This window comes from Mizuhopecten yessoensis, unplaced genomic scaffold (genome assembly GCF_002113885.1).
Source record: "Mizuhopecten yessoensis strain PY_sf001 unplaced genomic scaffold, ASM211388v2 scaffold9023, whole genome shotgun sequence".
In the NCBI taxonomy this organism is placed as follows: Eukaryota; Metazoa; Mollusca; class Bivalvia; order Pectinida; family Pectinidae; genus Mizuhopecten; species Mizuhopecten yessoensis.
This window is the reverse complement of record NW_018407840.1, coordinates 219,045-291,133: the sequence shown is the minus strand read 5'-3', so window position 1 is coordinate 291,133 and position 72,089 is coordinate 219,045. Positions and strand designations below refer to the sequence as shown.

General features: G+C 36.3%; 4 protein-coding genes across 7 annotated transcripts in view; all 4 read left to right on the top strand.

The window, feature by feature from the left end:
* Window positions 1-18,459: 18,459 nt before the first annotated feature.
* On the top strand, window positions 18,460-27,246 carry LOC110457116 (tripartite motif-containing protein 55-like). Of its 2 annotated transcripts, none has more exons than XM_021508219.1 (2): window positions 18,460-18,516; window positions 24,671-27,246. In XM_021508219.1, the coding sequence occupies exon 2, from the start codon at window positions 24,795-24,797 to the stop codon at window positions 27,018-27,020; it is 2,226 nt and encodes a 741-aa protein (XP_021363894.1). In that variant the 5' UTR covers window positions 18,460-18,516; window positions 24,671-24,794; the 3' UTR covers window positions 27,021-27,246. The 2 variants fall into 2 exon arrangements, with proteins under 2 accessions (XP_021363894.1, XP_021363895.1); XM_021508220.1 differs by having other exon boundaries at window positions 18,471-18,538.
* A 12,953-nt stretch (window positions 27,247-40,199) lies between these two features.
* On the top strand, window positions 40,200-53,984 carry LOC110457112. Of its 3 annotated transcripts, XM_021508214.1 has the most exons (3): window positions 40,200-40,220; window positions 41,386-41,546; window positions 48,961-53,984. In XM_021508214.1, the coding sequence occupies exon 3, from the start codon at window positions 49,875-49,877 to the stop codon at window positions 51,354-51,356; it is 1,482 nt and encodes a 493-aa protein (XP_021363889.1). In that variant the 5' UTR covers window positions 40,200-40,220; window positions 41,386-41,546; window positions 48,961-49,874; the 3' UTR covers window positions 51,357-53,984. The 3 variants fall into 3 exon arrangements, 2 of the variants coding, with proteins under 2 accessions (XP_021363889.1, XP_021363890.1); XR_002463662.1 differs by lacking the exons at window positions 40,200-40,220; window positions 48,961-53,984 and adding an exon at window positions 42,010-42,048 and having other exon boundaries at window positions 41,436-41,546; XM_021508215.1 differs by lacking the exons at window positions 40,200-40,220; window positions 41,386-41,546 and adding an exon at window positions 42,049-42,087.
* Window positions 49,068-49,841, top strand: LOC110457079 (tripartite motif-containing protein 34-like). The gene has a single exon (XM_021508177.1). It carries the CDS (start codon window positions 49,068-49,070, stop codon window positions 49,839-49,841), a length of 774 nt encoding a protein of 257 aa, XP_021363852.1.
* A 6,576-nt stretch (window positions 53,985-60,560) lies between the features above and the next one.
* The window catches only part of LOC110457108, a 13,097-nt gene continuing 1,568 nt past the window's right edge, over window positions 60,561-72,089 (top strand). The window contains exons 1-2 of the mRNA XM_021508211.1: window positions 60,561-60,654; window positions 65,445-72,089. The exon at window positions 65,445-72,089 is cut by the window's right edge and continues 1,568 nt beyond it. Of these exons, the coding sequence (XP_021363886.1) occupies window positions 65,550-67,784 (2,235 nt within the window). The 5' untranslated portion in view covers window positions 60,561-60,654; window positions 65,445-65,549 and the 3' untranslated portion in view covers window positions 67,785-72,089. The remainder of the gene's footprint in view (window positions 60,655-65,444) is intronic.

Below are 72,089 nucleotides of genomic sequence, written 5' to 3'. Positions count from 1 at the left end.
ACATGCTCAAGTTTCAAACCGATCGAATTCAGGGTTTATCTATTTTATACTATTCATCAGTCTCAATACTATGATGTACCACGTAATTAGATTAAGTCTAAGTTCGTGGATGGTGTACGTAGAAAAATGAGTTACCGAGCTGATTCAGCATGCAACAATCGCAATACTTTTGATGGTCGTTGGTACCGGTGACTATGAACTGGCCGCGCACGCGCAAAATGTCAAGCTTAGTTGTCTTGCGGGAATTGTCAACATTTGATACAGCTCTTAAAGCTAAAAGTTCCCAAAACATGTGTGCTAGAAAACCGACTTTTGTTTTTACTTCTACGAATGACATGTTAACAATACCGCAGGAATCGCTAAAAATATGAAAATACCGACGGTGTTAAGCAGTTAACTATTAAAAGTTATTTTTTTATCTTATTTTTATTTATAAGACTACAAATAAAAACGCAGTATTTGTATGTTTTCAAACACATTACATATATATAGTCACACGAACATATATTACGGACAGCGGCGGTCTGGTAACTTCTACAAAGAATGGAACTGAAAAAAAATCATCCTTGGAACTGAAATAAAATCATCCATTCTGACGAGGAAAACAACAAATAATAAAACAAACAAAATGCTATACCAGTGTTTACACAGCAATATAATCCGGGGTGGCCGTGTTCAGCAATGCGAAGTCCTTATATGTGTGTGATACGCTGTACATTTTCATACTTGTACATGTACTTCGTAAAATTTATCTCACGATAACTCGGTCAATTTTTTCAAATATCAAACTGAAATTTGGTATAAAAGTGTGTTATAGTCATATGAATCACATATCGTCTGATGTTGCTTACTTTTCTAGATTAATTTTAGGTATATAGTTTGAAGACGCTTCACGATCTGTAGATTTCTTTATGCACGTGTGCAACGGCGCCAATCGTAAAAATTCAATTCGTCATTTCTATGTCATTTTTTCAAATGTCGACCTGAAGTTTGGCACATAGGTGTTCATAGTCATATGAAAAACATATTTTCTTATGTTGCTTACTTTATAGGTTAATCTTAGAGGTAAAGTCTGAAGACGCTTCACGATCTGCGGAGTTCAATTCACACACGTGTGCCACGCCGCCAATCGTAAAAAATAAATTCATCATAACTCGGTCGTTTTTTCATATATCTAGCTAAAATTTGGAGTATATATCAATAAAAGTCTTATTCATAACACATCCTCTGGTGTCGCTTACTTCAGTAAGAGTTTTTAAAGATATTGTCTAGTGACGCTTTCTTAATTACTGTACAGGTTATTACACACACGTGCAACGCCGCAGATCGTAAAATTCAATTCATCATAACTCGGTCAATTTTTCAAATATCAAATTGAAATTTGATATCAAGGTGTATTATAGTCATATTGACAACAAATCTTCTGATGTCGCTTATTTTATTCGGTATTTTTTTATAGATTTTGTCTGGCGACACTTGTTGTCACTTGAAGAAGCTTTCTATTCATTTAAACCATTTGGTCATTTATCTCATTATACAATAAAAAATACAAATATTTTTCTTAATGTTTACATACCTTGAAATATTTGCTGTACATGCTCATATTTTACAGCATGTTTTTCTTTCTTCTGAGTGTTCCCTAGCTGCGATAACGTAGCTTTCTGACGACGATATTTTTTTAATCTGGGCAGAGGAGGCCGGGTATTAATATTAGTATATAGTACTAATTGTTCCCAAGCATCCGAAGAACTGCATCAAAAAAGCGTCCTTACATTCTCGAGATAATGCACGTTGATATTATTAAAGTACATGACTAGCGATTGACTTATTTGTGTTTTGAAACTACAAGTCACATTGTATAAATGTAGACGTGCAAGTTAGCCTGCACCCCCTTGTCCCACACGCCTGAACCTGGCCAACATTTAGCACGATTACTAGCCGAAGAAACGGGAAAGAAGTGACTGAACTCATCGTCTAGCTCTGCAGCTATCACACTATCACATCAATTCATATACTTTAAATTGGGTGGAAGATAGGCTGCTACATGTCACAAGTTTAAACGCAGCCACCGTGTCTATCATCTTCCGTAGGGAATGTAAACAATCTACCGGAAGTGTGCGCACCAGAAAACGGGAAATCCCTGTCGCTTCGATATTTAAGTCAATTTGATTAATTATTGATATCTAAAGTGTATGACATTGTTTGAATAATTAAATGATAGCCTTCTAGTTTCAGTAGTTACATTATATGTATATGTTTTGGGAATAATAAAAGTTATATTGTACATTCTTGTAAAGCAGGTGAGATTTCCGTTTTCGCGTGAAACAGAAATAGAATAGAAATATGACGTCTGTCGGAATTCCCGTTTTTCTCCCTTTTCATTAGCTAGAAGTTAAGGACCCAAATCCCAGCCGGCGGCTCATATATAGAGGATCTAGCACGAGTGTTCATGTTATATTGAATTTATTGAACGAGTATATTAATTTCATATGAAACGAGCCTTTGGCGTGTTTCATATGAAATTAATATACGAGTTCAATAAATTCAATATAACATGAACACGAGTGTTAGATTCTATTTATTATATAATTCGAGAAACCTACCTACATAAGTGGTTTCAATACTAGGCCTAACGTCTCTATATGCAATGACGACGAGAAAGGACGCATCACATATGCTAATTTGAGAGCATGTTCCGCTAACAAAAGTAGTCCGCAGAAATTTATCAGAATAATAAATGGCCAACAGTTTTACTTTTAACGATCATTTTAATTGTGATAACAATTGAAATAATAAAAGTTTACAAAATATGACTTCTTTTTTTTCGCTTCGGAAAAAAACTGTTTTTTTTCATCGGTGACGTCATGAACAGTGTAAGAGCGCGCGCACTGTGAAGGTCGTCGGAAACCGAAAACACATGTGTTGGATATTAGGCCTACTGAGAATCACTGTCACTTTCTATAACACGGGCGCGTTTTTTCAGAGGAGGTCCTTGGTAAACATGAACTTGTATGTTTCCTCCTGTGACAGCACCTGAAAAGATACTTTGGAAACCGCCCTGGACCCTGACAACAGAGGAAGTTGACTGGTTACACGCCATTGATTGTTGTGTCAGTGATGTTGTGTTGCATCCGGTCTCAGGTGCTGTTGGATTTCCGTGCAGTATTTTGGAGATTTCTTTGTGTTGATTCGTGTTGATGTGTGAATAATTATTAATAGAAGAAATGTTTCGGTGACCAGAAATTTGCATTATATGGTTAGCGGGGATGTTATTATCGTTCAATTTCTGGACAAGATATTTCCTCGCACTGTGATTTGACAAGTGTTTGTCAGTTTGGATTCCTGCTCCCTTTATGGCACGTTGCATCATGGATTTTAGCTTGTTGATACCAACGGGTTGGCGCTTGAACCAAGTCTCATGACTTCCAGGTGAGCTTTTTGTTGTAGTAGCTATATAAAATGGATCTGATCCTTTACAGTAAGTCGTAGGTCTCATATCTGCATAGCATTTGTAAACATGAACAGGACACCTTTCGGGATTTTCAGTGTTTGCCCACAATTTTGGTTTTACTTTGCGTACATCACGGGTGTTCTCCCCTGTCCTGGTTTTTGTTTGTCTTTCCGTAAACTCTAGATATTCATGTCCGTCAGTGTGGTTTTGTAGTGTAACGTCCCCCNTACGACCTAGTTCCCACGGTGTCGCGCGCTCATTTGCATCTTTATTGCACACGTTCAATATCAATTTTATTGCACCCCTTTATTGCACTGCAGAAGCCTTATATTATATAATAAATATATATATAATACAGTGGTACACAAGACAATGATAACCCACCATTAGTAAAAAATAAGTCGAAATGGAATCCGCCAAATTGTGCCGACATTTTTTTTAGAGAAATCAATATCAGATCTAAAAACTTATCCATGATGTAAGAATAAGATTGAAAATAATTTATCATATAAGCAACATAAAGCTTTAGAAAAAATAATGAGTTATAAGTTTATTGTGATAAAGGAGGCAGACAAGGGCGGTATGGTTGTAGTTATGGATGCTCAGTATTATTATGATAAGATTATAGAAATGTTATCAAAAGATGAATTATATAAAGAAATTCCCTCTGACACAGATGCAGAGACCATGAATTATATTACGAATCTCGTGAAAAAGAATAGAGAAAATTTTAAAGATAAGGAAATAGAATATCTTACAGACTTTGTATATCGCTCAAGTTATGGTTATGGTCTTCCAAAGATACACAATAGTGAATTAATTTCAAAAGCAATCAAAGAGCAAGGTGCTGAATACATTTGCCTAAAATATCCCAACGATCTTAATTTCAGACCTATAGTTGGTGGTCCGGAAAGCGTTACTCAATGTTTAAGTCATTTTTCAGACTTGCTTCTGAAACCTCTATGTTCTAAAGTAAAGTGTTTTTTTCGTGATGATATAGATTTTTTGTCTCATTTGCCGAATGAAGTTAAGGAGGATTGTAAACTTGTAACTTTTGATGTAATAAGCTTGTATACAAATATTCCACATAATTTGGGAATTGAGGCCATTAGCTATTGGTTGAATAAATGTCCCGGAAAAGGAGATTCTAGATTTGATAAACAATTTGTTGTTGAAGCATTAAAAATTGTATTGGAAAATAAAACGTTTTATTTCGATGGTAAGTCTTACCTGGGTATTTAGAAGATAAACTTGATACAACTGTTAAAAATACATTTAGTGTTACTCTTGCAAATCATTTTTAAGACAACTTTTTGAAATTTCTAGACGATTGCTTTATTATTTGGCCTCCAGGTGAGAATCTTCTGGAATTTTTCAATATGCTAAATGCCTTTCATCCCGATTTGAATTACACAATGGAGTTAAGTGAAAAGGGAATACCTTTCTTGGATATTTGTGTAGAAATTAAAGAACAAAATATTGTTAGCGATATATATTGTAAAACTACAGATTCTCACAATGATTTGGATTTCTTTTCAAATCATGTTAAACACACTAAGCTTAACATTCCATATGGTTTAGCATCGAAATTAGTCACGGTTGTTAGCGATAACAAAATATTGAAAGATAGATTGGACGATTTGAACCTTTATCTTAAAAGCAAACGTTATCCTGCTGAAGTGGTACTAAACGCCATACAAAGAGCTAAAGAGAAAAGCCCTGTCACTGTTAATTTAGAAAGAGCTAACACTAAAGATGCTGATATCATACCATTTGTTATTACTTATAATCCAAATAATTGTAATATGTTTCCTGTCGTTAAACATTTTGTAAATTTTATGAAAAACAGTGAGAACAGTGAGTGCATTTTTGATAAGAAGAAGATTATAAACTGTAAAAGACAACCTTAAAACTGGAAAAGTGTACTATGTACATCCAAATTTGATATGAATACCACAAATGTAAAAAACAAGGTGTGGTACATGTAAGATTATCATTGAATGTAAAGTCTACTTTTTTACAAATGGTTCCAAAATAGAAATTAGCTCAGATATTAACTGTAATTCGAAGAATGTTATTTACTCTTTAATATGTAAACAATGTGGTGAATTTTATATCGGAAAACCCGGATGTGAATTGAGAATACGAATGAATGTACATAGACAACAAATGAAGGACAATGAACTAAGATTTTTAAAAGGTAGCAAACATATGCATCAATGTTCTAAAGATTATCTTTATGTGTTACCTATTAACAAACTGAATAGCGACGATGTAGTTGCAAGAGAAATTAAAGAAAATATGTTTATAAAAGTCCTCAAACCCAGCTTGAATGCACAATGATTTTTGCAATGTATTGTATGTATATGTTTTCTTTGTCCTGGTATTGTTTGTGACGTCACTATGCTTGTTTATTGATGACGTCACTAAAATTGTTGACTATACAAATAATGATGACGTCGTGTAACCAACGGTGATAAATAAAAAATCAATCGGGCTGAAGAAGCCATAGAAGGCAGAACGGCCTAGCGGACGATCAGGGCCCGTATTCAAGAAACCGTTCTCATGCTCAAGCATGGTTTCTGTGCTCAAACCTACTTTCTTGTAACTCGCTCAAATCTTGTCAAACGATCAAAAAGTCAAATGTAAACATTGAAAACAGTTTTCAGCTTTAAGTCTCTTCAATGTTTCGGCCCAAATCATTGAAAAACACAATTTTTTTATGAGTTTATAACGGGAACAAGAAATTCGGCTTGAGCACAAATTCCATACTTGAGCATGAGATAGAGAATAATACATGCCCTTTTCCATATCACATCCAGTATCAACCCGAGACTGCAATATGAGCCCATGGGCCGAAGCCCCGAGGGCTAATATTGGTCGAGGGTTGATACTGGGTGTGATATGTAAAAAGGCGTGTTTTATTCTGTTTATTACATACTTACTAATAAAAACTACTATCTTATGATTTTTTTGATTTTTTTAAATATTGAAAAACGATTTTTTTCCAAAAGGGGTGTGATATGGGTTTTGCGGGCTGATACGGGTTTTGGGGTGTGATACGGCGAGGGCTGATATGGGTTAGAGCAATTGTGTCGTATCGCATATACAAAAAAAACGTATTTATTGGTAAGTATGTAATAAAACGGTTTAATCAATACGGGCCCTGAAAGATTTATGTTTTTATTCTGTTTTCCTTCGCAAAGACTAATTTATCTATTATCTACTATATATATTTGATATATATGTACATGTAACTGTTCTGTTTCACTGTGTCTTGAAAAAGGAGCGGATCGCTCCGATAATTTGACAACCTAAACTTGTTCTCACTGTTGGAATTACTGCTTTGCCCCATATATATATATAGATAACAATAAAACAATTGGTGGCGCAGTGGTTAGAGCACTTGCCTTTTATGAACACCACTGGGGGTTTCGTTTTCCGAACAGACACGAAGACGTATTGGGTAATCATGAGTATCCAGGTTGTAAATTGAATAAAGTGTAAGTTTTAACCTAACACTATACATAACACCGACACATTCCTGTACTACCATACATTGACACTGACTGAACCGACCATTTCATAGTATCTGTTACTGTTGGTTAGATTGTTCAATTAACACATGTAGCTATGTACTGGTGGTGTGGAAACCGGGGTGCCCAACGAATGCATACTTTTTATCATTCTTTCCAGTTGTTTTCTTGAAAACTTTAACTAAATAACAATTGTTTAAAAAAGAATGCCAGGAAAGGAACTATTAAAGCTCATACGCTCAACAATCTTTTAACAATAAATATAGCTTATATTTTGAACAATCTAGCCATTGTAAGTATAGCTCATACATTCAACAATCTGGTCACACTAAGTATAGCTCATACATTCAACAATCTGGTCACACTAAGTATGGCTCATACATTCAACAATCTGGTCACACTAAGTATAGCTCATACATTCAACAATCTGGTCACACTAAGTATAGCTCATACATTCAACAATCTGGTCACACTAAGTATAGCTCATACATTCAACAATCTGGTCACACTAAGTATAGCTCATACATTCAACAATCTGGTCACACTAAGTATAGCTCATACATTCAACAATCTGGTCACACTAAGTATAGCTCATACATTCAACAATCTGGTCACACTAAGTATAGCTCATACATTCAACAATCTGGTCACACTAAGTATAGCTCATACATTCAACAATCTGGTCACACTAAGTATAGCTCATACATTCAACAATCTGGTCACACTAAGTATAGCTCATACATTCAACAATCTGGTCACACTAAGTATAGCTCATACATTCAACAATCTGGTCACACTAAGTATAGCTCATACATTCAACAATCTGGTCACACTAAGTATAGCTCATACATTCAACAATCTGGTCACACTAAGTATAGCTCATACATTCAACAATCTGGTCACACTAAGTATAGCTCATACATTCAACAATCTGGTCACACTAAGTATAGCTCATACATTCAACAATCTGGTCACACTAAGTATAGCTCATACATTCAACAATCTGGTCACACTAAGTATAGCTCATACATTCAACAATCTGGTCACACTAAGTATAGCTCATACATTCAACAATCTGGTCACACTAAGTATAGCTCATACATTCAACAATCTGGTCACACTAAGTATAGCTCATACATTCAACAATCTGGTCACACTAAGTATAGCTCATACATTCAACAATCTGGTCACACTAAGTATAGCTCATACATTCAACAATCTGGTCACACTAAGTATAGCTCATACATTCAACAATCTGGTCACACTAAGTATAGCTCATACATTCAACAATCTGGTCACACTAAGTATAGCTCATACATTCAACAATCTGGTCACACTAAGTATAGCTCATACATTCAACAATCTGGTCACACTAAGTATAGCTCATACATTCAACAATCTGGTCACACTAAGTATAGCTCATACATTCAACAATCTGGTCACACTAAGTATAGCTCATACATTCAACAATCTGGTCACACTAAGTATAGCTCATACATTCAACAATCTGGTCACACTAAGTATAGCTCATACATTCAACAATCTGGTCACACTAAGTATAGCTCATACATTCAACAATCTGGTCACACTAAGTATAGCTCATACATTCAACAATCTGGTCACACTAAGTATAGCTCATACATTCAACAATCTGGTCACACTAAGTATAGCTCATACATTCAACAATCTGGTCACACTAAGTATAGCTCATACATTCAACAATCTGGTCACACTAAGTATAGCTCATACATTCAACAATCTGGTCACACTAAGTATAGCTCATACATTCAACAATCTGGTCACACTAAGTATAGCTCATACATTCAACAATCTGGTCACACTAAGTATAGCTCATACATTCAACAATCTGGTCACACTAAGTATAGCTCATACATTCAACAATCTGGTCACACTAAGTATAGCTCATACATTCAACAATCTGGTCACACTAAGTATAGCTCATACATTCAACAATCTGGTCACACTAAGTATAGCTCATACATTCAACAATCTGGTCACACTAAGTATAGCTCATACATTCAACAATCTGGTCACACTAAGTATAGCTCATACATTCAACAATCTGGTCACACTAAGTATAGCTCATACATTCAACAATCTGGTCACACTAAGTATAGCTCATACATTCAACAATCTGGTCACACTAAGTATAGCTCATACATTCAACAATCTGGTCACACTAAGTATAGCTCATACATTCAACAATCTGGTCACACTAAGTATAGCTCATACATTCAACAATCTGGTCACACTAAGTATAGCTCATACATTCAACAATCTGGTCACACTAAGTATAGCTCATACATTCAACAATCTGGTCACACTAAGTATAGCTCATACATTCAACAATCTGGTCACACTAAGTATAGCTCATACATTCAACAATCTGGTCACACTAAGTATAGCTCATACATTCAACAATCTGGTCACACTAAGTATAGCTCATACATTCAACAATCTGGTCACACTAAGTATAGCTCATACATTCAACAATCTGGTCACACTAAGTATAGCTCATACATTCAACAATCTGGTCACACTAAGTATAGCTCATACATTCAACAATCTGGTCACACTAAGTATAGCTCATACATTCAACAATCTGGTCACACTAAGTATAGCTCATACATTCAACAATCTGGTCACACTAAGTATAGCTCATACATTCAACAATCTGGTCACACTAAGTATAGCTCATACATTCAACAATCTGGTCACACTAAGTATAGCTCATACATTCAACAATCTGGTCACACTAAGTATAGCTCATACATTCAACAATCTGGTCACACTAAGTATAGCTCATACATTCAACAATCTGGTCACACTAAGTATAGCTCATACATTCAACAATCTGGTCACACTAAGTATAGCTCATACATTCAACAATCTGGTCACACTAAGTATAGCTCATACATTCAACAATCTGGTCACACTAAGTATAGCTCATACATTCAACAATCTGGTCACACTAAGTATAGCTCATACATTCAACAATCTGGTCACACTAAGTATAGCTCATACATTCAACAATCTGGTCACACTAAGTATAGCTCATACATTCAACAATCTGGTCACACTAAGTATAGCTCATACATTCAACAATCTGGTCACACTAAGTATAGCTCATACATTCAACAATCTGGTCACACTAAGTATAGCTCATACATTCAACAATCTGGTCACACTAAGTATAGCTCATACATTCAACAATCTGGTCACACTAAGTATAGCTCATACATTCAACAATCTGGTCACACTAAGTATAGCTCATACATTCAACAATCTGGTCACACTAAGTATAGCTCATACATTCAACAATCTGGTCACACTAAGTATAGCTCATACATTCAACAATCTGGTCACACTAAGTATAGCTCATACATTCAACAATCTGGTCACACTAAGTATAGCTCATACATTCAACAATCTGGTCACACTAAGTATAGCTCATACATTCAACAATCTGGTCACACTAAGTATAGCTCATACATTCAACAATCTGGTCACACTAAGTATAGCTCATACATTCAACAATCTGGTCACACTAAGTATAGCTCATACATTCAACAATCTGGTCACACTAAGTATAGCTCATACATTCAACAATCTGGTCACACTAAGTATAGCTCATACATTCAACAATCTGGTCACACTAAGTATAGCTCATACATTCAACAATCTGGTCACACTAAGTATAGCTCATACATTCAACAATCTGGTCACACTAAGTATAGCTCATACATTCAACAATCTGGTCACACTAAGTATAGCTCATACATTCAACAATCTGGTCACACTAAGTATAGCTCATACATTCAACAATCTGGTCACACTAAGTATAGCTCATACATTCAACAATCTGGTCACACTAAGTATAGCTCATACATTCAACAATCTGGTCACACTAAGTATAGCTCATACATTCAACAATCTGGTCACACTAAGTATAGCTCATACATTCAACAATCTGGTCACACTAAGTATGGCTCATACATTCAACAATCTGGTCACATTACGAATACAAGTATACTGTAGTTCATGCATTCAACAATTTTGTCACACGTATTTAAAACATGTACGTTCCATAATTATAGCTCATACGTTCAACAAGTATAGATCATACGGTCAACAAGTATAGATCATACGGTCAACAATAATAACTGATGTTCAACAACCTGGCAACAATTGTTATAGCTCATACGTTCAACAACATGGTCACATAATAATAGTTCATAGGCGGATTGGTCGCGTGGTTAACACTCCGTTCTTTCACGCAGGCGACCAGGGTTTGATCCCCGAAGTCGTCGTACACATGGATATCCAGAGAAATCGTTTTCCCTTGCCCACACAACACGAACAACCCAGGTGGAGTATAAATTAGTCGTGGGTGGATGTTGCGGTATCTGTGTTGTTGGAAGCACAGTCCCACTACAAACAGAACTCAATACAACTCCAGCACACACACAGGAATACACAAATAAAGAGATATTAGTCAGGTGGCATATAGGACTAGTAGTTAGCGCCTGATAAAGCAGCTCCTGTGAATTCCTCAACATTGTATTGATTAATGTATACATGTACTGTAAAGCGCTTTAGAATGGCTTATGTTAGCTAGATAAATAGAGGTTACACAACGAGTGGTTGTTGAATATGGTATTTATTTCACTCGAGTTAGTGAATTTTCAAACGTTACAAAAGACACGAGTCGTGTGATCTGTTTCTACCACAATCTCATGATCAGTCGGAACAAGGCTGGCGTAGTGATATGGCCCATATGTAAAAAGTCATCCATTAATATTCAAAAATGACTTCTTCTTTTTTCCAATTTAATTATTGTCAAAATTAATGTTTCGGCAACAACTTAATGAAAAAATAAAATAGATGAACGACTTTAAATATTGAGAGTAGCAGTAATGCATTAATTTATATAAATTAACCACGGACTATGTGCGCGTAAGCATATCGTACGAAGTCTGCCTCCCGCCAAGTGATGAACTCACCGTAACTCACCTTTGTAGACGAACTTATCGCTGTCAATATCCAAAACCATAGGCCTACGTTTCTTCGTAACGGTTCTATGGTTGACGTTTATAGTGAAAGTTCAGCCATAGTCAGACCGTCTAAATAGCGATAACGGGACGTTGGGAGAACGAAATATTTCCCGACACTGTGACAGATCGAACTTGTTTTGGTTTCACGACCTGGACACGCGACGGTGTGACGTCAAAACTATATCGTGCGTCTGTAGCAATTTTGCCTGAAACTAGTGATCAAATCTTTAAGTATCATCTTTTAATATTGCCTTAATAACCCCCTTTTCCGCATAACCTCACAAAGTCACCAACATGTGTCGGATGGTGACAGCCGACGACGTAAACAAAACAGCAGGTGGAAAAAAGCACGTGGAAAAAGTCTTTTCGGTCAAAGTTCATCTTCTCGACCAATCAAAACTATTGAAGGTGGTATATAACTCATATTTATCTAACAGTCTGCGTGTTTATACAATGATCTGAGAGTGGAATTACACTATAGGCGCTATATCAAATGTTATATATTACTATTATTATTATTAATGAACATCAACTATATTATTCGACATAATGCTGCGATGATTCACATTTTAAGAATTATACGTCTATTATACTCATTTTGAATGGATATTATCAGAACTCTAATGGCGTTGGATACGGCGTAGAGTATACCTCCTACAATCTTACCTACCCTTACTGTCATGACAAATCATTTGCTTCATTGTATTTGCACTTAATACATGTAAATAACTTTTGCCGACTAGCCAACACAGAGTGGACACGCCATATGCTTTGATTTCATGTTAAACGTAATGGGAATAGCCTACGGCATGGCTCACTAATGAACTATGTAGTAATATGTTTCACTATCTGATATAATTGACTGTATGCTAGTTGTTTAACAGCTGTACATAAAGTTCCGTATATTATCTCGTGTACCAGAAACACAAGCATTGAGCCAAGGACATCTGTGGAACTTGTATATTTAGGATTGGAACCAAGCTCATACACCAACGTTACTTTGTTATTGTAATATTGTAAGTATGGCAAATGCACCCGCATATTCAGATTGTAATTCTTTAAACATTATTTTGTATGATTTCGCTATAGTGTGATTAAAGGAATAATTAATGTTTCGATGATGGTTTAGCTGATACATATGGATATATGTTAACATTTAAATTAAGGTAACATACATTTATAAACGTAAATGTGTGTACACTTCTCTACAGAATATTTCATGATAATTTCTTTTAACGGATAGGGCTTACATAGGCTGTGCCTGTTGCCCAATCCCTTTTGACAATATAACATGTTTGTCAATTAAAATATGCTGAAATTAAATGAATTTCTTATCGCCTACGATGTAGAAGATCATGTGCAAATGCATGTTGTTTTGTTTCAGTTTTGGCGGCTTAAACGTTCTGATTATTACATTAGAATCATGCTGGTACACATGATCTGTCTGATTATGCTGGCTATGATTGTCAGTGATATGCCACTATCACCAGACCCTCTCAGGGACGATATGGGATTATCTGCTGCCTTAGGTCATTTGACAAAGAAAGGTTTGTTGAAAAACATAACAGCCCATGGTACCAAACAAGACATAAATGTGAACGAAGACATATCGTTTTCCAAGGAGGCAATTTCAGAATTAGTAGCTAAACTTTCGGCTTATCTAAAAGGAAACTGACGCAAATTCAAGTAATGAAAACGACTTGTGAAATGTAACTTTACTGGAATATAAAAAGTGCGGCGATGATCTAACACGTTGAATGAAAGAATTTCAATATGAGGTTTTCTAAAGATTGAAGAAGACTCGTCATGTGAGCAGATACAATATATATTGAGAGTCCTTTAACTATAGCCGCAGAAAAAACGTCAATGCTAATCACAAGGTAATTTGATGACCGAGCTGAAATCAGTTAGTTTTTTGAACGAGCTTCTTCATTATCTTAAAATGAAATAAAATACATATATGGGATTTACATCTTGTTTTATCATTTACATTTATTGGAGTGAGATAATTCCGAAACGTGAATGAAACAGATTCACACTGTACTATATATAGAGTCAGCGGTCACAAAGCAATAACATATAGAGTGTACAATGTTTATAATAAAAGACGAATGTCAAACTTGCTCTTCAGCTTCAATATTTCTGAAATCACTAGAAGACATTGTGACTGATGCCATATGTGTTTTCGTATATGTGGGCAGTGCAACAAAGAAAGAAACTTGTGTACATTTCATGTTTATGTTTAACACAACAAGAAGTCATTAATGATGTCACTGTATACACTCTATACACATAAAATGATGACGTCATCAATAATACCGTTAAGAGAGAAAGCATAAGTCAACTGGTACGTTACAAATTAATTTGTTGCAATTTAGTATTACAGCAGCGTTTTTTTTTATATCAATGAATGCAATAAAATATTCTGAAATTATTCTTTATTGAATTAATTAACATAATGCATGCTCACGGACATTAAAGTGCATTGCCATACTCGATCATAGCAATTCAATAAGAACAACTGAGACTGGGTCTCAATTTATAAAATGATTCACCTATTTGCGATAGCTGTTATTGAAGAGAACAACATAAAACATATATAAGCATACTTAAGGGTCCCTGTCAAAAGCACTCGTGTTGCGTTAAGTTTTAGGATACATATAACTGTAGCACACTTATGCCATGATACTTCCTAGTTGGTTAGAGTATAACAAAAGAGAGCGACAGTATACAAATCCGACATGCTTGGTTCGGAATTCGGTCTAGTTCAATTTGTTAAACTTTCAACACGGTTGTTGACTATATTGTGCTTATTTTAATAAAAAAAATCACGCAAGGATTTTTTTCCGGAAATTTTAATATATCAAAGCTAAAGTTATACCATTCAACAGTTTCCAATGTGTAGTAACAGTTTTTGACAGTGGTTCGGGAATCATTAGACGTACAATACCAATGATTGTTTTTCAAATTTCTTTTTGACAAGCTAGCTTAACATTTATACTAGAAACAATGTTGATACTGTATTTCATAAAATTATGTCAGATATAATATAAACAATTATATCGACATCGCAGACGCACATATCGTATACCAATGGAAAGCTGATAAACTGATCTTGAAGATCGTATTTAAAAATGACATGCTTTCCCCGTTTTTTTTTAAATACCCGTCCATAGAATAAAGAAAAAAGAAAAAAAACATGACACCAAAGTATATACTGCGTGTACCGTTTCCTGCATTTCACGCAGTTGAATATTCTAATTTGATCTCCACTCTTCTTTCTGTTTCGGTGTCAAGTGATAGAGAATGGGTACTTTTTATTTATTTATCTATTTCTCTTAGACTTTCTGTGAAAATTCGGAGCAACGGTGTCAGTATATTAGAAACCATTCGCGGACTTTCGTGCTGTAAGCGATGTATTTGAACTTTCAATTCCTCGGATATATGATGTTGGATACGGCCAGTGGACACATGGCACGGACAATGTGTCTAATCCCTTATACACATTATCTGGTATCATTTTTCAATATCATCAGATATCACAGTTATTTCCCTTAGAGCGTGAGCAATTATATAATAAGCTTTCAATTGAGATGTTGTTTTTATAATATTTTTATTTTATTTTGGGATCTTCCCCATCTCTTCGTTTCTATCGTTTCTGAGGAAGTGCCAGCATTTTAGTTTGTCCTTGTTGCTTGGTACCGAATATGGGTCTCGGAACTAATGGGGAAAATCTCAAAACCAGAATTTTTTTTAGAAAAAATATGATTGTTTTTAATCTCAATTGAAAGCTTTTTTAACTTGCAAATTTAATCTTTGTTATGTAAACTGGAACAAGCGTTTGTTTTCACACTTACTAGTGTAAGTTTCAAACTTTGAGATTACAATGTATAGCTAGTTACCTCTTTAAAGTTGATGTTGATGCCTTTTGCAGTATTGCTACAAGATACAAGAAGCTTTATTTACTGTCGTATATGGCATAACATTGAAACATTAGTTATGTGGAGCGATTTTTACGACAAACATAAGTATCAAAACAGAGTAATAACAAGGTATAAAGCATGCTAGTAGAAAAAGTAGGATTATGCAGCAAAAGCTATATACATAGAAACTACAAAAAGAATCAAAAACAGTTTGATGATAGCACATGCATGTTAAAAGCAGGAACAGTACTAATTATAAAATAAGCACAAATCATAAGCATAAAGCATATAAAACATATCAGACATAGCAAGCACATATTTCATATAATATCACAAATGGTCAATAAGATACTTTATATTGGAAAATGATGGAATAAAATACTCAGACAATTTAAAGTAATATTAAGAAGCAAAATAAAAGCAAAAACTCAAATAAAATGGGGGATCAATAAGATAAAAGTCAGGAACATATAGAACACTGGCAGAAATCACCTTCCCAGCAACAGCCTACAGAAAACCTTGTAGTTTTCTGCTTGTCTAATCTCATTAGGTAGGCTATTCCACACCTGGGCGACTTCGAAACGAAAAGATTTCTTAACATGTGTGGTAGTATTTACTCTTGGTATAGTCACAGTGTCAACTTTCCTGAAATTATATAAAACTTGGTTTTTATTGATAAGACTCCTCAAGAGTTCTGGAGCAATATTATTTAAAATCTTGTATACTTCCTTGGCCATGGTCTTCAGCCTACATATATGTAAAAAATTTAATTCATTTCTAGCTAAAAGCTCTTTAATAGATGAGCTATAATCATTATCAATAAAACGTAAAGCTCTTCCTTGTATCTTTTCCATTTTTTCTGGTATTTCTAATACTACAAAAATGCCATGAAAGAGGCCAAAAATTAAAATTTGATAAAATAAAAGATTTAAAAATGGTGACTTTGCCTTTTTTGTCAGATGATTCCAATTCTCTTGAGTATACATAGTTGTTTGGAAGCCTTCCTACATAAGATTGTTATATGATTTTCAAATTTTAGATCACTGTTAATTTCAACCCCATGTAAAGTCGCACTATCTGCACATGTAAATTGGTGATCTCCAATAGTGAAAGATGAAATTTGCTCTTTTGATTTCCTTCCTATGCAGATGGCATGAAATTTTTCAGGGTTTGCCTGCATGCCATTTTTTGGTGAACCCATTAAGTAATAAATTACTTTCATTTTGTAACACAATACTAAGATCAAGAGCACTATCAGTGATATGAGACAAAGTTTTGTCATCTGCATAGTTAAACAGAGACCCATGTTTTAAGACAGTAAAAATGTCATTCATAAAGACGTTAAAAATAAGAGGCCCCACTATAGATCCTTGGGGGACCCCTTCCTGAGCCATCCCCAGTCGCTAACCATAGGGTCAAGCCTGACACGCTGCTGTCTATCACTGAGGTAACTAGGTCCTATACTACTGACAAGTGTAACTGCTGACTCATCTAGTCTATAGACTTACAGCTTCCCCAACAACAGACCATGAGGAAGGCAGTCAAAAGCCTTGGACAAGTCCATTAGGATAGCTCCTATGTGCTTGCGGTTGTCCAAGGCCTGACGCCAATCCTCCAGGAGTCGCAGTCCAAAAACTGACACCAATCCTCCAGGAGTCGCAGTCCAAAAACTGACGCCAATCCTCCAGGAGTCACAGCAGGACAGACTGGCACACATAGCCCCGTCTGAAGGCGTCTAGGAAAGGGTTTTAATATCATTTAAAAACACATTGAGCTGGTCGTGCAATATCTTCTCCAAGACTTTTAAGATTGTGGGAAGAACACTCAAATGTCTATAGTTTTCCTTGTTTAATGGATCTTTCTTTTCGAAGATAGGAATGTGATTCAGTAATATTTTATAAACTGCAGGAAATCATCCCCCTCTCGCTTGCATTACGAAAATGCAACTACAAGCCCGTTCATAAACACAAGCCGTAGCAGTGGCGGATCCAAAGGTTTTTTTTGGGCTACATGAACCCCCCGACCCCACCCTGAGAATTTTCTTTAAAAATCATGTATTTCACCATTTTCCTCAATTTTTCCCCACATGGAAACCCCTACTGGAAATTTGCTCCCTTCGCCGCCCCCCAGATAAAGGGTCTGGATCTGCCACTGCAAAGCCCATCTCAGAAGCAAATGTCTCCTAAACGTATTGATAGGATTTTTCCTGCCGTTAGTGTTATCACGTTTATTTTCGCAGTACAATACACAACTTCCGGTGACGTAATCACGGTTTTAACTTTAACTAGAATTTTCCATTCTGTTTATGGACGGTTACCTGAATTTTGTCTTGATGTTACACAAAACCATTTGTATTACTTCTTTTTTGTCCATAAATAAGTAAGATATAAAGAATGATGAGGTAAGGTGGTTGCTTCTAAGAAACTAATCACTCCATGTTAACAGCGCAAATTCTGGTTATTAGTAGTGCCCCTAAATGTATTTCCGGCTGCATGAACGAAGACTGGGAAATGAGAAAACGTTACATGAAGGTACTTTTAGACACTATATATGGTAATTACGGTTCCCATGACTGGTGAAATAGAATACGTTTTAGTCCTACGTCAAATGTCAATAGTCTACAGGAAAAATTAGAGCAGTGTCGGATAAATAGCTCTTTAGAGCTAATGTTGTTACAAATTGTCCGACTCTAAATAAATATTATTTGATTTGATAGTAGTGTCGGAGCTTAAACGTCCCCTCCGCATTGAAGACAGTTTGGTATCTGTGGAGTTTATAGGAAACTTAGGGGATACAGTCGTTTCGGTACTTCAAAAAGAAGATGTTTCGGTACTTTTTGTAAGTCGTTTCGGTACCTGTATTTAAGTTGTTTCGGTACTATTAATATGACTCGGGCATGGCCTGGAGAGAGCGCAGCTCGTACATTTTTTTCAATAGTATAGTATACTTTTTGAATCATAACATTACCCATTTTAATGCATACAAAATGTACCTGCATTTTTTTTTATATGATATACTTGAATCTGTTGCTGGGCAAAATCAATCATTTTGAAAACAGGCATTGCCTGAAACGAGCGAAGAGTCTAAATGCTTTTTTTATCAATCTTATTTTCTAAATAACATTATTTAAAATATTATCTATTAATTCGTTTTATAGCGATAAAGTACTTAATGTAAAATTAATAATAAGTAAAGAAAAACATTCGAATGAATTATGCAGTTCAAGAGAAAACGCAAATGCATTTGGTACTGTTGTATTTAATTGCCCCGTCTATGGCCTCAGCGTAATGTTGCGGAAAGAGTGAGGCACAGTAGAGGGACTTCATATTTGAAGATATATTGTTTATCAAATATAACTGTTATTATCTGTTATTATTAAAGTTAATTGTATATTGGTGATTAAATTCCATGATATACTTTGCCTGATCCCTCTAAATCGTTTAAAAAGAGAATCACAATAGCCCAAACATATCTGGATTTAACGTTTGGTTTGGTAGTTACCATATACTTCCGGTTTGGATGGAGAGAAGAAAAGACCGAAAATTTGAAAGAAACTTCAGTTTCTATAATTTTTAATGTCATGAATTTACATAAGCACAGAAAAAATTTATCAAATAAAGAGATATTTTTGGCGCAAGAAGAGCTGCGCTCTTATTATTATTAATTAAACATGTTATATATATGTCCCGCTATACTTAGCTATTTATTTTGTTGAAATATAAATTAACCATGTTATTAAGTGAAAAAAACAAGCAAAGACCTCTCCAGAAAATCTATTAAAGAAAGATATTGGAAACATGAGCAAATCAAAATAACAAACTGATACAAACACATGTATTATAGCATAAGTTTGACTCCACACTTAGAGTTACTTCCCTTGAAGGTATACAGCACGCAAAAAGTGGTGACGTTGACTATAACTTGGTACCAAAGAGGGTTTTCCATAAGTGCCGAAACAATTTCCATAAGTACCGAAACGACTTTCAGAAGTACCAAAACGACTTTCAGAAATACCGAAACGACTTTCAGAAATACCAAAACGATTTTCAGAAGTACCGAAACAACTGGGTACCTAAACGACCTGAATTCATGGCATGCCAAACTGACATTTGTCACAGCACACCTGAACAGTGAGTGTGTTGTGACCCATATCAATATGTATTCTGACGATTAATCAATATAAGTGCATACTGTTAAACTTATATTGATTAAAACGTCAGACTTCTGTTCAATTTAGCATAAACGTGTATTAGACATTTGTAACAAAAGCCTGTGGTCAAATCTGGCTATATACATGAAGGCAGATTTCGCTATCGGTCAAATATGACTATGCTAGCATGTAGGTAATAGGCTCGTCTGTCAATACACCTATAATATAATCAAGGTTGCTAACTCTGTCCCCCTAGTAAAATGACCTAGTTCCAGGAAACCTGTGATTTTGACATAACTGTTCATAGTAGTATTCAGCCGGGAGCAGCCTAGATCGACAGGAAAATATTTTTTCTTTAATTTGATGTATGATTTACCATATATCATGCAGTTATTTCGGTAGACATCATGAAAAATCGAAAATTGGTCGAATTTCAGTTGGACAGACACTGTGCTGTCCACGGAAATCTGAACAGAACCTGCCATTTTCTCCAACTTTTGTGACCTCGATGCTGGTTGGCTTTTAAATTTAACGGAACAATCTGATCAGATTTCTGATCGTCAGCCTGACCAGCTTAAAAACTGGACTCGGGTGTCCGACATGATAATGTAAGGCCATGAACTATCATACAAGTAAGTTTGTTTCCTATTGTAGAAATACTGTACCGACATTGAATAGCAGACATGCCGTGTGTTTTGCACTACTATACCCACTAGGGATTTAGCATGTCATCTCGTGGACAGCACAGTGTCCGACCAACTGAAATTCAACCATTTTTCGATTTTTCATGAAGTCTATCATAAATTATACTGCACGATATATGGCAAATCATACATCAAATTAATGAAAGAATATTTTCCTGTCAATCTAGACTGCTCCCGGTGTCATACTATGGATGGTTATGACAAAATCTCGTTTTCTGGAACGGGTCATTTTACTAGGGGGACAGAATAAGCAACCTGATTATATTATAGGGGTATAGACAGACAATGCTAGTACCTGTGAGGCTAGTATGCATAGAAAACCTACATGTATATAGGACGAAAGTAAACAAACAAGCTGTTACTGGAATATTTATCTGCACATGTATACAATGTCATTGGGGAAATTAGATACTTTGTTAATTGCACTGATATGGTGAAATTCTATCATTACACTTTTTTCCTTATCAACATGTATCTCTTATTAGTATTAACTTATGATAGCGTGTGTTTTCAATGTGTTTCTGAAGACAAATATGCTGAAGAAGCAGATTGGGGCCCCATGTGCATTAGGAAGATACTTCCAAGAAGGAATGATAACAAGCCGTTATAGTTGTTCATTTGCTGAGAGGGATTGAACTATTTTGTGTTTTCCTACCAAATTGATTAATAATGTTCCCAGAAACATCAATAAGTCTCCAATATTCCTGTTTAACAATCAGATATGGGTATTAAAGGATGCTTGTGCAAAAAGTTGCTATGCTGACAATTTACAAAGTCACCAGAAGTAGAGTTATTATATAAAAATCTCTTCTTTTACCGACTCAACCTGTTTGTCAACCATTATTTGGATGTGTGTGAAGAAATTGCGACCACAATTAAATTGTTTGTTTACATTTGTCCTATATATATTAAAGTGTGCTGTGTATAGTCATTTTTGACTGCAAATATCCAAATCTGCCGATACAGCTCCAGTACCTTATCAATGATCAGTGTTGGGCAGGATAATACTACACACATACACCACATTTACATGTACTTTTCTCTGTATGCCCGGTGAAATGCAGCGGATCACAAGGTATGGTCGATGCCCCTAACCACAGGAGCTTGTTTCAATCAATAGATAATAATAGGTAAAATGGAGGAGGCACAGTAGTCTAGTGGTAGAACGCCTGCCTTGTGACCGAAGGTTGCAGGTTTGAATCACGCCACAGCACTGTGTTGTATCTTTGAACAAGAAACTTTACTCTGCTTGTTCCAGTCTACTCGGCTGTAAATGAGTATGTGGTTGGAATTGGGCAGTGCTAGAATTGTTGAATGCTAGCTGTATGCTCCCTATGGAGTTGAGAAAGATATTAGCTGGTTGCAAAGGCCCTATTACCACAGATAACAATTTGTGAATCACATTGAGATGACCTACAAACTACAATGTAGGTTGTGATAAAGTGGTATATAAGAACCTCAAATTAGTATTATTCACTATTATTAAAAAAGGTAAGGATATTGCATGTTATGACAACAACCTAGACCTTTAATGTATATGTGTTTTTAGACACCACACAATGAAGGACTGATCTAGGTTGTTGTCATAAAGATATAATATCAATACCTTTTTACCTAATATTTTCTATTGAACAAAACAAGCTCCTATACCCCAATCAGTAGGTACTGGAACACTAATCAATCTGGTTCTATGACTACAGGAATGTAAACAAACGAGCGGTTACTTGTCCTAATTACCTTGTACACTTGCATATATATATATTTCTAGTGCTTCAGTACCTGATGGGATTGTTCCGGTTCCTAAGAATAGTATGATTACATGTAGGAACTTTTTTGTAAAGATGAAAATGCTGATGACTTGTAAAACTTCAAATTAAAGCTAAAGCTTTAGTCCAAGTACTGACAATCTTATAAAATGTGTACTGAAACACCAAACTACCAAGCTACTACCACAAATACCACTTCTTACACCAAACTACTACCACAAACACCACCTCTAACACCAAACTACTACCACAAACACCACCTCTAACACCAAACTACTACCACAAACACCACATCTAACACCAAACTACTACCACAAACACCACCTCTAACACCAAACTACAAACACCACTTCTAACACCAAACTACTACCACAAACACCACATCTAACATCAAACTACTACCACAAACACCACCTCTAACACCAAACTACAAACACCACTTCTAACATCAAACTACTACCACAAACAACACTTCTAACATCAAACTACTACCACAAACACCACCTCTAACACCAAACTACTACCACAAACACCACATCTAACATCAAACTACTACCACAAACAACACTTCTAACATCAAACTACTACCACAAACACAACCTCTAACACCAAAATACTACCACAAACACCACTTCTCACATCAAACTACTACCACAAATACCACCTCTAACACCAAACTAATACCACAAACACCACTTCTAACATCAAATTTCTACCACAAATACCACTTCTTACACCAAACTACTACCACATACACCACCTTTAACACCAAACTACTACCACAAACACCACTTCTAACATCAAACTACTACCACAAACACAACCTCTAACACCAAAATACTACCACAAACACCACTTCTCACATCAAACTACTACCACAAATACCACCTCTAAACTACTACCACAAATACCACCTCTAACACCAAACTACTACCACAAACACCACTTCTAACATCAAACTCCTACCACAAACACCACCTCTAACACCAAACTAATACCACAAACACCACTTCTAACTTCAAACTACTACCACAAACACAACCTCTAACACCAAACTACTACCACAAACACCACTTCTAACATCAAACTACTACCACAAACACCACCTCTAACACCAAACTACTGCCACAAACACAACCTCTAACACCAAACTACTACCACAAATACCACTTCTTACACCAAACTGCTACCACAAACACCACCTCTAACACCAAACTACTACCACAAACTGTTTCACTTCTTCTTACACCAAACTATTACCACAAACACCTCTTTTCACAACAAACACCTACCACAAGCACCACTTTAACACCAAACTCCTACCAGAAACACCACTTCTCACAACAAACTCAACTATAAAGACAACTTCTAACACAAAACTCCTACCTTAACACTACTTCTTATGCCAAACTTTATACCACATACAACACTTCTAACACCAAACCCTAACCATAAACACCATTTTTCACACAAAATTCCGACCATAAAGACATTTTCTCACACCAAACTCCTACCATAAAGACAACTTTTCGCTCAAAACTTTCTACCACAAACACCACTTCTCACACCAAACACGTACTATAGAGACCCCTCCCATACCAAACGCCTATCATAACACCACTTCTCACATCAAGCTTCTACCACAAACATAACTTCTCACACCAAACACGTTCCATAAACACCACTTCTCACACCAAGCTTCTACCACAATCACAACTTCTCACACCAAACACGTACCATAAACACCACTTCTCACACCAAGCTTCTACCACAAACACCACTTCTCACACCAAACACCTACCATACAGAACACTACTCACTCCAAACTCCAAACCATAAACACCACTTCTCACACCTAATCGTTACATTCCGAGCCTATTCAACCTTACTGTATCATGTCGTATTTTTTGAATATAGAAATTGAATTACACCAAACAATCCACACAAAAAACGCTTAAAGGGACTAACTTATGTTTTAATTAATATTTTTGGGCTATTCTGATAAATTATTATTGCCAACTACTGCCGTGTCCAATGCAATTGATAGGTCCCTTTTATATTTCAGAATGAACGAAGACTACAGTTGAGAAGACGTTCAAAAGTCAAAAAAGTTTTGGAACCAAGCTATTTAAGTAATCTGAAATAAGGAGACAGCTTACTGATTACACGTATATTCAGATAGTTCCAAAATGGACGAGATCCTTCAAAATTTATGCACATGCGGCATATGCCATGAACCTGTCAACTACGCTAAGAAACTGAAGTGTCAACATGTATTCTGTCACGAATGTTTGATCGGCTACATAACACAGTATCTTGGTCAAACCTCATTCCCATGTCCTGTGTGTAGTTATAAACACGTACCACAAGAACCGGAAACGGAAGTGGGTGAGTCCATGTTATCGAATTTAGAAGAGGATTCCTTGACAAGAAGTTTATGCCAGTTTTATAGTCAAGAAAATGAACGACCTGCGCTCCCAACCGATGACGGTGTTTTCGCTCCGTTGTGTTCCTTTCATCCCAGGATCCGCTGCAGTTACTATTGTGAGGCATGCAACTCGCTTGCATGTATTCAATGTAAACGAAACATGCATCACGGATGTAATCTTCTGGCCATCACGAAAACGATGGCAACCGTCTGCTACAACAGAATTCGTCAAATCTCGTCTGACCTAGACGCTGTTGTATCTCAAACACAGCTCATTCATGGAAAATTGACATCAAAGTTAGAGCACGCTATCCCAGACAGAGAAAATACAGAATCGACAGTGAAAGCTTATTATGCAGATCTGAAGGAAAAGGTTGTGAATTACCTATGCCAACAAGAAGAAATGATTTTAAAAAAGGCGCGAAAATTGGAAGAAAAAGAGAAAATGCATTTAGAACGAGACGTCTCTGTGTGTTCCTCGCTGCTTGCTTCTTTAGATAATCAGCAGAAACTTGCCATAGCTCTACTTCTTCAGACGTCCATGAAACCATCCCAGAATATGGTTGTAGCAGGAGACCTGTCGAAAAATGTGCTATCTTTTGGAGATGTTTTACCACTTCTGGAGTCGGACTTGACAAAGTCGTTTGACTTGAGATTTATGATCAATACTGAACTCGAAGACAAATTGACCAACTCAGACATTGTGAATATTGAAGTGATTGATAGCTGTCACTCAGGCCCCTATGCAGTGACCGTTAATGACGAAGAAAGTGATGATGTTTTTCATGATCAATTGGCAAATGTAACAACGGCGCCGCAAACGGATTCACACGAAGGAGATGAAGACAGCCTCCCTACATATGGGAGTGTGGTTCAGCACCCTTCCTTGCTATTACACAGATCGTCTGATTCGTCTTCTTTCCCTCGTCCTGTTCCTACAGCCCCTCCGTTGCCACGGCAGCAGGAAATGGATGTTACGGACGTTCCTCACATGCAGCCGTCGGCTCCTCCGCTTCCTGAGGCTGTAGACAATGCCAATTATGCAGTAGTTCATACTGAATCTGAACCGCATGTCAGTCCATCCGTTGATGTCTTGGTTACCACGTCTACCAGAGACGGGATTGTGGGGTTAACATATAAGGAATATGTTGATATCCAGTTATCCGGGGACATTAACGTCCCGTTCGTGGTAGCTATAGCAACTGTTGGGGAAACATTTGTACTGATCGACAAGTCAAATTATTGCATGAAAGTTCTCAGTCAGCATGGCGCTTTATTGAATGTGTATGACTTCGGATATGTTGAACCGTGGGACGTCGCTGCTATATCTGAAGAGGAATGCGTAGTCACTGCCCCGAAACAAAAACAGCTGCTTTTCCTCAGCGATCCAGGTCTAAAGCAAGGAGAGGAAACAAGCGTCCGAAAGGCCCTGACTACGGGTCAGTATGCACACATTGCATTTCACAAAGAATCACAACATTTGATTGCCTGCCGATGTCCGCCATTTTGTGCAACACGAATCGATCTGATTGATTTGCAAGGACGCGTAAGGAGGAAAATCTCGTTGGATTACTGCACTAATCCACGAAACATTGTTGTGACGAACTCTTTTGACATTATAGTCAGTGACCTTGGTATGTCAAAGGTCATATTCTTTAAATCCGACGATTCAACTGCCATTCATAAGAAGGATTTCATTGGGCATGCGGCTGTGAGTTTGGCGAAACCGCAAGGCATTGCAATAGTTAATGAACTCGACTTGGTTATGCTTTTAGACAAGAGAAACGGAGATGTCTCGGTAACATCCTTTTCGGGACAAATGAAAAAGGTTCTTCGTAACCAAATTTCGGTGGATGGGTCAGTTGAAGAGGATTACCAGATGTGTACAAATATTGACGGCACGACTCTAGCGGTAACCAAAACGGACGGGTTTGTGTCCCTGTACGAGATAGAGTATTCCTACCTCCCATTTGCTACTCAGATATAGCACAACTAACTGTGGCTGTTGCTTTAAGGATGGATAATGGTGTAAGGCTACGAACTAGTTAAGATCGCTCGAAACAAGTTTGTATTATAAAGAGAAGTCCGTGTTTGTCCGGAGACTCTGTATTGTATTTCCAACAAAGAAAAGTTCCAATTTGTTTCGCATTTTTCTGACATTTTTTAGTTTTTATACGCCCGTCAAATTTGACGGAAGTATTATGGTATGGCGTTGTCCGGCCGGTTTGTCCGGCAATCTCCTCCTACACATTTCGACCAATCTCTTTGAAACTTAGTATACAACATAATCATGATATGAAGTTGTGTCTCCCTTAAAAGAATTTTGATTCGACAATTTTTCCAAAAGGTATTGCCCTTTGTTCATTTCAGTATTTGATTTTTGTCCGTAATTCTCCTACATTTTAACGGATCTCTTTGAAACTTAGTAGGCTAAATAATCATGATATATATTGTTGTGTTTCCTTGAAAAGAATTTTGATTCGAGGATTTTGTTCCTTTCAGTATTTGATTTTATTTATCCGGAGATTTTTATAGCATGTCAGCTAATCACTCTTTGAATGATGCAGATCTTATATCATTGTAAGAAAGTATATAACACCATATGGCATGCGACGGGCGTATATTGTTCCGCTCCGCGGTACTCTTGTTTTGTATGTAGGCTTGCCATAAAATCAGGAAAGGCGAGGTTCTGGTTACTCGTTTTTGTGAAAGCGATTTGTATTTCAATATGTTTTACACCATATCAGTTGTGCACCTTGCTGTATTTTGCTATTGCATCTATGATTCTGTGACATACAATGCTGTAACATATTGTGATGTCTGTGATTCTGTGACATACATTTGTATACAATACATGGTTTTGGATATGTGACACAGTTATTTGTGAAAAGTGGTAATTATAATTTGCATTGCATATATTCCATGTACATAGAACTCATAGTCATTTGTATTTAGATAACAACAGCTTATGATTACGTGAAGATTTTAGTCCACTGACGTTTATTAGGAGCACATGAATTTACATATATATACATTTATATATTTGTGATAACCGTATATGATAATAAAATGAATTAGTGTACGTGAATCTATGACGTATACAGTATACGTATTTTATATATATACATTCCTGTGACAATTATGTTCATGTATATGACAGCCAGGCGCGTAGCTGGACAGTAAACGATTTATGTGCGAAGTTTATCATCTAGCCATCCTCAGTCCACCCCCCNCTTATAGGTTGCTTTGAGGAAAATTCTTGTGTACTGCTGGGTTTTTTCTTCATTTCTGTTTAAAAAAATATGAAATATGAAGCTGACTTGTTTTTGATTTGACAGAAAATTATCTGTCATATAAGAATATTTGAAACGGCTTATAGTAAGATTTATGAACACTTAAATTGTTAAGTGAATCACTCTTCACAAAAAAACACCAACATACCTGTTACGTGAAGCCATTGCAAATCCATTCAATTCAAAATGGTATATTTGAGGACCTTCGATAAACACGCAACTATTCCTATGCTTTACATACTGTACGTACACATCTAACAGCTATGTACGCGCCTAGATGTAGTGGTGGTTGTTTCATTGGTGCTAGAGACTACAACTTCATTGTAAACCTCCGAACTGAAATCACATTACATTGTATTGTTATATTGTTATATATGGATATAAAAGATGTAGTGCTACGTAATAAAGACAAGCTTATGTTATATTACGACATGTGTGTTTGGTGTTATCGATGCTAAGTACAATGAATACAATGTTGAGATAATGGTGCGCTTTTAGATCAAATGGAAATCGCGTGAGCTCTTGTAATATATGTGGCATTAGATCATTTGATATCTGTATGGGACATATCATGTGGTATGGGCATTATCAGTCGTCTTTTCCATCCCGTCTTTTTTAAGGCCTGGGGGGGGGGGGGTAGTTCCCCAGATCTAACTCTGGTAACATGAATATATTCCTCTAATTATGTTGAGTATAGGTAGATGTGGAGGATAAAGTGTGGGGCTCTCAACAAATGACTTTCCTGTATGTCTCCGTTTGGGCCCTGCCTCTTTGCCCCCATGGCAACAACACCCTCCATTTATACAAAACTCAATCACCTGAGGCCAAAAATTCTCTAAACCAAATTTAGTTAATATCACTCCATTGGTACAGAAGAATTAATAATCCTTTATTACCCCTATTTGGCCCTGCCCTATGCCCCCAGTGGGGGCAACATCCTCCGTTCAAACAAAATTGAATCCCCTTTGCCCAAAGCTGCTCTAGGACAAATTTGTTTAAATCCCTTAACTAGTACAGAAGGTGAACGATTTTAAAAGATTTACCTTTATTTGTCCTATTGGGCCCTGCCCCTCTGCCTCATGGGGGTGCCTAAAAATGCTATGGGACAAAATTGGTTAAAATCCCACCTTGGTACAGGAGAAGAAGGATTTTGAAGTTTTACCTCTTTTTCCTGTATCTTGCCCACCCCTTTGCCCTAAAGGAGTGTGAGAACACCCTCTGGTTATATGAAATAAGTCCTCTTTGCCCAATGATTCTCCTGAACATTGAACAGACTTTGTAGCACTTAACCCTAGCATGCTACTTGTAAAATATTATTATACTGGGCTCCTTGAATGTTCAAAATATGCCCTTTAAATGTTTTCACACATGAATCTAGTGACCTTGACTGTCAATTAACAATTAAGGCAAAGTTTTCTCATTCAAAGTAATATTAAGGGCCAAGTGAGCTTATGCCTTGGCGCGGCGTCCGTTGTCCGGTGTCAATATTTTGCTTTAAACAACTTCCTTTTCAATAACCAAAAGGCCGAGGGTGATGATATTTGGCCGGTAGCATGCCTCGGTGAAGGGCTACCAAGTTAGTTAAAATTAATTACCTTCACCCATATTCAAGGTCAAAGGGGTCAAATATGTTAAAAACTTTAAACAACATCTTCTGAATAACCAAAATGCCCAGGAAGATGATATTTGGCCAGCAGGATGCTGAGATGAAGGGCTACATAATTTGTTCAAATGAATGACCTTCGACCCTATTCGAGGTCACAGGGGTCAAATATGTTAAAAACTTTAAACAACTTCTCAATAACCAAAATGCCCACGAAGATGATATTTGGCCAGAAGCATGCTGGTGTTAAGGGCTACCAAGTTTGTACAAATGAATGACCTTCACCAATATTCAAGGTCACAGGGGTCAATTGTTAAAAAATACCTTTAAACAACTTCTTCTGAATAACTAAAAGGCCCAGGATGTTGATATTTAGTCCATACTAGGATGAAGGGCTGCCAAGTTTGTTTAAATGTATGACCTTGAATCATATTCAAGGTCACAAGGAGCAAATATGTTCAAAATGTTTAAAGAACTTGTTCTGAATAACCAAAAGGCACAGGATGTTGATATTTAGTTCGTAGCATGCTGGGTCAAGGACTACCATGTTTGTTAAAGTGAATGACTTTGACTTATATTCAAGGACACAGGGGTCAAATTTGTTTAAAATCTTTAAACAACCTCTTCTGAATAACCATGGGTTCCGGAATGTTGATATTTTGCAAGTTGCATCCTGAGATGAAAGGCATAAAATGTGTTAAACATAATGACCTTGTTTGACTTTCAATCACAGGGGTGTAATGTTAAAAAATAACAGGTTCTTTTGAATGAATTTTATACATAAATACTGATATTTTGCCAGTAGCTTTATTTTAGAAACAAAATACCAGGTGAGCGATGCAGGCCCATTGGACATCTTGTTCTTTTGAACGACTTCTTATGAAGAAATGTAGGACCTAGGGTCATGATATTTGGCCAGTAGGTACCTGGGATGGAGTGCTATAAAGTTCCCTAATCAAAATGACCTTGATCTACTTTCAAGGTCACAGCGGTCAAATATATGAAAAAGTTCAAACAACAATATCTTAAGAACCATTTTAACTAGAGTCATGATGCTTGGGTATGTTTGTAGACCAGCAGTGCGAATATTTTTTTCAATTACAGTTATGAGGTCAAAGGTCAACTTTAAGTGGTTGATGGAGGTCAAATGTCAAATTTGGTTAAAAACTTTAACAATCTTCTCCTCAAGTTCCATAAGGCCCAAGGTCATGATATTTGGCTAGTAAGTACCTGGGATGTAGTGCTATAACGTTGTCTCATTAAATAGACCTATTCCTGCTCCCAAGGTCACTGGGGTCAAATATATTAAAACTTTAAACAACAATATCCTAAGAACCATTTTGACTAGAGTCATGATACTTGGGTATGTTATGAAGACCAGCAGTGCAACTATTTTTTTCAATTCGGTAATGAGGTCATAGGTCAACTTTAAGTGCAAGTCGGGGTCAAAGGTCAACATGGGTCAAAGACTTTAACAATCTTCTTCTCAAATTCCATAAGGCTCATGGTCATGATATTTGGCCAGTAGGTACCTGGAATGAAGTGCTATAAAGTTGCCTTATTAAAATGACCCTGACCTACTTTCAATGTCACATGGGTCAAATATATTAAAAACTTCAAAAAACGATATCCTAAGAACCATTTAATTAGAGTCATGATACTTGGGTATGTTACGTAGACCAGCTGTATGGATTGTCTTCTTTATTACAGTAATGAGGTCAAAGGTCAAGATGGGAGTCAATATGGGTTAAAAACTTAGTTTCAAACAACAATATCTTTAGAACCGTTTAAGAGACGTTAAAATGTCTTGTGTTCTAGTTTCCAAATTTGGTCTTAAGTTACCCATATGTCAGTTGCATGCAACAAAAGAAACAGGTGAGCGATACAGGCCCTCTGGGCCTCTGGTTGTAGATCAAAGCTTACATTAATCGTTCTAAATCCTATCCAGATATGCACAACCGTCTACGCACAATTACAATCGCCACAAGAAAACTTTCTGGAATCCGTCACCCGGCATACCGGTTTTTGCTTATCTAGCCCGAGTGTCAATAGCCATTCCGAACAAAAATATACAATTGTTTGCTTATACTGATCATGACCTGTCTTATGTTTTTTTCTGGTATGTTGCCTGAAACACATATAATTTTTGTTTTGAAGAAGAAGAAAAATCTGAGTTTCTAGTTTAAGTTCACAATTCATAAATGTAATACTCACTGCCAAGATGTTAGAATGTCCAGTTGTTGTATGTTGTATGTAGTAAAGAACAAATTAACAATGATTAAGGCACCAAATACCACGAAATGTATGGAGTTGTTATATTTATATTTGAAGTGTGTACATGCCATGAATATCAATTTTGGGTTTGCAATATAATTGTCAAAAATCTACCCTTGAACTATTAGATTAATTGCACAAATAATATACATGATGCATGTAATTCAAATCTGTACAAATGCTTATTCTTGACAAGTAATCAAGGTTATCCCCAGTTTAATCTCTACATTTACTTACTTATAGTTGACAGGGGAAACCCCTTTCATTCCTATAAGAACCCCCATACAATATATTTAAATTTTCGATATCTCATGATCATATTCCAGTATTTACATATTTTTTTTATCATCAAATGAGACCACATTAACACAAGTTAAACAAATAAGTTATGTACCTTTAATAATGTTGACTCATTTGTTGTTTTGTTATATTTTCATTTAGAGAATCTTGAGGCTGCTCTAGATCTGTTTTTTAATATTACATTTTTTGAGTTTGAAATATTTCAAAATTATATATATATTTCCTAAATTTCGAAGACAGGATTTCTCTTAAATATATACAGGTTACGTAGGAAATCTTCTAACATGGCTGTTAATGACGTTATGGTCTGACTAGCTATACTAGAAGCTATTACTGTACATACAATATGACACAGTTGATTTTGACTTGCATTGTAATACAATGTGATTTTCTGAGATGCTGACCCGAGACTCCCAAGTTTGAACCCTAAAATTGGCCATTTTCAGCCAGTAAACTTGCTTAACTATTCTGATAGTGTAAAACCTAATGATTTCATCAGAACGAACAACTCAAAAGATGACACTTTAAGGCAAAATAAGAATATATGTGCATTTCCTGTTTGGGCTCCAAAACAATAGGGCAGGTAGGTAGGAAACATATTTTATTATATTTTTTCTTTTTATGCTCTTTTCTGGCGAGGAAAATCTCCTGATTACCTCCGTGAATGTTAAAAATATGTTATTGTTTTAATGAAGTATAAAAGGCACCAAATATATAATGTGATTTAAGTAAAATAAATACACAAATGCTTTCACTGTTTTTGTGTAGAGCAGGCTCAAAAGACACATTGAAGTAAATTATTATTACAGCTGGACATTAGTTTTTAGTAATCCAAACTCCACTGATGGTCACCAGTGTTATGTTCTCTTTTGTATTACTGATACTTTCTGTTCTCAATTTACACTATATTTACAACACAAGTTTTTTAATCTGTCATAAACTATACAAGTTTTCACTATTTTGAACACAATCTCTCCACTGCAAACTTAATTATCTCCAACTATAAACTGTAAAACTGCACAGATCTACAAACTACAGCTAAAACTACTATTATTACGATTTTTCGTTTGTGTGTCAACATCTGACGTTACGTCCGTATGTTTTGAAAATACATTTTCTGTGAGGTAAATTGAAAGTGTTCAAAATATAAAAAAAAAAATAAAAAAAAATGGGTTCTTATGTAGAACTGCGTCCTCGTCAAAGCGCCTGGTAACATTTACATTCACAATAAGAATCTACAGGTAACGTTTTTCAGTTATTTCCCTTGTCTAGCACATTTACATTCATAGTGGTTCATTCCGTCCACCACTCTTGCATCAAGTTTGTAATATATATTTAAAATATTATATCAGCTTAAAAATTATAAACGTACAAAAATCGGTTAAGTAATTAACTAGTTATAGGTCAAGAAAGACAGAAATTTACGAGAAAGTTTGTATATTTTTCATTATTTTTCACACAACTTCGATTCATTCCGGCCACCAATTGAAGTGGCGACCCCAGGGGTGTTGCCCTAGTAGCCCGGGCCACACCCGTTTTCTGTGTCCAAAAATAATCTCCTAAGATTTTCCTCCATTTCATATTGGTTTTCCTTTTAATATCAACCATCCCTTGAACTATGATTTTCTATGGCTTCCTCTTGCCAGCAGTTTGAATATCTATATATGCCTAATGGTGTTTCCCAAACAAGGAGTCCACTACGTATACTTATACTCTTAACAATAGGGGAATAATCCTCTTTTGTCTATATATTAGTAGGGTCTCCAGTCAGGTCAGTGGTCAAGGCTCACCGGACTGACTCTACCTGATCTTATTGTTCTAATGTCAGTGTGATCACCCTGTCAGTTGGGAAAGACTATACCATATTGGAACTAGGTATATAGTTTTCAAATTTTATTCAAACGTTAGGCTATTGGCCCATCAGTATACAATACATATTATACACAAATCATGGACAATGTACAGAGGATGAAAACAATCATATTCCATTATAATACCCTTAATTTGTTTGCCTCATAGATGAATTTTCCTAGTAGACACAATTATTTAATATTATGGACACTCAATAACTGAGCGGCTTTACACACAGATGTTTTTTTTCCAATGATAGCTTTTGATAAAACGAGATCTGAGATTTTGGAATTTAGAACAGACCAATAAAAAAAAATCGTCCTCTAATTCAAAGGGGGAGTTACAGTGAACAATATCTACGTTCTCTAGGTATATTATTATACCTTCCAACTTCTATAGCTAAAGAATGCCATTACAGTGGCGGATCCAGAGACCTATCTGGGGGGTTTCCAAATTTCCTGGGGGGGGNCCCAAAAAAAACCTCTGGATCCGCCACTGCATTATGGGTAGATGTACGTATTCGAGTTAAACAATTGCGATATTTCTTTGGTATATATTTTGTGAGGTAAAATTGTAATGATTCTCCAAAATCTATTATATGCTTATACAATAAACATTTTGGAGAGTTTTCCACTGTGGCCCTTAGGAAGTGTATGCCTTGATAAAAAAATCTTTGTTTTATTAATGGTAATAACAAATTTTGCTGATAAATACCTGGATTTAGCCAAACATCACTAAGGTCTAGATTATTTAATTCATCTCTTACTGCTATAGCCCAGTTGAAATCATTTCTACTACAACATTGTCGTAAAAACCTGTAGGAAGTTGATATAATAACATTTTCAGATTTTAGTATCTTAAACCAATATTTTATCATTCTAATTTTTCTCATCCAAACTAGAGGTAACCATCCCAATTCAAGATCTTCGCTTTTAGTAATTTCTTACAAAAATGTAAATGTACATGTTCTATCTCTGGAGCTTGGTGCATACACCAAATTTCACTTGCATAGAAAAGGTTACTGCTTAAACACAGCTTTTCGTCCTTGGATAGCTAATTGTTTTTGGATAGAATTGAATTTATTGTTGTGATTTAAAATAACCCTTAGGTAAGGAAATTGATCCACACATTCGACTTTACTTCCTTTGTAATACCATTTTTCATCATTATGTAATCTTCAACCTTTTCTAAAAACTACATTTTTTGTTTTTTTCAGCATTTACAGTAAAATTCCTTTCAGTACAATACTTTTCTAAATTGTCAAGCATATCTTGGAGACCTTCTACAGTCTGAGAGAATAATACTAGATCATCAGCATATAGCATCAGATATAAAATGAGTTCCTCAAACTCATAACTACCCTTGCAATTTTGCATAAAATATGATTCAAAATCATTTATATACATAGAAAAAAATTTGGATGACAAAATTTCACCTTGTAATAATCCAACCCTGTTAAGAAAAAAATCAGACAACTTTCCATCTTATTTAACACAAGATTTAACATGAGAGTACATAGACCATACAACTTTTAGGAGCTTTCCTCTTATAACAAGTTTTGATAGCTTATTCCATAAATTTATTCTATTTACCATATCAAATGCTTAACAAAAATCGACAAAGCAACAATACAATCTTTTCTTATTAATAAATGATTTGGATATAATAGAATGTAAACAAAATATAGCATCTACTGTACTTAGACCAGGTCTAATCCAAAATTGAGCATCAGTTATTACATCATATATTTCTGACCATTTTAAAAGTCTATTGTTTAAAACAGAAGTGAATAATTTTCCCAAACAACTAACTATACTAATACCTCTAAAATTGTTAGGGTCATTTAGGTCACCCTTTTTATGTACCGGTGTAATTACAGCAACTGCCCAACCAGCAGGATAGAGACCACATTCCAATATATTGTTAAAAAGTTTACACAAAATAGTAGTCCGAATTATACTGACGTTTTATCGACTTTTTTATATCGGTCTGTCGTCGATTAACGTCAGAGCTCCGGCCCTCTATAATATGCGGGAAATAAACGATCCGCGCCAGCGTCGCTCCTCAAACTATCGTCACTCTCACACACATGTCGAATATCAGATGAATAATAACCAATGTTAGCATAAAAGCCTGGCGTGTACATCCTTTTCATTAGGTCTTGTACATATGTATGCGTACACATTCACAATAAAAGACAAACAGTTAAATCATAATTCATATTTATGACAAAATAAATCAATATTTAATTGCCAAAATGCTCGCATAAACTACATGCACATGAAGGGCATGACACAAGCATCAACATTTTAAACCAAAAACCTACATTTTCCCCACTTATTTTACAGAATTTGTAAACACTCGCTCCCAAGGGCAATCTTAAAATATAAGTACTCTACGTTATAAAATATAACCTTGAAACTCAGAAAATTATTCTACGCCTCACGCGATCTGTTTGACAATGGAAATAATGTCCGATAAATTCTTGCTATCTGCGCTCGGCAGTGCTTGAAATAGTATAGTATTACATCTTCAGAAAAAAAACCTCGCCTCGCTCTGCTCGGCTTGGAAATCATAATTGTCACAATCTCAGAAATAATGAAGTTCTATTTATTTTTTTGTGCCAGAAAGTAGTATACATGTACAACCGACATGACAATTCTAATTTATTAGTTCTAGATAAGTGCAAAAAAATATCTTTTTCTGAGTTTAAAATTTTGGGCAACACCCAAAATTAATTCCTGGGTTCCCCCCNGTTCAGTATTATTAGAGATATGAGTATTTATTTGAACGAATATTGTTGAAAATATTGCCATTTTTATTTCATACGGTTCTTTCCGGCCACCGCTTTAACTTTTAATTTAAAATACTGCTTAGCATAACTTATACCACTGTAACGAGTATAAACTTATCTTTCTTATGCTGGTTTCCGAATAAAAATCCATTATGTATTGAGAGCCTATTTAATACAAAAAATCATCAAAAATGTCTTCACACCTGAGTGCATTACGGGTTTTGTACTCGCCCTGAAGCAATATTAAGTTATTACATATTAACTAATAAATACGGGTTTTTTGTATATGCGATACGACACAATTGCTCTAACCCATATCAGCCCTCGCCGTATCACCCCCCAAAACCCGTATCAGCCCGCAAAACCCATATCACACCTCATTTGGAAAAAAAATCGTTTTTCAATATTTCAAAAATGAAAATAAATCAGAAGATAGTAGTTTTTATTAGTAAGTATGTAATAAACAGAATAAAACACGCCTTTTTCCATATCACACCCAGTATGAACCCTCGACCAATATCAGCCCGCGGGCCTTCGGCCCTTGGGCTGATATTGCAGTCTCGGGTTGATACTGGGTGTGATATGGAAAAGGCATGTATTATTCTCTATATAACGCATGTTTTGATTTGCTAATTGTCAAGGTAGGTGTAGGTAAATCTTGTACGTCGTTCCCGGTCCCGGACTAAAATCCCGTACCAAGAATATAAAGATCATTTAATATCTCCTAAACGCGGTAGTTTATATATTTTTTTAAATTATACAATAATTTATAAACATTGTTTTCTAAATGAAGATTTTTTTCTATTTTTTAAAAATTATGTAATAATTTAGAAATCGGCGTTAATGTGTATTTCAAGGGGGTAAAACTTGTAAGCCGCAGTCAACCGTGAAAATCACGGTTTTTCACATATAATTAGAAATTTAGTGAAAAATAACAAGTTATTTTTAGATATATAGAACAAAAAACCTTAATGTTTATATTTATGTAGGTTTCGTTGAAATAAACGACAGATTTCACATAAAATTCTGACTTTGTTGTGATCGCGGGTGTTTTGTTTACTCCCGTACCTGTGCTAAGGGGACATAACTCCGTCAAGCTATGTCGTTATCATAGAACTCTTAGCCACATATTTCTTTTAGAATGTTACTAGGCTCTGCGAACAGGACGCAGTTCTACACAAGAGCCCTATTTTAAAAAAACTATATATATATATAAGATTAATTATAGTCCACAAAATAAAAATTCATGATCATCATTATGATTGGTTATCATAAGAAAAAATGATTATTTTTATAACTTTAAAAAATAGTTTTTATGATTGAAATAATTGTTTTTTTTTCAAAAGGAATTTTAAGTTTACTCACTACACATTTTAAATTTTAATAGGATACAAATACTTTAAAAAATAGCTTTTTTTTTAACAAAAGTTTTAAGTTGAATAGAAAATTACAAATATATCATAAAAACTAAAAATACCTGCTTTAGTCATGTTTTATGTTTAAATCACAATGCTGACTAACCTAGCTAACTAAGCTGCAATACTATAACCTGACCTGTTTACCTGTTTACCTCTTCGTCGACACCGTTGTTAACTTGGAGTAGCTAATGTAGGCGCATCTTGGTTCGGTAACATACTGGTAACCGATTGTGTAGCATAAAAACTGGGATAACACTTGAACGGTATATTTTTCCAAAAAGTGTTTAACAGAGATTTAAAACAGTTTATAGATGGGGCTTCTATTACTGAGTTGGGAAGGGAGTTCCAAGAATCCACCACTTTTCTACTAAAAAACATTTTGAGTGACCCTGGTCCTGCTCTTTTTTTAAAAAATATTTTGTTGTTTCACCTTGTTGTCGTTTGTGTAAAGGTGAATAGTTTATCTTTATCAAATATATCAATGTTGTTGATTAATTTGTAAACCTCTACTTGATCATTGCGTTTTCTTCTATGTTCCAATGTAGGTAGGCCTAGTCTTCGTATTCTTAAATTATACGAAAGTGTTTTTAGAGATTGAATTCTATTGGTAGTTCTGCGCTGCACATTTTCTAAGGCTATTTGGTCCTTTTTCCGAAAAGGGGACCAGACCTGGGTAGCATATTCCAAGTTTGGCCTAATGGGACTCTCGTAAAGTGTAAGAAACATAGTTTTGTCCAGGTAAGTAAATGTCCTAAAGATTAGTCCTAGTGTGCGATTTGCTTTGTTAACTGATTGACTCACATGGTGGTTACATTTCGGTTTGGTGTCAATTGTTACACCCAGGGCCCAGTTGTTCAAAAAGTGATTAGCTTAATCATCGATTAGAGCAAATCTTAATTTTTGTGTATCTTTAAGACTCAGCCTTTGAATTAGTTACAACTTTCTATAATAGTTAGTATAGTGAATATACATGCAAAATTGTGAGATTTTACCTTGTAAATTGACAAAATGATTGAAGGTTGAAAAATATCGTTAAACTGTGATTAAGCTAACCCCCTTTTGAACAACTGGGCCCAGGTCTCTCTCTTTAGTAACTTTCTTAAACTGTTCACCTGAGGGGAAGTAATAGGTATAATCTTGATTTAGGTTACCAATATTTAGATGTTTACAGTTTTTGGTGTTTAGTGGTATTTTCCAATCTGATATCCATTGGACGATGTTATTGATATCAGTTTGTGGTTCTGCAGACCCTGTTTGCCTAGAGATGTTTTTAAATAGTTTTGAGTCGTCAGCAAAAAGTTTTACTACATCATTGGTGTAAATTAAAAAAAGAACTGGACCAAGGACACTACCCGGGGGCACACCACTCGTTACATCAACCAGGCCAGACAATTCACCATTAATAGATTCTATGTTTTAATATATATACATTTTAAGTAGCGTCTCGTATGTCAGTATGGCTGGGCATATTTTGCATATGTGTATTTTTGTTATGTAAGTGATGTGTTATGTAAAATATGTGTGACACTTAAATAAAATATTTTACTATTATTATACGTACCGTTTACGGATACTCGTTGTTTTAGATTTGAGAGGAAATCTTGAATCCACTGGAGGATTTTGCCAGTTATTCCGTACCCTTGAATTTTTTTCAGTAAGTATTTGTTAGGGCCTTTGTCAAATGCTTTACTGAAATCTAAGTATATAGTATCAATGTTCTCTCCTTTGTCTATTGTCTCTGCCCAGTGTTCCATTACTTCCAATAGGTTTGTTGTACAGGATTTCCAAGATCGAAAACCGTGTTGGTGGAGAGTGAAGAGGTTGTTATTGTCCATGTGTTCTACAATTTTGTCGCGAATCAGTTTTGTAAGATTTTCCCTGGTATAGATGTAAGACTTATTGGGTGGTAGTTTTCAACTTTGTTGTGGTTTCCGCTCTTGAAGATAGGTGTTACATGGGTAGTCCCCCAGCCGTTTGGACTCTTTCCTTCTTCAATCGATTTTTTAATCCAGCCGTCTGGAATCTTTCCTTCTTCAATCGATTTTTTAAATATGATCTCCAAGGGTTCAATGAATTAAAAAAAAAAAAAAAAAAAAAAAAAAAAAAAAAAAAAAGGATATTTAATAGTGTCGTCAGTAATAACAAATATATTTCACGAGCGTGGCTAATATTTTGATATTTTTTCACTCGTGCTTCGCACTCGTGTAAAATATCAAAATATTAGCCACACTCGTAAAATATATTTGTTATTACTGACGACACCATTAATTTAAATATCCTATGTTTTTTATTTCACTCGTGTGGCTCAGTAATATTTTAATATTTTTCACTCGTGCTGCGCACTCGTGTAAAATATCAAAATATTAGCCACACTCGTGAAATATAATTGTTATTACTGACGACACCATTGAATAGCACTAGTCTTTTTCTGATGACATAGCTTGACGGAGTGATGTCCCCTTAGCACGGTTACGGTAGTAAACAAAACACCCGCGATCCTCGCCCGAGATCACAACAAAGTCAGAATTCCATGTGAAATATGTCGTTTATTTCAACGAAATTTACAATATTATAAACAGTCAGGTATTTTGTTCTAAATATCTGAAAATAAATTTTTGACTGCGGCCAACAAGTTTTACCCCCTTGAAATACACATTATCGTCAATTTCTAAATTATCAGACCCCCCCCNNNNCCCCGCACAAAACCCCCCCCCACTAATTTCCACATTTAGAAAATAATGTTTGAAATTATTGTATATTTCAAAAATATATAACAACTACTGCGTTAAAGCGATATTTAAGAATCTTTATATTTCTAGCACGGGTTTTTAGCCCGGGACCGGGAACGGCGTACAAGACTTGGGCTACCACCCTTGGGTGAAACGACAGGTGACGGCGTGTTGTGTCGGGTGGGCTATTGTGAAAGTAGGCCTATGACTTCTAAGAAAAAGTCTAAGGACTAAACCGGAGCCACCCTATGGTAAGTTTGGTTGTTGTAAAGTGCTTAAGTGGAATCCGCTATAAAATTATGAGGGAACATCAAATGAACTATAGGCATATCAGCTAAAAATACAATTGTAGATTCCACCACGGACACGGATAATCCGTGATTCCACCAATAATAATTCTCCTTTCACATAAACGAAGGCTTTTCATTAGTCACTCATATATATGCTAATTTATTAATGTCCACAGGTAAATAAAGATTATTGCAAGGTTTTCGAGTAACAACGGATTTATTACACCTGAGCGAAGCGAGGGATCATGCAATACTGCTTGCTTACTGCATGCTTCCCAGCTCGAACAAAACAGAAAAATTGAGTAAATAAAAAAATGTTCACCTGGACAATCTTTTGACCTACCCTACACTGCAGATAATTTGCATGTACCTGTTTGAGTGAGTACTAATCAGAACCAGGTATTTTTTTCTTTATTCTCAATAGCCCAGTCTGAGTGTATCCTTCATAATGGATACAAGTGTTTTTGGATTACAGTACTATCCAGCTCCAGTGTCAGGGAAGGTAAGGATCGAGTGTCTGTTCAACAATTAGAACAAAATACGGGAAACAATGTTGAATTTCTGACTACATTTTCAGTTTAATTTTCAAGATATGGCAAAGGTACAGGATATATTGAAACCTTTTTCATACAAACAATGTAAGGGTTTATCAATCCACAAGGAATTCCAGTTCTTTCAATAAATGGTATATTTGAATGTGCTATTTTGTATAAAGAAACAGCTCCTAAAGATCATAAACTTTTCCAGGAAATGCTTATCCTCTCACGTGATAAGGAAATCAATAACGCTGCCAACTCGATAATTTTTATTGTTTGTTTTTCAATCATGAAATTACCATTTTTAATTTTTTTTTTTCTTATTTTAAATGTGTCAACTAAGTTTAGTTTTTTCCACTGCATTGACTTCATCGTTAATTACTTATTGATTATCTCCCCTTTCTTACAGCATTTGTGACCACAGTCCACTGGGCACACCCCCTTTCACGGTCATGTAATCATGATTGGACATGAAAGGGGATTATGTGTGTAGTGGACCGTGGTAGCAGGTGATTTATTGCCCACAGTTTTCCATTGTGAGAGGTGGGAAGTATTCAGTACAGGCGAATATTGAGGTCATGAAATGCAAGGGAGACAATCCAATTTAGATACTGCCCGTTAATATACAAGGGAGATAAACGTTATATGTTTTCTAATACTTGTTCCGTATAGTCTGTTTCATGAAATGAAGCCAAAAACTTGGGCTAGAGTTTCCAAATGGCTCTAACCCTAGACTTAGACATTTTGACATATACTGATATAGATGTCTGGTGTGGGGCCAGACGGGGAATTCTCCACAGGAGCCTGAAGTTCTGTCAATAATTAATAATAACATTAAATACTAAAAATATACCTCCGACACCATTTGGTATCGGAGAGTTATGAGGTGTTGACAACAAAAATCTACTATGACAAAACTCATACCTCACATATATCGATAACTGGATTGTTTATTGATCCAAATCAGCTCTTATTATCACTAACAGCTACATGTACTTAATTCCGTCAGTAGAGTCATCAATTTTCAATCGTTCAAAATTTCCCATTTTTGTAGGTCATGTGGTGACTAAATAGCAAACTATACTGATCCGGACCTAGACCTGCATATATCAGTCTTGTTTAGATTTTCACACCACGTCTTTTTGTTGATAATTAAGTCACTCCCCAATACCAAACGGTGTCAGAGAATCTCATGTTTTCATATAGCAGTGCACTCTGCCCCCCCCCCCCCCCCCCCCCCCCCCCCNTCTATATATTATATATGTCAAAGTCTGGTGTTAGGGCCAGAAGAAACTCGGTCTACACTATGTCCTACTCCTATAAAATAGGAAGCCGCTGGTAAGCCTTTTTTTCTATTGCATATGATTTTGCCAGCTCTTATTTCCGAAGCCCTAAATCTAGGCGGAACAAAATTGGCATGATAAACTCACTTAAGTGCTTAAAAGTTCATGACAACGATGTCCACTCACGAGTCCTATAATATAGATCTCATACATTTGTATGTATGCCACGTGCACAGACACAAATATATAGTTTATTACAGAATAGAACACTCGAAATACATATCCCTGTTGTTGCATGTTCGTGCACTTCTCTGACCAACTTTTAAAACATGGCTTCTTGGGTTAATACAAAATACCAGGGGGGATTTCAGAACGAAATGATACAGAGTTTGTTTGTATTCTGCTTGTAGAACATTACATGTGATCCAATTTTGTATTAACCAGAAAGTCACGGCAAATGCTGTCTGCTTCCCTTCGAAATAGGAAAAGCTCACAATTTATGTCTTTGCCACACAATTCTTCTCATTTAATCATGGTTTTAGGAAAGGAATATTTATTGTACCCTGTTGAACATTTAAATGTATGTAAACGTGATATACTTTTTCTAAATCCAAACTTTGAAAATTTGATTGTCAGCATCGGGAAAAATCAGCTATGGGCAGTAATAAATCGAGGTTATTATATATATACCGCTTTATCACCATCTAGTTCATAGGTCGTAGCAAAGCAGTTCACAAATTATTATCCGTGGTTATTTTTATAGGGCCTTTGCAACCAGCCAATATCTTTCTCGACACCCTGGGGAGCATACAGCCATGCTACCATTTCAGTGCTCACAGCTAGCATTCTACAATGCTAGCACTGCCCAACCACATACTCATTTACAGCCGATTAGATGGAACAAGCGGAGTAAAGTATCTTGCTTAAAGATATATACAACACAGTGCCGTGCCGTTACTCGAACCCGCAACCCTTCGGTCACGAGAACGGCGTCCTACCACTAGATTACCGTGCTTCCAACAGTTAGAGGATACACAGCGCCTGTCTAAAGTATAGATCTTGTGTAAACCTCTAACACTACTGGAGTAAACTGTGTCTGACATAGTGCAGTTTTCACTTGTACATGTACAGCCGTCAGGCATTTGAAAAGCAAAAAGCATGTGCAATATTATTCATATGATGCTTAATGTATTTACGGCACAGTTGTGGAATTGTTACTTATATGTGCTGCTATTACATATATAGGGTTGTGCCTAACCTGATAAATAGCACACAGAAAAAAATCATGCTGACCTGTTACTCCAACAATGTTAAAGGTTTACAAGGAGAGATACCTTTGACGCAGTCAGCGAATCATATCCAATAGGCAAAAGGCTGACCAGCGGTCTCTTATGTTATAGGAGTAGCTCACCTTTCACATTTGCACTGGATGATCCCATTGACTACACATTGAAGTCAATGGAGAGAATAAAAACAGTGATATGGTTTGTCATTTTCACAAAAAGTTAGACATAAGAATTGTTAATTTTTTATGTGCAAATGTACTTCATTGTGTTATTTGTTGGATATATAATTAGTTGAAAGAATAACACCCTTTTTGGTCCAAAGTGTTTAAAATAACTCTGTGTGTTATTATTTCACTTTATACTCCCCATTTCATTAATAAGATTGTTACTGAAATTGGTAACTGTCGCCAAAATGCAGGATTATTACCCATATGTGGCGTTGTGCCCAACCTGTTTAAGATTCATGTAAACACTAATAATTGACCTTCAGGTCCCTTTATTTCATGTGTAATTGACAAAGTCTCAAGTGACCTATGTTGCGATCGCCGTTTATCGGGCGTCGTCCGAGGGGGTCAACTTTACAATAGTTCATCTAGGGAAATCACATTTTGGACCAGCATTTGTTTGAATCCCATTGGAATTAATTCAAACTTGGTTAGCATTATCAGTATTGGATAGCAGTTTGTTGATATGCACAAATCAGCCCTGACTGACCCCCAGGGGCTGATGGGCAGCAGGGCCAAAAAGGGTCAGATTGACTAAAATTTCAAAAATCTTCTTCTCAAGACCCAGATATGGTAGAATCAAATACTCTTCATAGATGGAAGGGTCTTAAAGTGCTTTACCAAAATAGTGAATTTCATGACCCTGGGGTCTCATGATCATGTTTCCCCCTGGTGAAGGGATAAACTTTACTATAGTTTATATAGGGAAATCACATTTTGGACCAACATTTGTTTAATTTCCATTGGAATTAATTTAAACTTGGTAAGCATTATCAGTATTGGATAGAATGTGATGGTATGCACATATCAGCCCTGACTGACCCCCAGGGGCTGATGGGTGGGGCCAAAAAGGGTTGAATTGACTGAAATTTCAAAAATCTTCTTCTCAAGACCCAGATATGTTAGAATTAAATACTCTTCATAGATGGAAGGGTCTTAAGCAAGGTGCTTTACCACAATGTGAATTTCATGACTCTGGGGTTTCACGTTTCCCTCTTGGGAGGGGGTAAACTTTACTATAGTTTATATAGGGAAATCACATTTTGGACCAACATTTGTTTAATTTCCATTGGAATTAATTCAAACTTGGCTAGCATTATCAGCATTGGATAGCAGTTTAATGGTATGCATATATCAGCCTTGACTGACCCCCAGGGGCTGATTGGTGGGGCCAAAAAGGGTTGAATTGACTGAAATCACTTTTTCAAAAATCTTTTTCTCAAGACCCAGATATGGTAGAATCAAATACTCTTCATAGATGAAAGGATCTTAAGGTGGTTTACCAAAATAGTGAATTTCATGACCCTGGGGTCTCGCGTTTCCCCCGATAAGGGGGTAAACTTTACTAAATTTTAATTGTGAATTATATGGTCCCCAGCCCCGAGGAGCCTGAGGGGCGGGGCCAAAAAGGGTCAAATTGACTAAAATTTCAAAACTCTTCTTATTCAGATATGGTAGATATGGCCTAAGATAATGATATTTGGCTTGCAATGAAAGGCTGTCAAATTCTTTGAAATCAATGAACTTGACCCACTTTCAGGTTACCAGGGTCAAATGTGTCAAAACCTATACATGACCCTTGAAAACCAAACGGACAAGCATCCTGATAATTTTCCTGTGATGTCCTGGGCTGAGGGCTCTCAAGGTATTTTCATGAGCACGGCCTTGACCCTCGATCTTTCAAGGTTAATGAGGTCAAATGTTCAAGCCTATAACCAACTTCAGCAGACTAACCAATAGTCTATACCTATGGCTATGATATTTTGCCTTACAGAATGATATGCTGTGATTGGCTAGCTTTGAATTTTGTTCAAATATCATAGGGGTCAAATGTGTTATAAAGTCTTAAAATGACTTGTTCTAATAATGCTTAAAAGTTAAAGTAACAAAGTAATGAAATATGGTCGTTATCATGTTGGGGAACCAAAGCCCACTAAGCGATGGTCACCTGTTATCTGCGGCATTTGTAACTTACCAACTTCCATCTAGCCAGATCTAGCCATCTAACCACGCTTCAACATGAATAACACTCTCATGGTCTTGATCAAGTGCTGTTTTTTTTAGTATTTTTTATAATAAATACAGCTATCTTATCCGCTGATTGGCCATGACTTTTTTTACTTGTTTTCAATTGCACGAGATCTGAGATCTATTAGGACGCTTTTCCTTCCAAACACCTGGTCTTATATTCTACATGTGCATTTTCAAGGGTGTCCATGTACAAACGTAAATCCTTCCTTTGGTCATCATCTTTGCCCTGGTTTTACTGATTTTGAATTTGAATTATAGTTTTGACACTTCGATATCCTCCTGTTTTATCTTAACCAAACAAAGTTTGTGTGAATGTTCCTGTCGTTGTCATTACCAACTGCTGTTCTGTTGGCGCGGCGTCCGTCCGTCCGGCGTCTGTCGTCCGGCGTCTGTCCGGTGTCCGTCAACTTTCCTTTAAACGACTTATTCTGAAGAACCAGAAGGCATAGAGTCATGATATTTGTCTGGTAGCTTCCTTATATATGAAGCCCGACAAAGTTTGCAAAAAAAACAGAATTTCACCTACTTTCAAGGTCACAGGGGTCAAATATGTAAAAACCTTCAAACAACTTCTTCTGAAATACCGATAGGTTTAGAGACATTTAATAGGTAGCTTCCATGGAATAAGCCTAACAAAGTTTGCGAATAAAAATGGCCTTGACCTACTTTCAAGGTCACAGGGGTGAAATATGTCAAATTCTTCAAACGCCTTCTTCTGAAGAATTGAACGTTATTGAATCTTTATATTTGATTGATGGCCTCCTGGGATAGAGCCTGACAAGTTTGAAAACGAAAATGACCTTGACTTATTTTTAAAGTCACATGAGGCAGATATGTCAAACACTTTAAACGACTTCTTCTGAAGAACTGGAAGGTATAGAACCTTAATATTTGGCTCGAAGCTTCCTAAGAAAGAGCCCAACAAAGTTTGAGAATGAAAATGACCTTGACTTACTTTCAAGGTCACAGCATTCAAATATGTCAAACAGTTCAAACTACTTCTGATGAAGAATTAAAAGGCATACGTTTATAATATTTGGCTGGTGACTTCCTGGGATAGAGCTCACCAAAGTTTGCGAATGAAAATGACCTCAACCTACTTTAGAAGTCACAGAGGTCAACAACATTTTAAAGGGTTTGTTCTTAAGAACTAAAAGAAATGGATTCATTAGATTTGGCTGGTAGCCTTTTGGAATAGAGCTAACCAATAAGGGAAGGAAAATATGACATTGACCTACTTACAAGGTCACAGAAAAAAAAATATGTCAAGCAACTTCTGAAGAAGAATTAAAAAGCATAGAATCTTATAATAATATTTTGCTGGTAGTTTCAACAGATGGAGCCAACAAAAAAATTGTGAGGGAAATATTTTTAGTGCAATATAATATTTAATGAGACTATTTTGCTATGACTGCTTATAAATATTCAGGTGAGCGATACAGGCCCTCTTGGGCCTCTTGTTACTTATTCTGGCCAATAAGAAAACTGAGGTGATCGCATTGGTCTCAAATGATAACATACATGAACTTGTTAGTTAAAACCGATGATAAAAAAAATCCTGATGGGCCTTTTGTTCCATAAGATTATCAGCAAACATGTATACTAGGGGAAGCATCGTTTGCAGATACAATAATTACAATTTATTTTATATCTAAAGATAAAGTGTTCCACTTGACCTGTAGTTGCGTACATGACGTAATGATTGATGTAATTTAGAAGCCTTTGTAAACTAGCTCCAGTAATACGGAATATTGGGTAAACACTCAAATCTGCTCATGTGACAACCATCACTAAAAGATCACTTTCATATGCCCCATGGTAGTGTTTTCATTGTGAACTGAGCCTTTATAAAGAAAGCACCTGTGTTGAGTAACCACTTTTTGGACTTCCTAAGGTAGGTCTTAATGCTGGTTATTTCAGTATGATGACCGTCTGATAAAACTTAACAAAGTACAACTTGGCAAGCACCACGTGCGTCACCATAAAACTTGATGTATTTTTCTTCTGTTTTGCAGATGTAATGAAGCCATGCTTTGTTTCGATGTCGATCCCATAACAATGAAAACATGATGCACAAAACTACTGAGATGAATTCTTGTTCGTAACTAAATTCACATGCAACATGGAGGAGGTCCTGCAGACATTTTACCAGTGTGGGATTTGTCAGGAATCTATTACCTACCCAAAGAAGCTCAAATGTCAACATGTCTTCTGCCACGAATGTCTGGTAGTCTACATCACTCACTACTTTGGCAAAGCTTCGTTTCCGTGTCCGGTGTGTCACTATAAGCATTTGCCAGAGGAACAAAAAACAGTTATTACCCAGGATACATTACTGATACTGGAGGAGGATTCTCTGATGAGGGATGTCCGTCTATTTTTCAAAGATGGCGAGAAACCGCAGCCAATATATAATGCAGATGGAATCAACAGAGTACCATGCACCATTCATACTGACAGTCTGTGCGGTTACTTCTGTCCAGATTGTAACCTGCTTGTGTGCACACAATGTAAACGGGAGATGCATCCACACTGTCACCTGCGCCAAATAGACAAGAGAATGCGTATGGAAGCATATAGCGACATCCGAAAAGTTACTGCAGATTTAACAGATTTCCTGTCTGAAGCAGAAACTGTTCACACTGATCTAAATTCAAAAGTAGGGAACATCTGTCACAACTCCCCAGAGCGTGTTGAAACAATCAAGTTATATTATTCAGATCTGAAAGAAAAGGTTGTGAAATATCTGGAGGAGCAAGAACGGGAAGTACTAGAAAAAAAAATGAAGCTGGAAGAGAAGGAGAAAGCACACTTGGAGAATGACATAGGTGTTTGCTCAAAGATGGTGACCTCAGTAGAATCGCGACAGCGACTTGCACATGTTGTACATGAATGAAGTTCTACAAATGCAGCGGAAAACCTGGTGATAATGAATCACTTACGAAAAGATTGTGAAGGTTTTAAAAAGATGCTGTCACAACTACAATCAGACGTCGACACCGACTACAATGTAAGATTCATTATCAACACAGAGTTGGAGGACAAACTAACCAACACAGATATCGTGAGAATCGAAGTGATCGACAGTTGTCATAGTGATGCATCTGCTGTAACATTTGAACAGGAAGGTTGGTTTGATCAGCAGGCATCTGGGTCTTCCCTAATCGGACAACATGCTCAGGAAGAACCGTCTCCTCCACCCGCTGATGACGAACCACTACCAGCATACGGAAATGTAGTCCGTCAGTCCTTCATACAAAGACGACGTCCTTTCAAAACATCCATTGTGAAACGCAAAGGATCTGCATCCAACCCACCAGTGCCGATCTACAATGATCCACTCACGCCTTCTGCAAGTCCTAGGCCTTCTTACCACAACCCACATTCTCCTAATTACCCGACCAACTTTAACCAGCAAGCTTACCCCACGCTTTACAAGGTTCCCCCTTTACAACCATCTGCACCTCCAGTGTCCATGGCTGCTTTCTCTCATCTACCTGATTTCCATTATCCACGGCGTCCATGCTCCATGGCTCCTATTCCCCGGGATGCAACAACTATTACCATGTTGAAGTTTAAATCAGAAATGGATACAAAAATAATGGGAGACAATCATGTTCCTTCCTTAGTAGGTATAGCCATGCTTGGAGAATTCTTCGTCGTCGTCGACCAAACACACTGTTGTGTTAGGCGTGTGATGTATGATTCTATGAACATTGTCGCTCAGTACCTGTTCGATAAGATGGTACCGTGGAATGTCGCCGGTGTGACGGAAACATTGTGTGTGGTGACGTGTCCGAATGAAGGAAAGCTAGTCTTTGTAAATTTCTCTAACACTCCAAGTGGCCCGCCAGCTACTCTACAAAGGACAATGAAAAGTGGAAAGTATTTGAGTATCGGGTGTTGTAAAACTAGTGAAAGACTCATTTGTGGAAGGGGGCCACCATTCTCAGCAGCAAGGATTGATATTTTAAACATGCAAGGACAAGTTATAGAATACATCAACCTGAAGAAATCTTTTATGGTTCCTAGATGTTTGGCGATAACAGAGTCGAAATTCTTGGCATTTTGTGATATACATAACCATGAAGCCATGGTTTACGACATTGAAAACACCAGAAACGCCCCTGAGGTTTTGCGAGGTCACAAGTTTCATTCACTGAAGGAACCGCAAGGAATCGCAATACTTCCCCAGCTGAAAAGTTTGCTCATACTAGATGCTTCATGTGGGGACGTATATATAACATCACATTCAGGTGACATGCGCAAATGTTTGAGTGGGGATATCAGTTTGGAACGACAGGGTAACACAGAGATAAAGTATTCCATCAGTATAAGTATGGACCAGAAGATTCTGGCTGTAGCTCACAAAAATGGGACAGTCAAGTTCTACGAAATCAAATACATGTGACAGTGGACAACCTTGGAAGAGTGCTACAAGTATAACATCAACATATCCTGCAATGGACAAATTGCAATGACTTCATCTAGTAAATAGTGAATAGTCTTGAAATAGTTTAATGACGTAAAATTATGTACAGATAGAGAATTGGAAGTAGGTTTTACAACATAAATAGATTAAATACACATAAACTGGGAATTATTCTACAGTACATTTAACTTCCGTCAGTAATTATCGACCAATATCTATTGTTCCAGTACTATCTAAATTAATTGAAAAACATGTACAGTCTACTCTTTACCAGTTCTTAAACACTTATCATTTGCTCATTGAAAACCAGTCTGGATTTCGAAATTTGCACTCATGTCAGACTGCCCTTATACTGCACTAACAAATAATTGGTATAATGAGCTGGACAAGGGAAACCTTATTGGTGTGATGTACACATGTATATTGATTTCCGTAACGCTTTTGACCTCGTAGACCATAAAATTCTACTGCAAAAAATGAAAATTTATGGATGTTCCAAAGATGCTATAATATAATACCTCTTACCTATTAAATATGTTTCAAAAGGTATTTTTTAAAAATTCACTAAGTAATTGTTGTGAAATTACAACCGGTGTCCCTCAGGGTTCAATATTCGGGCCATTGATGTTTTTAATTTATGTCAATGATTTGCCACTTTGCTCTAAACATTGTCAGTTGTATGTATGCAGATGATACTACCATGTAGAAAGCACACAAAAACATAAATGTCACTGAATCGGACCTACAGAACGATTTTATACAGGTGCAAAACTGGTGTGCTATATGAATAAAATGGTCATAAATACCGAGAAAACCAAAGTTACGTTAATTGGAGGTAAGCAGAAGAAACAAAGGCTTACAAAAGGTCTTTCTATTGTAGCTGATAACTCAAACCTACAGAATGTTAAGCATGAAAAGCTGCCTTGAGTATGCATTGATGACACCCTAACTTGGGATAAACATGTACAAGATGTGCTTAAGAAAATAAATTTTATAAATTTATCAATTATGTAGGATTAAAAAAATCCTTCCAGTGTCAGCCAGAATCACATTTTACAATTGTTTTATTCTACCATACATTGATTTTTGTTCAAAAATTTGGGGATATTGCTCTAAAAAATTAGTAAGTAAACTTGAAAGAATTGAAAAAGTACCCTTCGAATCATCTTAAATGTGGCTTATAGTGTTCCCAGTGCACACGTATTTGTCAAACTCAAATGGTTGCCTTTTACCCAAAGAATAGAATATAATGAATGCATGTGTTTTAATGTTTAAAGTGCTAAACAAATTGTGTCCAAACTATCTAAATTGCAACACTAGTAAGCAGTGTTCACTCCATTCAAACCATATCAGCTGCAATAAGCAGATAAAACACAAAACAGAAAAAAATAAAAATTCTTTTTAGATACAATGGTCCCACCCTTTGGAACAGCCTGCCAGTATCTGTCGCTGAAAGTCGGACACTGAATATTTAAACAATACATACAAACAGAAATGTGATGGGAATAGATAATTATATATCTCCTAAGGTTTTATGCTGTTTTCCTGTGCCTATGTCAAATGTGTAATAATTTTAGGTTTACAATTATACTTTTAAAAATTATTTTTATGATCTGCAATATCTTGTTTTAGTCTTAGCTCATGCTATATGAGCATATATATTTGGTCAGTTTCTACAATTTGCCAGATTGGTATATATGTATATTAGACACAATATGTGCCCCTCAGTTTCTAAAATGCATTTTGAGAACTTATGCTTTGCATGACATTTGATCTGCTCACTAGTTGTATAATTACACATGTGACATATTCTTGACTTTCCAAACCTGTGACACCTTAATCCTACCTGTGATATGCTACTTATTTATTTATTTTCTTAACCTAATGTATTTTATGTGTGCATGTATGCTATGTATCTATTTTTTACTCATGTTGTAAAATTGTATATTTTATGTCGACCACATGTGAGATGAGTCCCGTCCTTGACTCAATGTGTTATCATATTTAATTAAAATCTATTATTTATTATTATTATTTATTATTAATGGTGGACCACACTGGGAAGGTTCCTCATGTAACAGATGCAAACGTGTAACAATGTAGCAAGGAAATATATTGCAATACAAAATGAATATGACTATGGACAACCAAGGACAACGGTATACAACATCTTAATGGACATTATGGGGATCTTTGAACTTGGTGTCATCTCACCGTAGACAACTCCATTGAGCTTCTGTAATTTCAGATGATGTAATATCGTGCTACGTGAAGACGGTCCTTCGACACCAAATACGTAAAAATGCATACCGAGAGTGTTCTTTGATACCCGTTATCTGAAAAAGGACAACCTTGGAAGTTCTCTACAACATAAATATGTACAAACGGTGGATAGTATAAGGAAGGTTCTGGGAAATGAAATATATGAATTTATATACAACATGGGGAGCACTCCTCTATGGTAGCGGGGATCATAACTTAACTTGATTCTGATGACCAAGGGGACTTCTGTTTACCGGAGAATGTTGGCCTAGGTGGTTTACTGATATCTGCTATTAGGTATAGGTGCAGTTAATAAAATTTGGTTAATGTCTTGCATGGGTCAAGAGGGGATAGATGGGAGCAGGGGTCAAGGGGGGACAGGTGGGAGCAGGGGTCAAGGGGGGACAGGTGGGAGCAGGGGTCAAGGAGCAGAGCAAAGGGAGGGGACGTTATGTTAGAAATAGAATTTTGACATGTATATTATTTGAGGTTTATTGTAAAGTATTTTCGGCGGCCCCGGTGGATAGTGCACTTGCCTTTCACCAAGTTTGCCGGGTTCGATTCGCTGATTGGACGTGAACAGGTATGTGGTCACCCTTACCGACCACGTGGGTTTTTTCCGGGTTCTCCGGTTTCCATCCACATTAAGACCCCCGCACCCTAACATCCGCTCTAACAAGAGTGATTAGTAAAGATTGAAATCACTTTCTTCATAAATGTTGCAATGTAAATAAAGTGTATGTTTATATTGTAGGAGTTTCACCATAGCATTTCTGTCTGTTATCGACTAAATGTTTTCATTTTTGCTTTTCTTATATTTACATTTATCTTATCGAGTATGCACGATATAGTCAGGAGCAGGAGAGCCATTAATTAAGGCCTTTTAGCTTCCTGTATATTTGATATCATCTGGTTAATCGATCAATAATGAGATTGATTTAGTTTTTAGCAAAATTGTTTTTAAGGGATATTTTATTTTTGTAATTGACATTGTTTTTCATGTGCACAAATTTCTGTGATCAGATGTTGGATAACATCGTTTTCAACAAACATTTTCATATTTAAGTTAATCATTCTACATGATTACGGCACTGCCTCATTCTGTCTTTATTTTTGGCAGGATGGGATAATTATAAGCTAACAACACATCTTTTTTATTTTCTGTTTTACATTGTTGAAGTTTTTATCCAAATTTGTTTTGTTTACTGTTAAACAGATAGGATTCTGATTTAATCGAAATGTGTATCCGTTTTAAATTGTAACTAGGAAATGGAAATTTTAAAACAAAATATTTCTATAGGATGATTTCTATAGAAATATTTTGCTTTCAAAGGGTATACTCATTGTGTTCAGCCAGAGACTAGGGATCGAAGACTTGCTTACTACAAAATTTTATCCATCGCTTTTTTTAGCTCACCTGGCTCGAAAGGCCAAGTGAGCTTATGCCATGGTGCGTCGTCCGTCGGTCCGGCATCCGTCGCGGCATCCGCCCGGCGTCAACTTTTTACTTTAAAAAACTACTTCTGAATAACCAATAGCCCAGAGTGAAGATATTTGGCCAGTAGCATGCTGGGATGAAGGTCTACCAAGTTTGTTCAAATGAATGACCTTCACTCATATTCAAGGTCACAGGGGTCAATTTTTGTTCAAATAAATGACCTTTGCCCATTTTCAAGGTCACAGGAGTCAAATATGTAAAAAAATCTTTAAACAACTTCTTCAGAATAACCAAAAGGCCCAGGGTGATGATATTTAGCCAGAAGTATGCTGGGGTGAAGGGCTACCAAGTTTGTTCAAATGAATGACCTTCACTCATATTCAAAGTCACAGTGGTCAATTTTTGTTCAAATAAATGACCTTTGCCCATTTTCAAGGTCACAGGAGTCAAATATGTTCTTCTGAATAACCAGAAGGCGCAGGGTGATGATAGTTGGCCAGTAATATGCTGAAGTTTGTTCAAATAAATTAGCTTGATTTATATTCAAGGTCACAGGGGTCAAATATGTTTAAAACCTTTAAACGACTACTTCTGAATAACTGAGAGGCCTAGGTTCTTAAATTTGGTCAGTTACATGCTGAAAGGAAGGGCTACCAAGTTTGTTCAAATAAATGACCATCATCAATTTTCAAGGTCACAGGGGTCAAATATGTTAAAATCTTTGAACGACTTCTCCTGAATACCCAGGAGGCCTAGGGTGATGATATTTTGCCAGTAACATAAGAATTGTGATAATCAATCATTGCCAGTTACATGTACGTGTACATTTTCCACCTACATTACTTGCAGTAAAAGTATATATCTAGAAAACATATTCCACATTCGGGATGATTAAAATTGCAGATAATCTAGTATGACGTCGTAACTTATTGTGACTTTACATGTTTCTGTCCTCAACGTTCATTATAATGGTCAAAGTTAATTATTTTAAGGATGGTGATTTATATATTGCATAACGTGATAACACCTTGTGTTTATGAATCAAAAACCTAAGAGTAAAGAATCTTAAGTAGTATGTAACAGTCCATTACACCATGTGCCTCTTCATATTCAAATGTGTATTTGTGATATTTGAAGATTTCCCTCGGTACAGGAATAATGTACTACATCAAGTTTTTGAAAGTAACCCATTTCATTCATGTTTTGTTTAACATGTTTTTGCGAAAAATGTGGCAACCACAATCTTTCAAGCTTGATAGATTTAAATGAATAAGTTGAATCTGGGTTGATATTATCCAACAAAATCTATATTTCATAGAATAGTACAGTTCCAGAGCTAGGGTCATACATGGTACATTCTTGACTTTTCACAAATGTTATATTAATCGTGACTTGTGTAAGTCTAAAACGATAGAATAGAACGCGCCCTTGATATAACTTGAAAAGTTCACGCCTTTATATCGTTGACGCTTTTACTAACTGTAACGCACACATATATAGAACACGACTGAATAAACCGCAAGACCGCTGATTGTTAGAGTAGGGTCTGTCAGCATACATCCGCGCAGGTACAGGTTCTTGCCTGTACCGGAAACACTTTACCGTACCGCGACGCGTTCGCTTTGCTTATGAAACGATATAGCCGCCTTGTACAGCCAGGGATGTAAATTGTTTTATTGTACTGAAACAATAAGGGATGTAAATTCAAGTTATATTATTATACTGTTACAGTTAGTGGGATGTTGACCTGTACAGTCAGGGATGTAAATTTAAGTTGTACTATTGACCCGGTATAGTTAGGGATGTTGACCTGTACTGTCAGGAAGGTACATTTTTTTTTTTTTATTGTACTATTACAGTAAGGGATGTTGACCTGTACAGTCAGGGACGTAAATTTAAGTTGTATTAGTCTACTGTTACAGCTAGGATGTTGACCTGTACAGTCAGGGACGTAAATTTAAGTTGTTTTATTGTACTATTACAGTTAGGGATGTTGACCTGTACAGTCAGGGATGTAAATTTAAGTTGTATTAGTCTACTGTTACAGCTAGGATGTTGACCTGTACAGTCAAGGACGTAAATTCAAGTTGTATTATTGAACTGTTACAGCTAGGATGTTGACCTGTACACTCAGGGATGCAAATTTAAGTTCTATTAGTGTACCGATACAGTTAGGGATGTTGACCTGTACAGTCAGGGATATATTATAATACTGGTACAGTTAGGGATGTTGACCTGTACAGTCAGGGATGCAAATCTAAGTTATATTATAATACTGGTACAGTTAGGGATGTTGACATGTATAGTCAGGGACGTAAATTTAAGTTGTAATATTGTACCGGTAGTTAGGGACGTTGACCTGTACAGTCAAGGACGTAGTTTTTTTCTGTTTTTGTTCAATTTTGTATGTGTGTTTGAATGCTCATTAAATTTAAACCGTTCAACGAAATGATATGAAACTTTGAATTAAATCAATTTAAATACCATGGATGAATATACATGTAACACAATTTTATCAAATTATGGAATAGGGCCGTTTAGGGCCCTTTGTGGCCCTACTCCTTTAAGTTGTATAATAATATAACTTAAATTTACGTCCCTGACTGTACAGGTCAACATCTCTAACTGTACCGGTACAATAAAACAACTTGAATTTACATCCCTGACTGTACAGGTCAACCTCTCTAACTGTACCGGTACAATGATATAACTCAAATTTACATCCCTGACTGTACAGGTCAACATCCCTAACTGTACCGGTACAATAACATAACTTAAATTTGCATCCCTGAGTGTACAGGTCAACATCCCTAACTGTACCGGTACAATAACATTACTGATGCGTGTAGAAAAAATGTAAAGGTCATAATCACAAGTCCGAATGTGGGTCATTGTTTAAACCTATCCAAACCTAGATTTAAAACAGTTGACGGAAACAATTGGTATCAAGAACTGTGGAACGATATGGGACAATTTAATAGTAACAAACTACGGACTTATCGAACGTATAAATCAGCTCTTGTACCAGAATCATATACTAGTATTTAATGTGGTCAATTTTAGACATAGGCAGTTGTTAACTAACTTCCGTTGTGGTGAATCGTCCTTCTGTAGCTCATAACGATAACAAAAGTCAGAATCCAAAAGTTGTTTTGAAGATGAACTTCATTCCTTGGTATGTTCATTTTATTCTGATCAACGACATTTTAGTTGTGAGGTGTATATTTACTTTTAATTTGACAGATGTAATTTTTATACAGGTAAACGAATTATGATACTTATCACCAACACCAGACAAACATAATGGACATATCTTCTCATACCGTGGTATCCCAGACCATCTGCTAGTTTTAATAGGTAATGTGTATTAGATGTTCTGAATTAACACACAGTTATTCTATTTTGGCATTTAAGTTTCACTTAATTTGGTCTAAAATTCAAATTGAGATTTGAGTATTGCGTACGTTTGATCACGTAATGAAATTTAGAATACGCAGGTCAATAGAAACCTATTATTAAAAGGCATTCCATACTATTTTCGATAAAACATATTTCCGTATCATTGAGATAGACTGAACACGTTAACGGAGAGAGATCTTTTCCCTTGACCCTGATTTACCCCGTTGTTACAGAAATCAGATGAAGTATTCATGTTTGTAACCTTCGATTTTGTATTCGTGTAAATGTTATATATCACTTGAAAGTTTTTCATGTAATGTTACTTTTTATTACATTTGCCCCTAAACCTATCTTCACGACAGTGTTATAGGCTTTATTATCATCTTTAATTCCTCCAAATGAATATTACAATATGTTTCATATCAATGAAGACAAAATAATACAATAGCAAGTTTAAAATCAAAACAATAGATAATTACATACATGTCACAAAAAATGTATATATGTTATTTATTGGACATATGGTAAGGTTTGTGTACATTGTACAATAAAATTCTCTCTAACGGTTATATGCAATATAAATCAATAAAGAAAGTGTCATAAATAATTTTGTAGTTACTAATTAAACATATCGATACATGTATACAGAGTTATTTTCAAATCAGCTGCTGTAAATTGATAACAAATTATAGACATATTTCACAGAAGTAATTCTAAATTCTTCCAACTCATTATTTTCTAACCTGAAGTTAACTTCGCCTCTAAGCAGATGATACATAATTTCATCTTCAGATAATGAATTTATATAATGACTAAATGTCAGGTCGTGTATATTGGCTATATCCATCTTTAGCTTATCTCTAAAAGTACTCGTAAAATCACATCTTAATACAACATGTTCTGTATGATCTTGGTAAAGCACACCACACTTGTGACAAAGTTTAGTACTTCTACTATTTCTAATTGTTACAATTCGATTCATTATACAATGTATCGTATCTCTGTATAAAGGTATTTTTTATAACAGCGGTTGTAACTTATAAAATAAAATAAAATAAATATACAATATTTGATATAGCGCCCTATCTTTATCTAGCTAACATAAGCCACTCTAAGGCGCTTTACAGTACATATTATACAATTTTATACAGTCAATACAATTAGCATATATATTAATCAATACAATATTGAGGAATTCGCAGGAGCTGCCTAACGCTAACTACTAGTCCTATGCCACCTGGCTAATATCTCCCTATGTGTGTATGCCTGTGTGTGTGCTGGAGATGTATTGTGTTGCTTATCGTGAATATTATTAAATTTGCTAAAATCATAGTCACTTGAAATACGTTCCCTAAAATCATTTTCCTGTTTGGTTAAAACAGAGACTTTTTCAGTGTCTTTTATCAGGAAAATTACAATGATCTATAAATTCATGCACATATTTGTTCAGACTATACTTGGGAATTATTCTTTATGAATCTGGACAGAAACTCTACTTTTTAATCAAACAACTGACATCCGTCAACAGAACTGCTGCAATTGGTCGATTTAAAAAGATCTTGAATGATGACGTATTCCTACCCATTCTTCATAACGTTAGCCTTCCAAAAAATAGTAAACTCTTAACGTCAACAATAATATCTATGGATTACCATTCTATTAGATTAACAGCATAATATTGTTACTTTTTATTATATTTGCCCATAAACCCATCTTCACGGCAGTGTCAAATGCTTTACGGAAATCAACATAGGGAAAATAAACGAATATAAACGAATATTAAGAGCAGATGCTGATGTGTACAAACGGATAACGTCGTGCATGCAACATATTTTTTAATGTAGAAAAAAACTATCCTAAATCTAAATTCAGCGAAATAATAGTGTTGATTTTTTTAAGTACTCGTTTATGATGCCGCTTTGTTATCACTAAGATTCCATTGTTTATCGAGTAATTAATGTATCAGCGTATCCATACAGATACAGATTTTATTTAGTACTAATCACAACAACGCAAAACGAACGCACCAATACAGTCGCGTCCTTCCGGTACAGGCAAGTACGAGTACAGTCTGGGATGTACGCTGACAGGTCCTTAAGGATTGTTACCTAATGGGATTTACCGTACTGTGCTGATGGCTATATTGTCAAATACACAAAGAGCATAGAATTGATGAAGGTATATGTGCATTGCATCTTTTTGATAAACTATGTATTGTGATACTCATTTACTGTACACACTGCATGATAAATGTCCGTGTACATACTGAGTCAGATAGAAATGCAGATTTAGCAACGAACTTGTGAATGTGGGCGGGGACCGGTTACTGCCGACTGCAACTCTTGTCAAAAGCATCCGTCATATTATTTCAACATAATACAATAAAATACAAAGAGGTACAATCGTGCTCAGAAATATGTTAAATCGAATGTCTAAATGTTTGTGAAAATTACAAATTGAATCACATCCATTGTTTACAGTGTGTTTTAGAGTAGCTAATGGCAAATAGACACTGCCTATAAGCGAGCGCACATATAAAGTGTAGTTCAGTAACTGTTTCCCAGTGTAACCTTTGTGATGTGTAAGAGTAGCTATAAATAGCACACATGAATAAAATCATGCCCACCTATTACTCAAACAATGTTAGTAGTTTACACGTCGAGATTTTTTTGATACAGTCGGCAAAATCATATCCGATAGACAAAAAGGCATGTTATTAGCTCACCTGGCACGAAGTGCCAAGGGAACTTATGCCGTGGCGCGGCGTCCGTCGTCCGTCCGTCCGGCGTCCGGCGTCAATATTTTACTTTAAACGACTTCTTCTTAATAACCGAAAGGCCTAGGGTGATGATATTTGGCCAGAAGCAAACTAGGATGAAGGGCTACAAAGTTTGTTAACATTAATGACCTTCACCAATTTTCAAGGTCACAGGGGGTCAAATATGTTAAAAACTTTAAACATCTTCTTCTCCATAACCAAACTGCACAGGGAAATAATATTTAGCCAGTAGCATGCCTGGGTGAAGGGCTACAAAGTTTGTTCAAATGAAAGACCTTCAATTATATTCAAGGTCACAGGGGTCAATTGTCTTAAAAAAACTTTAAACAACTTCTTCTGAATAACCAAAATGCTCAGGGTGATGATATTTGGCCAGAAGCAAACTAGGATGAAGGGCTACAAAGTTTGTTAACATTAATGACCTTCACCAATTTTCAAGGTCACAGGGGGTCAAATATGTTAAAAACTTTAAACATCTTCTTCTCCATAACCAAACTGCACAGGGAAATAATATTTAGCCAGTAGCATGCCTGGGTGAAGGGCTACAAAGTTTGTTCAAATGAAAGACCTTCAATTATATTCAAGGTAACAGGGCTCAAATATGTTAAAAACTTTAAACAATTTCTTCTCAACAACCAAAATGCCCAGGGAAATGATATTTGGCCAGTAGCATGCTGAGATAAAGGGCTACAAAAATGTTCAAATACATGACCTCCACCCATATTCAAGGTCACAGGGGTCAAATATGTTAAAAACAACTTATGAATAACCAAAATGCATAGGTCAGGGTGATGATATTTGGCCAGTAGCATGCTGAGATGAAGGGCTACCAAGTTTGTTCAAATGAATGACCTTCACTCATATTCATTTGACCCCAGTGATCTTGAAAGTGGGTGACCTTGACCCACTTTCAAGGTCACATGGGTCAAATGTTTTAAAATATTCAAACAACTTCTTCTACATAACCAAAAGGCCCAGGGTACTGCTATTGGGACTGTAGCATGCTGGGGTGAAGGGCTACAAAGTTTGTTCAAATGAAAGACCTTCGATTATATTCAAGGTCACAGGGGTCAATTGTCATAAAAAAAACCTTTAAACAACTTCTTCTGAATAACCAAAATGCCCAGGGTGATGATATTTGGCCAGAAGCAAACTAGGATGAAGGGCTACAAAGTTTGTTCAAATGAATGACCTTAATCCATATTCAAGATCACAGGGGTTAAATATGTTAAAAACAACTTCTGAATAACCAAAATGCACAGGTCAGGGTGATGATATTTGGCCAGTAGCATGCTGAGATGAAGGGCTACCAAGTTTGTTCAAATGAATGACCTTCACCCATATTCATTTGACCCCAGTGATCTTGAAAGTGGGTGACCTTGACCCACTTTCAAGGTCACATGGGTCAAATGTTTTAAAATCTTCAAACAACTTCTACATAACCAAAAGGCCCAGGGTACTGCTATTGGGACTGTAGCATGCTGGGATGAAGGGCTAACAAGTTTGTTTAAATAAATGACGTTGACCCACTTTCAAGGTCACATGGGTCACATGTTTTAAAATCTTCAAACAACTTCTTCTAAATAACCAAAAGGAACAGGGTACTAAAATTGGGCCTGTAGCATGCTGGGATGAAGGACTACCAAGTTTGTTCAAAAGAATGACCTTGACCCATTTTCAACCTAATGTCCCTGTTTGACAATCAAGGTCACAGGCGTCATATGTTTAAATTTTTTAATAGGTTCTTATTAATCAAACACTGATATTCTGCCTGTAGCTGTATTTTAGTCCACTTTTAAGATTACAAGTGTAGTGAATAATACCAGGTTAGCGATGCGGGCCCATCGGGCCTCTTGTTTTGCATTTTTTTCTGTATATATATTTAAGTGAAAAGATTTTTTTTTTTTTAGATTTAGTCCACTGAGTCACTCAGGTGACATGATTTACTTGTGATGGTCTACTGCCTGTTGTTTTATGTATGCATAAACAGTCATATTCAACTTCTCTAAAACTGTCAGTCAGATTTGAATGAAACTAAGTGGTAATCAACAAGAAGATGATCATGACCTCTGAGGGGTGGGGCAATTATAGGTCACACAGTGCAAACCTTCAAAAGCCATCTTAACTTACTCTTGTATTTATCAACAACATTTCATAAAATGACCCATATATTATAAAAAGGGTTAAAAAAGAAGGGGCTAACCACCAATAGGGCTGAGGCGCATGTCTATCAGGGGTAGTCGAGTGAAAGATATTCAAATAAGACCTCATTTGAAAATTACTGTCGTATTTTGATTCATCATTTCATAATATGATCATTAGATGATGAAAATAATAAAGAGTCTAAGCTGAAGATGTGACTGAATCCTCCGGACTGGTGCGATTCAGGTTGTACCGCTGTAGTGTGCAAAAAAAAGCCATCTCCTCTGTATGTTACAGACTTATGTTGGACCTAAAGGTATTTATTAGATACATTTTGCTTTATTCTTCATCCGTGACTAACACATTGACCCCTATTCTCATTCTCACATTGTACAAACAGATTCTGCATTATCAAAATTCCTGATTAATGTATTCCTTTCTATGTCCAACCCTACTGATAAGTTTATTCAAATTGGTCCATTTTTCAGTTGGCTTCATCCTTTACTTTAAATAACTTCCTATTTAAATTCATAAGGCAGACATGGCCTGTAGCTTGCTGGGGACGCTCAATTTGGTTCAAACGAATAACATTGACCCATCTTCCATGTCGCAGGGGTCATTTTGTCAAAATATTTAAATGGCCAAAGTTAATGATATTTGGCTTGTAATGAAAGGCTGATGTCAAATTTGTTGAATGAACTTGACCCACTTTCAGGTTACTGGGGTCAAATGTGTTAAAACCTTACATGACCCTTGAAAACCAAACGGACAAGCATCAGGATTATTTTCCTGTGATGTCCTGGTTTGAGGGCTCTCAAGGTATTTTCATGAGCACGGCCTTGACCCTCAAGGTTAATGAGGTCAAATGTGTTAAAGCCTTTAACCAACTTCAGCAGAATAACCAATAGTCTATAGCTATGATATTTTGCCTTACAGAATGGGTTGCCGTGATTGACTAGCTATGCATTTTGTTAAAATATCACAGGGGTCAAATGTGTTATAAATTCTTAAAACCACTTGTTCTAATAATGCTTAAAAGTGAAAGTAACAAAGTAATGAAATATGGTCGTTATCATGTTAGGGAACCGGTACCAAAGTCCACTAAACGATGGTCACCTGTTATCTGCGGTATTTGTGACTTACCAACTTCCATCTGGTCAGATCTAGCCATCTAAGCACACTTCGACATGAATAACACTCTCATGGTCTTGATCAAGTGCTGGTTATTTTAGTATTTTTCATAATAAATACAGCTATCGTATCCTCTGATTGGCCGAGACATTTTTTTACTTGTTTTCAACTGCACCATATCTGAGATCTATTAAGACGCTTTTCCTTCCAAAACACCTGGTCTTTTTCTGCATGCACATTTTCAAGAGTGTCCATGTAAATCCTTCCTTTGGTCGAGCTTTGCCCTAGTTTTATCGATTTTGAATTCGAATTATAGTTTTGACACTTCGATATCCTCCTGTTTTATTTATTCCAAACAAAGTGCTGTTCATTTTTACTTAATCTGGCCAATAAGAAAACTGAGGTGATCAAATTGTTCTCGAATTATAACATACATGAACTTGTTAATTAAAATCTGATTGGCCTTTTTGTTCCGGAAGAGTATCAGCAAACATGTATACTAGGAGACGCATGGTTTGCAAATACAATACCAATCTGTTTTATATCTAAATATAAGGTGTTCCACTTGTACTTGACCTGTAGTTGCGTACATGACGCAATGACTGGTGTAATTTTAGAAGCCTTTGTAAACTAGCTCCAGTAATACGGAATATTGGGTAAACACTCGAATCTGCTCATGTGACAACCTCCACTAAAAGATCACTTTCATATGCCCCGTAGAAGTGTTTTCATTGTGAACTAAGCCTATATAAAGAAAGCACCTGGGTTGAGTAACCACTTTTTGGACTTCCTAAGGTAGGTCTCAATGCTGGCTATTTCAGTATGATGACCGTCTGATAAAACTTAACAAAGTACAACTTGGCAAGCACAAAGTGCGTCACCATAAAACTTAATGTATTTTTTTTCTGTTTTGCAGATGTAATGAAGCCATGCTTTGTTTCGATGTCGATCCCATACCAATGAAAACATGAAGCATACAACTGCTGAGATAAATTCTTATTCGTAACCTAATTTACACGACATGGAGGAGGTCCTGCAGACATTTTACCAGTGTGGGATATGTCAGGAACCTATTACATACCCAAAGAAGCTCAAATGTCAACATGTCTTCTGCCACGAATGTCTGGTAGTCTACATCACTGACTACTTTGGCAAAGCTTCGTTTCCGTGTCCAGTGTGTCACTATAAGCATTTGCCAGAGGAACAGGAAACAGTAATTACCCAGGATACATTACTGATACTGGAGGAGGATTCTCTGATGAGGGATGTCCGCCTATTTTTCAAAGACGGCGAGAAACCGCAGCCAATATATAATGCAGATGGAATCAACAGAGTACCATGCACCATTCATACTGACAGTCTGTGCGGTTACTTTTGTCCAGATTGTAACCTGCTTGTGTGCACACAATGTAAACGGGAGATGCATCCACACTGTCACCTGCGCCAAATAGACAAGAGAATGCGTATGGAAGCATATAACGACATCCGAAAAGTCACTGCAGATTTAACAGATTTCCTGTCTGAAGCAGAAACTGTTCACACTGATCTAAATTCAAAACTAGGGAACATATTCCACAACTCCCCAGAGCGTGTTGAAACAATCAAGTTATATTATTCAGATCTGAAAGAAAAGGTTGTGAAATATCTGGAGGAGCAAGAACGGGAAGTACTAGAAAAAACAATGAAACTGGAAGAGAAGGAGAAAGCACACTTGGAGAACGACATAGGTGTTTGCTCAAAGATGGTGACCTCAGTAGAATCGAGACAGAGACTTGCACATGTTGTACAAGAACGAACCTCTACAAATGCAGCGGAAAACTTGGTGATAATAAATCACTTACGAAAAGATTGTGAAGGTTTTAAAAAGATGCTGTCACAACTACAATCAGACGTCGACACCGACTACAATGTAAGATTCATTATCAACACAGAGTTGGAGGACAAACTAACCAACACAGATATCGTGAGAATCGAAGTGATTGACAGTTGTCATAGTGATGCATCTGCTGTAACATTTGAACAGGAAGGTGGGTTTGATCAGCAGGCATCTGGGTCTTCACTAATCGGACAACATGCTCAAGAAGAACCGTCTCCACCTGATGATGACGAATCACTACCAACATACGGAAGTGTAGTCCGTCAGTCCTTCATACAAAGACGACGTCCATTCAAAACATCCATTGTGCGACGCAAAGAATCGGCATCCAACCCACTAGTACCGACCTTCAATGATCCGTACACGCCTTCTGCAAGTCCTAGGCCTTACCCCACGCCTTATACTCAGGTTCCCCCTTTACAACCGTCTGCACCTCCTGTGTCCATGGCTGCTTCCTCTCATCCATCTGACTTCCACTATGCACTGCCTCCGTGCTCCTTGGCTCCTATTCCCCCGAATGCAAGAGTTATTACCATGTTAAAATTTAGATCAGAAATGGATACAAAAATAATGGGAAACAATCGTGTTCCTTCCTTAGTGGGTATAGCCATGCTCGGAGAATTCTTCGTCGTCGTCGACCAAACACACTGTTGTGTTAGACGTGTGATGCATGATTCTATGAACATGGTCGCTCAGTACATGTTCGAGAGAATGGTACCGTGGGATGTCGCCGGTGTGACGGAAACATTGTGTGTGGTGACCTTTCCGAATGAAGGAAAGCTACTCTTCGTAAATTTTTCTCACAGTCCAAGTGGCCCGCCAGCTACTCTACAAAGGACAATGAAAAGTGGAAAGTATTTGAGTATCGGGTATTGTAAAACTAGTGAAAGACTAATTTGTGGAAGGGGGCCACCATTCTCAGCAGCAAGGATTGATATTTTAAACATGCAAGGACAAGTTATAAAATACATCAACCTGAAGAACTCTCTTGCGGTTCCTAGGTGTTTGGCGATAACAGGGTCGAAATTCTTGGCATTTTGTGATATTCGTAACCATGAAGCCATGGTTTACGACATTGAAAACACCAGAAAAGCCCCTGAGGTTTTGCGACGTTATGAGTTTCATTCACTGAAGGAACCGCAAGGAATCGCAATACTTCCCCTGCTGAAAAGTTTTCTCGTACTTGATGCTTCATGTGGGGACGTGTATATAACATCACATTCAGGTTACATACGCAAATGTTTGAGTGGGGATATCAGTTTGGAACGGCTGGGTTACACAGAGATAAAGTATTCCATCAGTATAAGTATGGACCAAAGGATTCTGGCTGTAGCTCACAACAATGGGACAATCAAGTTCTACGAAATCAAATACATGTAACGGTGGACAACCTTGGACGTGTGCTACAAGTATAACATCAACATAGCCTGCAATGGACAAATTGCAATGACTACATCTAGTAAATAGTGAAAAGTCTTGAAATAGCTAATGACGTAAAATTATGTACATATAGAGGACAGAAAGAACAACATAAATACACTAAACTCGGAATTATTCAGTGCAGTATAAAAGATATCTTAATGGTGGACCACACTGGGAAGGTTCTTCATGTAACAGATACAAAAGTGTACATGTAACAAGACAGCAACGTAATATATTGCAATACTAAATGAATATAACAATTGACAATGGTATACAACACATTAATGGACATTATGGGGTTTTTGACCCGTGTCATCTCACCGTTGACAACTTCATGGAGCTTCTGTTATTTCAGATGATGTAATAGTGGAGTTTACGTGACGGTTCTTCGACACCAAATACGTAAACAGGCGTAACAACAAGGAGAGTGTTCTTTGATACCTTTCTGAAAAGGGACAAACTGGGAAGTTCTCTACAACAAATATATTCAAACGGTGGATAACATAAGGAAGGTTCTGAGAATTGAGATATATAAATCTATATACAACATGGTGAGCACTCATCTATGGTAGCGGGTATCATAACTTAACTCGATTCCCATGACTAAGGAGACAACTGTTTACCAGGGAATTTTCGCCTAGGCAAGCCTTCGCCAATGAAATCAGTTTTCGCCCAGTGTTTATTTCGCCCAGGGGTTAAAAGGGGATAGGTGGGAACAGAACATAGGGAGGGGACGTTATGTTAGAAATATGATTTTGACAAATACATTTTTGGAGGCTTATACTATAAAGTGTACTCGGGGGTCCCGATGGATAAAGCACTCACCTTTCACTAAGTCGGCCGAGTTCGATTCCCCGATTTAACATGAAAATGTATGGAGTCACCTGCCCGACCACGTGGGTTTTCTCCAGGTACCCAAGTTTCCTCCCACATTATCGATTTTTTTCTCTCCGTTTTTGCTCTTCTACAAGATACAAGAGTACAAGATCTTATAAGTAATGTGCAGAGGAGCTATTAAGGCATATAGGCCTCTTGTAGGTTCGATAAGTAATAGTCTTGACTTTGTTTTTGAGCAAAAGTTTGTATTGTTTCTTTTTATTTAAGAGATCATTTTAATTTTTGTATTTGACATTGTTGTGCATATGCATGAAAATCCTGCGAACAGAGGCCATTTTCCAGACAATATCGTTTTCAACAAACATTTTCACGAGTGGTCATTTTTTAGTTAGTCATTTTACACGATTACGACACAGCCGCCATCCGTCTTTATATTTTAGGAGAATGGATTTTTTTTTACATTGTTGGAGTTTTTGTCTAAATTCTTTTTGTTTTTTGTTGAACTGTTAGGATTTTAATCTGATCAGAAGGGGTACCGGTATACCTTATTAAATGTAACTAGAAAATTGAAATTTTACAATAACATATTTCTATAGAAATGTTTTGCTTTCAAACGGTTTACTCTTTGTGGTCAGCCAGAGACTAGGAAGATTTGTGTAATACAGAATGTTTTCCAGTGCTTTTTATATAAATGTGCTATATACTTTTATTCCCAATTATTTGGGGCGTTATGTCAAACATTGCTCAAGCATTGCTCTGTTTTTTTTTTTTATAGATTTGATTTCTTTTAAACAAGTGCTGAACATCATATTCAAAATGTTGATTTGTCCTTTACTAGGAGATATAGTGGGTTCTGAAAATATGGATGAGTCTCATAGGAAAAGCATCAGTCTTTGGATCGAATTTCATGAAACTGTTCTCGTGCTGAAACATGAATTTTGTGCCCGAGCCTAATTTCATGTTCTGGATACGAGTAATCTTCAGTAAAATTTAAAGACACATACCGTTTTCAATATATCCATTTGTCTTTTTGGTCGTTTGACATGATTTAGGCGAGTTACAGGAAATTTGGTTTGAGGACAGCATCCATGCTCGAGTATGAGAGCGATTTCATGAATACAAGGACTCGTATATCTGTGTCCCAAAATCACTGATTGCTCAGATTTCTTCTTCACCTATTATATTGTTTAAGTATTCATGATGCTTTAAATGTTTTGTTGTTAACTTTAACCTTGAAATGTTTTGAAATAGTAAGCATAATTTCAATAATCTGACGTCGTTATCTGTAGTGACCTCAAATCATAGATGTACACGACAGTATCTGTATTTATACCTATGTATAACGTTTTCGCACATTTGTTGTATTTATAGCTACACAACCATGTTCATATACAATTGTTTATGTACGTTTTTTAATATAACGCACAGCCAGTATGCATTGTCTGTCTTTCTCCCTTTGTTTAGAGTAGGCGGGATATATGTTAATATCGTGATATCATATTTAAACAACACGATATTATTCTTTATTTTTAGCTCACCATCCCACTTCCTATGTGGTCCATCGCCCGTCATTCTGTCAATCCGTCCTAAACAATTGTTGTAAACGATATTTGTCAGGAAACATTTCAGGGATCTGTCTCACATTTCACATGAAGGTTACATTTGGCTCTTAGTAACGCAATACGAATGTTGGCACTGATTGGAAAGAAACAAGGTTCATTTCATGTTGACATGACGCAATCCAGCAGATAAAAGGAAAGAAGAGAACGATAAATCCCTACATAGAACATATGAAGATGGTACGATGGTCGGTACCACGATCCCTCTAAGAGCACTTGTTAGATCACTTGTTAGAATGTTAAAACATGTTATAACTGTAAACATATAGCAGTAAGAACATCGTGATAACAATCATTGCCAGTTAAGTGTTTAGTTTCCTCCTACGACTAATAGTAACAGTATATTTAGAAAGCCTATCACAAACCAGTTGATTGAAATTGCAGATTCTCTAGTACAGTATGACGTCGTAGAGTATTGCGACTTTGCATGTGTCTGTGATCAAAATTCATTTGTTATGGTCAAAGTGCATTATTTTGAGGATTTTGATTTGGAGACCTGTATAAAGTAAATTTTCCAACTGTGTAATCTAAATGGGGATAACGTGACAACACCTTTAAGTTCTTAGTCTAAGAGTAAGGAATCGATTTTGTATGTAACAGCATTACATCATGTGCTTCTGAACTTGTGACAGCCTCGAGCTCGGCATAATTCAACTGTGTTTTTGTGATATTCCCGCGGCACTTCTCCTACAAAATCTATATTCTATAAAAAACATTGTTTTATTTTAATCGTTTTAAAGGTTTTCCTCGGGGGTGGGGGTGGGGGTGTAGTGTTTATAATACTTTTTAAACTTTGTATATCTGGAGCACATACGAATTCTTATATTTTGTAGGGTAAAACACAAATTTCACTTTAAATGATAACCTTCTCAAACGACTTTTATACATTATGTAATTTGCATTTTATGGCAAGTTTTATTGAAATTTTATTCTTAAATTTTGATGTGGGACACTTTTCACAGTCACTGTTTTCTTTTAGTGTTCATTTACATTGCTTACACTTGTTTCACGCTGTTAAAGCGTTTATCGATACTATTATTTTGTCTATATGTATGTTTACATTTGTTTAGTTTTTTGTACATGGTGCTTATTGTAGTTTCGTATTTATGTTAAAGACGTACAGTGGTAAACAAATTTAAAATCAATTTTATACTGTTATCTAAAATGCCCTTAATTGACGTACGACAGTGATTGATGTTTTGTTTTTATGCATTTAGACCTGCTGGCAATTATAATTTTGATACTTTCTGTGTTGGTAATTACGTAGCAATACCTCAATACTGGCTTTACTATTGAGCGTTCGCCCAGGTAAAGAAAGCAATAGGCTCTGTCCCCAGGCTGTGACATACCAAATTACTTCAAAATGATAATCGTTATACCCTGCTTAAAGTTCAGTAGTTTTGGTAGTCGCAACAACTGGTTCACCCGTTGTCAGTATCGTGTAACCGTGCGGAGTGCTGTGCTGGGTGCCTTCGGCATGGTATTTCAGTGAGATAGCACTTTAAAGTTGCCATCAGAAGGAGGCAAGTCCATCACAAGGAGGCAAGTACACCAAAATACCATGTCTCCGACACGCACACACACACATTCACGTATACACAACACACATGGAGGCACGTCCTTAAATGACCTTAACTGTTAATAGGACGTTAAACAAAATAAAACCAAACCAAACGTAGCAAAGCAGGTATACACTTGTAGGGATAGATATATGGATTATACAAATACATGTGCGTAACGATATCACAAACAGTCAGGAATAAAAGTAACCTTTTCCGTCATACACAGCTATGAATAAATATTATTT

Coding starts and splice junctions, on each gene's coding strand:
- LOC110457116 (XM_021508219.1), top strand. CDS start 24,795: ATGGACGAGATCCTTCAAAATTTATGCACATGCGGCATATGCCATGAA.
- LOC110457079 (XM_021508177.1), top strand. CDS start 49,068: ATGGAGGAGGTCCTGCAGACATTTTACCAGTGTGGGATTTGTCAGGAA.
- LOC110457112 (XM_021508214.1), top strand. CDS start 49,875: ATGAATCACTTACGAAAAGATTGTGAAGGTTTTAAAAAGATGCTGTCA.